General features: G+C 37.0%; 2 protein-coding genes and 1 non-coding gene across 5 annotated transcripts in view; 1 reads left to right on the forward strand and 2 right to left on the reverse strand.

The window, feature by feature from the left end:
* Window positions 1–26118: 26118 nt before the first annotated feature.
* On the reverse strand, window positions 26119–45436 carry LOC127961398 (nuclear factor 1 B-type). Of its 3 annotated transcripts, none has more exons than XM_052560480.1 (2): window positions 45211–45436; window positions 26119–27025 (listed from the first exon to the last, which is right to left on the reverse strand). In XM_052560480.1, the coding sequence occupies exons 1-2, from the start codon at window positions 45304–45306 to the stop codon at window positions 26480–26482; spliced, it is 642 nt and encodes a 213-aa protein (XP_052416440.1). In that variant the 5' UTR covers window positions 45307–45436; the 3' UTR covers window positions 26119–26479. The 3 variants fall into 3 exon arrangements, with proteins under 3 accessions (XP_052416440.1, XP_052416442.1, XP_052416441.1); XM_052560482.1 differs by lacking the exon at window positions 45211–45436 and adding an exon at window positions 32609–32968; XM_052560481.1 differs by lacking the exon at window positions 45211–45436 and adding an exon at window positions 30526–31014.
* trnah-gug (transfer RNA histidin (anticodon GUG)) lies at window positions 37260–37331 on the forward strand. The gene has a single exon. It is a non-coding gene; the product is annotated as a tRNA-His (tRNA).
* Window positions 45437–55483: 10047 nt separating the features above from the next.
* zdhhc21 (zinc finger DHHC-type palmitoyltransferase 21) overlaps window positions 55484–63692 on the reverse strand; it is a 19951-nt gene continuing 11742 nt past the window's right edge. Inside the window, exons 8-9 of the mRNA XM_052560952.1 lie at window positions 59117–59160; window positions 55484–58587 (exon numbers count right to left, since the gene is read on the reverse strand). Coding sequence (XP_052416912.1) covers window positions 58458–58587; window positions 59117–59160 — 174 coding nt within the window. The 3' untranslated portion in view covers window positions 55484–58457. The remainder of the gene's footprint in view (window positions 58588–59116; window positions 59161–63692) is intronic.

Consider the following 63692-nt stretch of genomic DNA (forward strand, 5'->3'; position numbering starts at 1 on the left):
TGGTTCCTTTGCATTAACAGACCATTAGCACCTCATAAAGAAGCTCTTTTCAGTTTTACTACAGATTAACCCCCGTCTTCATAAAACCAGGCCCAGGAACTCATCTGCCACAGGTATCTTAGACCTCACAGTGGGAAAGGGGCTCTGTGATATCAGCCTAAGGAATCTTTGGTCTCTCCAGACCCACAGACAAGGACATCCATGTTCACTCAATCATGGCTCATGCCATTTTACCATGTCATAAATTCTTGCATCATGCAGAAAGATGGGGAAGAAAGAAACTTCAGGTACCTGGTTAAAAGGACTTCAGCTCATTTGGTCTTGTGAAAAGAGCACACAAGTGAAAGAAGTGCTTTTAGAAAAGAAAGTTTCAGGTGCTTTTAACAGAGACTGTAAGGTAGAAGATAAACTAGGTCATAAATATCATGACAAGGCACAACGACTTTCCAATACATAAAAGGAACCTCTGCCGCAACAGAAGCAAATACAGATTAGATATCACTGGAAGATGTTTACTCAAACTGTTCAGTTTCACAAGAGACTGTGGGTGACTGCTCCTTGGATTAGCTGTGGTTTTATTAGCCATCTTCTCTGGCTGCTCTTTGACAAATTTGTAAAATCTAATCTTGAGTGCTTCCGCTGAAAGAAAAGGGTTGAAACAAATGAAATAACTAAGCTTTATATATATATATATATATATATATATATATATATATATATATATATATATATATATATATATATATATATATATATATATATATATAAAGTTTTAATCACTCTACTTGCAGGGCTGACTGGTGATACACCACTAGTACAACTTCATGTACACAACCCTCCCAAATGTCTGAAGTGGGCAGGCTTAATGACAAACCAGACAAATGTGATGGAACATTTCAGCAAGTAAACGATTTGCTATCACCTTATTTAACCTTGGCATCTGCGACTAAAGCTCAGTGGAAGACGTCCAGAGTGTTAACCCTTAGTGCACATGAGGTAAAATCCCTGAGCTGCTGTGTACTTGAATCAGCACTTCATAAAACACTGGCCTTGGTCATGGGAATAAGCACTGAGTGCTTTAAAAGACCAAAAATACTTTAATTAAAAACACAGCTACAGGATTTGAGATAGTGACAATCAAATCTCTATCTTGCTCTTTTGAAGATTCCTTCTTTTTTTCTCTGTGTGTGTGTGTGTGTGTGTGTGTGCGTGTGTGTGTGTGTGTGTGTGTGTGTGTGTGTGTGCAAATAACAGAATAATGACTTTAGCAGGTAAGTCACATCCCCCAGAGTACTTAACAGGTACTGAGCAGCCTCCAACGCTATACACATTGAAGTAAAGTGTTTTAAAGACTGGTGATATCTGACCTTTGACATATTAACTGTTTCCTATCATGCTGAAAAGTGAGAATGGCAGCAATAACACTAAATGCTGACCTCACTGTGATCCTTCTGCTGGGCCTTATAATCATATGGCTTAACAGCACAGATAAAGTTGTTTTCTTCAAATAGTGCTGCTGCTATCAGCTATTGTAATGACTGATTATGTAATGAATGAGTTGAAGAAAAAAATATTTATAGAACCTTAAACATCATCGTCTCAGTTTGATTATTGTTGAACATGTTCTCTGTGTGGATACTAAACATTAAAGTTAGTTAACAGCCTCAAGACGAAACCAACTTAAATGTTTTACTACATTTGAATTAGGTTTTTGAATGCCATATCGTATATGATATAAAACAGCAATAGAAAGGTTTAAGGAAGGAAAGCACAGCCCCAACTTCGGTTTGCAGTGAAATCACTGTGCTCATAGTTAGTTCGGAAAGAGGGCCAAGGATAATATTAGGCTAGCATGCTAAGATAGGTGATACAACTAAGAGGTATTATGATTGGCAAAATATATGAAGGTAAATGACCACCCAATGGCTGGAGTAAACATTCGGGCAGTATATTACACTCAACTCAATGCTTTCCCTCAGTTAACCTGTAACAAGGAAATAAATTCCCCACTTCTCAAGGTTTTACATTGTCCTGTCTCTTTTCCTGTAACTCAGCTGCATCAAACAGTGTTTCCTTATGATATGATTTGATGTCACTTGATGTTAGGATGTCAATGGCAGTTTCACTTTTTACGAGTACAAGAAGGTGATAGAAGCCATCCAGATAACACTAAGCTAATTCTTAAACGCTGTCAATCATGTATAAGTAGGGCCAAATCTATTAGAGCATATGAAAGTCACGGTGCTAGTCATCGGTTTACATTCTGTCTTAGTGGTTTCTACTGCGTGGAAAGAGGATAAGCATCAGCCTGGCTTTATCTCTCCAGCAGCACTCTGTAGAAGACATAAACATTTGTGTAATCAGGTCTTAGGGGCCTCTGTTGGAAAAGGGGTGAAAGCATGCCGTCAAGATGGGAGGTCATTACAGTAGGTTATACTCCTTTGTTAAAGAAGAGATGATGCTTAAAAGAACTAAATCAAAATGTAAGTCTTACAGAAAGAGGTCCAAATTTATAGCAGATTCTTTAAAACTCCTAATACCATTGCTTGCCCACAAACAACAAGCAGGCACTCATTTACGTCCTCTATACAATAACCATAGTTTTAATATGGTGACCAACTCAGACTGATAAAGCAGTGCGTACAAACAATGCTGCATAAAAAAATTCTGGAAGCCTCTTGAAGGGGTTGGGAGGGTGGGGCGAAAGAGCTCTCTGTAATACCTGGCAGATGACAGACATGAGTATGTGAGATATGTCTACTCATTAAACTGCAGCGACCAGCAAAGCTCCCAATGCCAAACATATTACAGTGAAACTGTACAAGTGACTTTAAAAAGCATCAATGTCTTCCATGTGTATTATGGACATTGCAGTCAACCAAAAATAAAGTAATAGGTAAGTATTCCAACTACAATAGGGACTACATTTTACATAGGGGGACAGCTATCACTGCTTTTTTACAACAATTTTGTGATTACTTCCAGCACTTGGCCTTAAGGCAATTCACAGCCATGCTAATATTCAGTAAAGCTGCCATCTTACTTGTGCAATGTTGTTTAATTATGTAATGCACATTTCACCTACAACAGATCATGTTTTGCCAGCATATACACACATCTGACTGCCAACCAAATTCCTGAGTGTGTACATGCTGACTAACATAAGACAGCAACAGTGCCTCAAATGGGGCTAAACGAGTCACCATGTTCTCAATCATCTCATTACCAGCTGAGCGAACGCAGCCAAGAATCACATCACGCACACTGTAGTATATGTAATGCAATAACTTGAACTAATACGTTCAGTACATGCTATTTTACATGCTGGGTCTTATTGGATATAGCTGATAAAAGACCACTATAGATCACTAAAATGCCAAATAAAACAGAACTCTTGTACAGTCAAAGTGATTCCTACACTCCTCTTTTTAAACAGAACCAGTGCCATGTCCTGTAAACATGAATAAGTGGACATTTGTTAGGTCAATGAGTCTTTAGTTCGTTGTCCCTCAAGGTACCAATAAAAAGAGAGAGAAAGAAGGAGAGAGAGAGAGAGAGTTGACAGAAAGAGTTAAACACTAAGAGTCTCTCAAGCTTGACAGTCATGTATACAGTGCAGCTTACAGCTATTCAGCAGGTGACTCTCAACCCTTTAGCCTGGTATGCAGCTTATTTCCTGATTACAAGTACATGCAAGTGAGGCTGTAAGAGAAAGAAAGGTTGAGTGAGATGGTGGGAGAGAAGTTAGTTCTTAGAAGATTTTAAATCCCACAATCTCCACTGGGATGTGGGTCCAGAAGTGTTGGTACTTGTGTTTCTTTAAATCACTGAAAACTAGACTGATGTATACTGCCACTAACCAAACGGATTTAAAATCTTCTAGGAACAAACACAAGCTTTCCAATACGCTACTCAGTAGTCAAATATAGGTGTGTTCACTATTTTACAGATCACAGGGAAGCTTGTGAAGTTTGTCGCAGCAAAGCAATGTGAAAAACTAGTCAATTTCATAGTTTACTAGTTGGCTTAATAATCTTATCTGATTGAGTGGTATATTTAGGCTTGTTTTGGTACAGTCGGAATGAAACTGAATGCAAAAGGCTCTATACTGTAATTTATTGTTATTTTGTACTTTATTTTTTGTATAAAAATACAACATTTGTGGTGAGATGTTAAAGACAGTGATCCAACGGTTGATCTTTGTACTATGAATATAATCACAACATACAGGACCAGAACATATGCTTGCTTTAACAACACGGGTACAATATCAGATTCTGTATTGCTCCAAAGTACCACCATGTCTTCCCCTGTCCTCATCTCTGCTTTCAATTTTAAGTCTGGAGAGCCATAATGGCCAGCGTGTTTTTGCGGTTGGTTGAAGCATATGGTGTGTGGTAGCGTGTGGCTTCTATGCTCGGGTGAAAGGAGAAGATTGTGAGATTTATTTCTGTAAAGTTACAACAATAGTGCTGGTTTATATTAGTGTCTGATTTAAGTGGAATGGCCTCAGCCACCAGAACATGAGACGTATCCCCGGTGGAAGGGTCACACATCACTGAGCCACATGTTAAACATCATGTAGTGGGGAATGATGATCTAGTAAAAAAATAATTGCAAATTTCACTGAGGTTTATAGATGTATTATTTAAAGTTGATGAAATGGAAGTAGTGACAGACTTTTCGTCTGTGAATAATCAACAACAACAACAACAAAACAAATTGAAGAAAGATCTGAGACTTGGTTCTATCTATGCTTGTTCATTGGATGGCAGCAGATATGAGTGCAATCTGTCTTGGGCAAAAGGTCTGTTGTCAATTGTATAAAATAAATATCACTTTTCTCCCACTGTTTCTGTGACGTTAACTATCAACCACCTTTTATATACAAATACAAAGCTGCCACTTCCTATTTTTCAAAAAGAGCAAATGTATGAACTAACTGATAAAAACAGAGCTACTTTTACTCAAACTATAAGCAGTATAATTACTGTGCTTAATATATAAAACATGTTTTCTGCACCACTTTTCACCTGTGTTCATGCTGTGCCTGGCTGCTTGTAGAGTTTTCAGTTTTCTTTTGTTTGGCTTCTCCCTTATCAATCCCCCTCCTGAGTTAATCTCTCCTCACAAAGCTCTCCATTTTGTGTTCCTTTCTAGAGATACTGTTACATGCAGCCCAGACACAACTTTGCAGGGCTGGGGTGGGTTGAAGGAAGAGTGCAGGGCCGATTAGCGCACTTCCACCCTCCAGCAGTATGCGATACATGTGCACTCCGTTTACTCCCTCAGTGCACGCTTTGTGCCGTACCACCGGAAGAGTGGGACGAGCAACCAGCCGGTGAGAGGAGATGATGTCATTTGGCGGGAATGCAGATGGCCGGATCAGTGAAACATGGAATCATACAGGGTGGACACAAGATGTTGTGACACTTAAATACTTAATATTTCTGTTCCATATATAGAGAAATGAGTTTGTAGTATACCTTGTAAAGCAGTCCAATAATGGTTTGTAGTATAAATGACCAGTGTTGACATGCATAATATCTTTATTTTTGATGTTATAAGAATTTACATTAGCAAATGCATTAATGTGAGTCAGAAGTGTCCACAAGCATTCATTTAATTTCCCACAAATGCAGCCCTCTGTATGTGTTCAGTTCTAGTAGATGGCTATCAGCTAGACTGAGGGGACTTATCTCAAACGCAATTGTGCTATGATCTTATCTGTCTTGTGTGTGTTGTTTATCTTTGTTGACATGGAGGCTTGGAGTGGAGTGTGAGGGTTTGGAGTTCCCCTGCACTGCTAATCTAGTGAAACGGCCAAGTGTGTGTGTGTGTGACAGTTGGAGATGGGTTGTTTCGAGTAGCTCGAATTGACACAACATTTAGTCACCCCCCTCACAAACCTTCAAGAGATCAGATGCATGCTTTCTGGACAACCTTTCAGTTGACCACTGGCTTTAGGGTCATTCTGCGTGTGTCTTCATTCTTCTTTCTTGGAAAAAGGGAAGGGGGAAGAAAGGAGGAATTTTCTCATATGCAGAAAAGGGAGGGACAAGAGAGACCCCCACACAGCGAGCTGGTATGAAAGACAGCGCAAAAGAGTGAGTGAGAGAGGGAGAGCTGACAGGATCTTTTCCTCAGAGGAGAGGAGTGATAGGCCCTGTGTTTACACAGGTGTTTTACGAGCTTAGCAGATTGAGCCGTACGTTCCGCAGCATCTTACTATAAATAATGCAGTGCACATACACGTACCTCACATCCAAACCACAAAATGCACAAAACACAGAAAATAAATGTTTGACTTTCAAATAGAAAAATAATTGCCACTGAAAACTAAATGACTTTTGTCACTTGGCTCATGACAGCACTTATAAACTTTTAATTGTTGCTGAGGATGTATATTGTATAAGCAACTACATTAAAGAAAGAAGTGGCCCTTTTTTCCATATTGTGGCTTCTATTCTTTGGCTTAGACAAAAAAGTTGTCTGTATTCACTGTCAGTATTCAACTGAGTAAACCACTGCATTATCAGCTGATAACACACACTAACCTTTGAACCTTTTGATATGTGGCATCTTTGAAGTTGCCACACCCAGTTTACACAATATACAGTATATACTGCTCATAAAGTGTGTAAGCGGTCTGTCAATGAATAGCACAGTGTCTATGTCTAACCAGAGGTGTTTGAAACTGTTCTATTATATGTGTAGTGTATGTGGTCAAACTGAAGGAGAGTTATCTTGGCAGTCAGGCTTATGATCAGGGTTGATGGGGAGTATGCACAAGGGGCGAGTGGAAATCATCCAATCAGCTTTCTGTACTGCTCAGTAAAAGCAGATTGCTCCAAAAACAAGTACCAAACCAGCATGAAACCCACTATACAAACAACCATTGAGAGGCCTCTGAAAATGACTCATAATTAATCAGTCAGCATTTTATTTTGAGCAATTTCTAGAACTCATTTTACTGTCTCCTTAGGATAAATCATGTTTGCTCCCTATCTGTAAAACTCTCAAGATAAGAGTATTGGATAAATTAATAATTGTAAATTTAGTTTATAACAACCATGCCAAACATTCGCGCAAACTGCATTAATACCATGCTAATGTAAAATATTAATGTATGCCTTATTTTTTTATATCATATACTGTAAACTGTAAACATGCTTTTAAGGTTTAATTATAAAAAGCTATAATCCACTACTTGACAGGGTTTCAGAGGAATTTCAAAGACTTTGTATATTCCCGCCATTTTATAGGCATGTCATTCGCTGTCAGAAGCAGAACTCACCTCAGATTCAGTGGAATGCAGCTGTGGCTCCACCCATCATAGTGTTTCACCTCAACAAGCCGAAACTACAGCTGGGAGTAAACTCACTAAGGCAATTGCTCCAAATACTGCTCTGTTATGAGCCTGCATGGCAAACTACAACACATACTTTATACTTGAACTAGTATTTGTGTGTAAAATAAAGTGTTTGGAATGAGAGAATAAAAAATGTAGACTAGTGAGAAGATTCAACAGATATATGCCCTGTGTGCCCTGTGCATCCTAAACAAACCCAGGCTCACACACACATTTATAACACTGATCCCACCCCACACTCCATAAATACACCTAACTGCCCTAATAGTTTATAACATTAATAATGTATCTTACTGTGTTGAGTGTTACCTCACTTAAACACACTGCAAAATGTTGCTATGACACTCCCACAGACATTCTAAAAACTAGTACAGGATGTCTTGAAGACTGAAACCAATATCAGCACTAAAACTAAGCAAAGTTTTAGGAGTCAGCCACATGTAAATAATACTTAAGCATTGTTATTGATACGGACTCTCACATTTAATTCTGACTGGAAGATTTCAGTTACGGCGTAATTCAGCATACATATGAAAGGAATTTTCTCTTCACTAATTTGCTAAAATATATAGGACATAGTTTCTTAAAAGAACTGGCTTGTAAGAATCTAGCTACACTGGTCATGTTGCATGTATTTAATCCACTAAAAAAGAACTGCTTAAAAGAATCATGTGATTGTGTACTTAACTATTTTGATCTTGTTGGTTTTTGAGTGTATCCAGAAGACATTTTTCTCTGCTTAAACCTCTCTTTAGTTGTTCTGCACACCTATAAGTAACAGCAGGCCAACAGACAAGTGCCTGGCACTCAAGCTGTTCCAAATACACTCAGACACACACATACACACCGACTGTAAACACTCTTTAAGGGGACATGAGGCCCTATGCAAACACAGCAAGCTTCTATTGAGCTCTCTATTGAGATGGCTGCTGAACAATAGCAGGCCAGAACGTCTATCCGCAGATGTGTGTGTGTGTGTGTGTCTGTGTCTGTGTGTTTTTTGCAGACTGTGTGAGTAAAATCCAATTATCAAGGCCACAGCATTAACATTCCTGCAGTCTGGCAGGTGACGGCAGAGTCTTTTCAGGCAGTAGGGCCGCTATACACCCCGACAAAAGCTGGCGATGAAGATGTATAGACGCAGAGCGGAGGTCCCGCGGGGGTGTGCTCACAAACACAAGGCCATTCTTAAGGAATTCATAGCTTTTGTTGGTGTAGTACAACAAGACTGTCTGTGTCATTTGACTACATGGCGGCTTACGGTGAGAGCTAGAGTTTCTTTGTGAAGACACGGCAGACCAGACAGGAGAGAAATTTTTGCACTGAGAAGTCAAATTCCATAAGAAAAATGATTTACTCTCAAACTGTAGTCAAGAAAAAAAATCTAATGAATGAGATCTTTAATGAGATCTCAGCTGTTTCTCACAGACAGTAACAATATGAAATTTAGAGCAAATTAGCTGAAGTGTTCTGCTTCTCAAATGGTCTCTAGAGAACTAGAAAATCATAAACAATCAACAGACAATCAAGCAGACTGTGTTTAGATTTGCCAAGATAAAGACTTCAAACAAAAGTCATAGTTTATTATAAAATGAAATCTTCTCTACAACAACAAAACCAAATTATCGGAAAATGCTATTTAAATTCATTTGAAAACCCATTAGAGGTGCACCATATCAGTGAACTTCATGTTATTTTTAAAACTAAAAGAATATGAATGCTTGATTTTTTTCCATAGATTTCTGCTATATGGAAATCAACTTGAGATAGTCACCACTGATAAGCTATTACTAAATATAATGTAGAAATTCAAATTTTCTGTAAAGCTGCTTTGCACCAATTTGCATCGTGAAAAGCGCTATACAAAAACTTGAACTGAATTGAATCACATTAGTTGGCTTCATTTGTTTTGCAAATAAATATTTGCCTTAGTTATTTCAGGCTTAATTATTCCTATTAAAATGTATTGTATTACTGTTACTTTTGCTGTTTATTCTATTGTACTATTATATTTTTCATTTAATGGCACAGCACATATTTAGAGCTGCTCCAGTGCAGTGGCACAGTAATCATATGTGCTTCACTTTCTTTGCTATTGACATATCTGACCGAACTACAAACTTTTCAGCAATGCCTGTGAGAAAAAGATGATGCTTGACAAGTGAAGAACACTGAGTAGACTGAGTGGATCAAGCAATCTTTGGAAATATCAAACTGAATATTTGATTTATTATTCAGTTGTAATGTCTAAATTTACTTGCAGAGTTTTTTAGTTTAATATTATTTAAATTGAATAGTACTGGATTTGAATATTAATTTATCTGCCATAACATGAAAGTAACTATATGTTTATTAGGTATACAGCACATCTCTACTAATTGTCTTGTTTGTTTTTCTTTGTATTTCTGTATGTATATGAATTCAATTAAATTCAATTTAACTTATGCATAACATTTCCTAAACTATGAAACAGACAACCTACCACCGAAAACACTTCAGATATTATGAAATAAATTCACACTGATGACCCACTATATTAAGAGTCATTTTAAAATGTTCTCAAATCACAATCATGACTATACATACTGTGAATTATACTGAGGTTGCCACTGTGGGTGTGCATGATGGAGGACATGTCACATGCTACATGCCAGTCGGTGTTCTGCTCTGAACTTAAGTATATATAAAAAGAGAAAACACACATACACACTCCGTCTGCATGCTTGAGCTCTTAAGATATTTTGATGCCATAATAGCTGTAAAAGCCTGTGATTTATTATATAACAGTGATGTAGCTGTTGAAACAGCCTTTCTCTCTCACACACACACTCACACACACACATTCTCTCACAGGGTGATCTGATCTCCTTGGGAGATGCCAGACGAGTGCAGCAGCAGAATGATTGGCGGTGGCCCTTTATACTTTGTGAATCCGCAGGTGCAGCAGATCCCTTACTGAGAAGAACGAGTGTGTGTGCATGTCGTCACAAAGGCCTGTGCTGTTCTGCTTGCTGCACTCACACATCAGCTCATCTGAGATCAGATCCTCCATTAAGAGCACCAGCCTTACCAACTTCAAGCCAAACCGCAACATTAAACAAAGCTGACTGTCCAAATCCCACAAGATAACTTAAGAGAAAGAGAGAAATAACAAGAACAAGAGCTTTCCTCTAAAGGAATAAAGAATAAAGATGTTGAGGAATAAAGAAATTGCACCTGGATGAAGCCAACACTCTGCATCAGTACTGTTCTCTTATGAAAAGGTGAATAAAATTAAAACATATGCCAGGAGATCCTTGTGTAAATGTTATTCAAAGACTTTAACTTAACCAATCCTATCCAACTGAATGGGATCAATTTTCAAAACACAAGCCAAAATAAATTTTTTATGCTTTCTAGAGAAAAAATGTTGGTCATGTTTGCATGTATAAAACCCATTACCACAATGCCAAGGTTGTTGTGGGTGATTGTCGGGCAGTTTTATGTGGTTTCTAAGACATTCTAAGTGTCCTTTGATGCATTGCTAGGGAAATGCTAAGTGTTTTTGTTTGTTTGTTTGTTTGTTTGTTTTTACCAAGAAAAACATTATGTTTATGAGCTATCTCTGATGGAAGGTAAATGTATGTGTGTTGGAGGTTAGTAGGGTCCACTTAGTAGGATCTTCTGAGGTAAATGAAAATAATTTAGGTCGCTATCTGTGATGTAGTTTTGAAGAAAATGTTAAGTATTTAAAAAAAATTAATACAGGGCAGTTGCTAGTGCTTTGTAGCAGCCATATCACCCTGTAGCCAAAAACTGATTGGCTTCACTCTGTGTCCTCTCCACCAGTAAGCTGGTGTTTGGTGAGCGTTCTGGCGCAATATGGCTGCTGTTTCATCATGTCGGTGGATGCTGCACACTGGTGGTGGTTGAAGAGATCACCCCATTCTATGTAAACCGCTTTGAGAGCCCAGAAAAGCACTGTATAAAGGTAAGGAATTATTATTATTATTATTCCAAAGGGCAATGTTCAAAACAATAACACCATCCATTAAAATATGACCCATCAAATAGGCCCAATGTTTATCCTAATCCTTTAGCCAAAGACTAAAAAGATGAAGGGTAATTTATCTACATAACACCCTGAACATGAAAGCTAGAATGAAAGATTTGAATGAGTGAATCTTTTAGTCTATTTTTGTGTGTGTGTGTGTGTGTGTGTGTGTGTGTTTGCTCTTGTTTTTGTGACATATCAGGACACAACTTTGTATAATGACATGGGTATGACACAGATATTACAAGGAGAGGGTGACTTATGAGGACATAACCCATGCCCCCATTTTTCAAAACGCTTATAAATCATACAGAATGAGTTTTTTTGAGAAAGTAAAAATGCACAAAGTTTCCTGTGAGGGTTAGGGCTAGGTGTAGGGTTGGTGTAGGGCCATTGAAAATACAGTCTGTACAGTTTAAAAACCATTACACCTATGGGATGTCCCCAATTTTCACAAAAATGTGTGTGTGTGCCTTGAGCATTGGGTTGGTCACTACTCTTGTCAGGGCTAGTTACAACTCCCCCACACTCTTCCAGATTTTCTCTCTCTCTTCAGTAAATCTGTGGCTTTGCCTGCAGCCAGAGGGACTGAGCTTAATTATTCTTGGATGCAGCATAGAAAAAAAGTCAAGCCCTTTTCACATTCAGGTTTTTCATTCATGCATTCTGGTACTACCCAGCCATTTCAAGCCTGGCACAGTGGAACACTTATATCAGGCTGTCATTAATTTTTTATTCTTTATTTACTTCTACAATACGCTACTAAACCAACTTTCCATGCATGACCCCAATCACTTAAGGATCTTTATAAAAATTTGGCCCTCTCATCATACATTTTACAAATGGTTCTTATGGATTTATTCCAAATCATAGTTAGCTGTCATTTAAGGGAGGGACCACAGGAAATGAAACTAAAGTAAGGGTTTTCAATGTTTACAAACAAAAAGCATTATACTTTAAATAACTTATAAATTCCTGTGTGCTTTATAGCTGTCCACAAAACATTTCAGGAACTTCACAGGTCTCTAATTGAACCATGTAGGTAGGTAGCACACTTGGTTGTGGAACATAGCTAGTGTTTATTAAAGGGGTCATATGATGTGATTTCAAGTTTTCCTTTCTCTTTGGAGTGTTACAAGCTGATTGTGAATAGATAAGATCCCTAAAGTTGCAAAGACTAAAGTCTCAAACCCAAAGAGATATTCTTTATAAAATTTAAGACTCGTCCACGCCTTCCTAAAACACTTCATTTAAAACACCCCCCCCCCCCCCCCCCCATGTATATGTCACGATTTGAGAAGATTTGCATAACGCCACCCCAAATGTTCATGCAAAGAAAGAAGGCGTAACTTTATTGTTGCTGCCACCACAGGGCGGCATGTTGTGAAGACGCTGTGTTTCACTGCAAAAGCGAAACTTCTTTGTTTGGCTTTCCAAAACAGGACACAACTAGAACTCAGTGGTTAAGTTGTATTTACAACACTGTTCTAGAACAGTTCAACCCAAATATTCAGATGTGTGCAGCACATTTTATGGAGGGCTGTTTCCTGATCCTGGAAGTAGACTACAATGTTCTGTTCTGACTCACAGTCTGTAAGTCCATTTACATATTTAAAGGATTTGCCACTGACTATTCAAAAGCGAGTTTTGAGCAGTGTAGGGTAGCGCTTGTTGTTTGTCGTTTCTCCAATCACAAATGCAGACATGGTTTTATGTTTACGCGGCACGATGCAACACAACACATAAAAAAAACAATATAAGTCATTAAAATCAGTAATTATGTCCCCACTATATGCAACAAATGCCTTGTTTATAATGGGTTTTAATGTCAATGTCTTGTGGCGCCAGTCTTCTGACCAGGACACGGCATGACAGTATGGTAAGGGGCATAACATTTCTGTCACACGCTTGAAGCATTCAGTCAATCACAATGCACTGGATAGCTGGCCAATCAAACCACACCTCGCTTTTCAGAATGATAAGCTATTTTTGTGCATTTCAGAAAGGAGTGCCAAAGAGGAGAAACAATAATGTACAGTATGTGGAACATTTTTTTTTTGTTTTACCTTAAACCACATAAACACATTTCATTACACCAAATACACAAAATAATGTTATTTTTAGCAACATCATAAGTGTGGCTTAAATATAAGCCAAAATATAAATTACTAACACTAAAGTGTTAGTAGTGCTAAGGAAAGTGAGTGAAATTGTTGATCCTCTGTGGAATGGTGGGACATTGGAAGGGATTCATTTGAGTGGAGTTGAGCCGACAGTGACCACTGTAAGTTGTAACGTACACTTCATCATTACAAACCCAGTGGGAATGTAGCCCCTGACAAGGCACTTCCCGCCACACGTACACACAAGCAAGCCACAGCAGCTGTGTAAGTGTGCGTGCATGCAAAAGCGTCTTTGGGCTACAATATAGTGACCTAAATACCTTAACTATTTCTATTCATAAACACTGTACATGTGCTAATGCTATATCATGCAAAAGCACACTTGACTGACCTACACAAAACCACATTTCATTGACCTAGACCCGCCAAGCTAATGTCAGCTCAATAAAAACACGTCAAGAACTTTAAGAAAGTTCTCCACACTCACACACATAAACATGCAGAGGTTTGCTAGGCCAGCGGGAGTAGGGGCAGGTTGGCAAGCTGTGGATTACAGTCTGACAGTGGCCCATTGTTAATTGAATGCCATGTGTGAAAGCTACAGAGAGATTAGTTTGTACAGCTGCTGCCATTTGTCATAACTGCCCTTAACAAGGCACACATGGTGGGTTGTGGTTCAAGCCACAAGAGTCTTGATTTCTTTCAGTTTTTTATACTGCCCAATAATTTACCATTAGCTAATTAAGATGTTTCAATACCAAAACACATCATTGTCCTTGAAGGACATTTTGCTCTTTATTGCTAGGTTTTCTGAAAAGGTTTCCTTATTGTAGCTCATCTCTAAGCAAGCAAAGTCAACTTTAGTTTTAACTTAGGTTAAAACTAATCTTTTTTTAACTAAATATTTTCAAAATCAACTTGCCACAATTATCATTAGCATCTACTCGGTCTTAGGGAAGCCCTGAATAATTAAGCTGGTTTTTGGGATCACCCGACCCCAACAGGACACATTTCTCAAGAATAGCTTACACAAGCTCTTGTGTACTTAAAGTTTTTTTTTTTGTGTTTTTTTTTTTTTTTTTTACATTCGACAGACAGACAGACAGATAGTATTTATGCTGTCCATTGCACAGGATATCTAGCTTTATCTTTGTCTTATCTTTATGTATAAGAAAGCAAAATAAATATATAATTAATATTTCTGTTTCAAATTAACATTATCACACACAAGCATACACTATTTAAAAAATGAAAATTTATGAAAATGTAGCAGTTGTGTATTTGTCAATGTAAGGGAAAGGCTAAATACAATACATCCTCTCTGGAGAACAATGGTCAACTTTCCTCTAATCCTTCTTAACGCAGATTCAAAAGTTCAGAGTCTGTGTCTGAGCAAAGGTGGCATTGTTCTGGTGCTCGGAAAAGACACTACAAAACATTGTAATGCATCCCCCACTGATGGCAAATGAATGAGCTACAGGAAATTCCAGCTGGCAGTTATGGATTGGGATGTTTTCAGGTTCGGGGGTAAATGTGGTCAAGTGAGTATCAGGAAACTGAAGTGAAAAAAGTGAAGCCATGACTAGTTTCCACCCCAGTAATCAAAAAGCCTACTTTGACCTATAAAGTGTCCCCTTCCAGCATGCCTTTACTTTACAGCCTATGATGTCATCATAATCTGTTTTATTGATCGTACACTGACATGGGTGAACAGTAAAAACACAATGTGTACGCCACTGAACCCGCATAGCTGTAGTAAGTATGCCTTTTCTGTCATGGCAAACCTTGTTGGACCGCATCATTACATTATTATTTTAGGAAAGAAACATAAAGTAAATGTGGGTTCAGGCCCTATGCACATGTAACAGCCTTAATTACAAACTTCCACAGCTGAACTCGGGACCCCAATCTGAAGTGCCTGAACACAAAAATACACAGGCAGTACTGACAAATGCCATGGCGGAGCTGTGGTTATCAAGGCTGTACGCTCGATTTTGTCTAAATGCAGGCTTCAAGAACTGAAGTGTGGGCGAGCATGTGTGTTTCTGTATGTATGTGTGAGAGAGTATGCATGTGGGTGGGTACATGTTCTACTAAAGTCAGAGAAACACAACAGGGGAGAAGGAGAGAGGGGGAAAAAACAGCAGCTAAATTCCTTGGCCAGCAGAAAGGCAGGCCAATTTGAGAAAAATTCCAGTAATCTGGAGCCAGTGCGTATATCCTTTCAGTGCAGGCTTTCATAATGAGGCACATACGTAGCCGTTAAAGCCCTGCATTCATTAGCGGCCCCGTTACCGGCAGAGTGCGTTTAATCACAGCCTCCCAACTGCTAGTTCCGAATCGCTCTGCATTTAACACACCAACTTCCCAGAATCCTCTGCCCTGAACTGTCACTGGATAGGGCAAATTACAGGAACAGATTTCTTCAGAAACGAAGAGCTGAAAGCAGCAAGAAGTTTGCAATCAGTGACAGGTGGATACACACTGGGCATGTCAAGATAAAACTATATTTTACTGCCAACACAATACTAAAATAAAATACTTTTATAATTAAGATAAATTATGAAATCTTTCTACAATCAAAATAACTGGAAATGTAGTGCAGTTAACTAGCTTAAAATACCTTTTACGTTTATAAAGAGTTAGTCACTCATTGCTCTTAATGTACCTTTGTTCTTCATTATTGAATGTTTACCTGACCCAAAAACCCAAAGTAAGGTTTAAGTAAAGCCCTGTTTCCACTGCAGGAATGTTCCCCAGGAACTAAGGACTTTGGGCCGGTACTCAGTGTGTTATCAACGCAGGAACCAGGATCTAAATAAAATTTCAGATAAAAATCTGCCCCTCAGAAAGTCCCTGTTAACAAGGTACTTTTTCAAGGGTCTGGAACTTTCAGGGGTGGGACTTGAACATGCTGAAAATAGTGATTGGCTGAGCAGCATTGTATTTCAGCCACCATATATTTTCATAATATTTTAAAATATTACTGTTATTGTGTCACAATATGTAATTTTACAAGTATTTCAGGCAAGAATGTAGTTGTTTATAACTGAAATCTACAGTTTATTTATAAAGACAGTGCCTATTAGTTTGCCAATTTTGGAGACGTGAGATCCATGTGATTAGCAGGCACTCAGTGCTACATAAGATATAATTTGTTTTGGGTGAATGTCACAGGTAATCTTTGGTCTTTATTCTATTAATCTATTAATATGTTAAAATTAAAAGAGGCAATAGCCTACTGGTTTATATAATATTTTGTTTAATTGTTATGTATGTGCATTTTCCTAAACTACATTTCTGTGGCTATTAATGTGTTTACATGAAAACAAAAAGAGGCAGTGGTGTTTGATATCATATTTTGCCTTATTGTAAATACAGTAAGGAAAATTGCAGTATCCAAGGCGAGCTGACTGTTTTCAAGTACACTGCTGTTTGCAGAATTACTGGACTTGCCTCGTCCCATCCCCGGGAGTTCACACTCCTTAGTCGAACTTGGGAAGTCCAAACTACTGAGGATGCAAGTCCGAAATGTACATACTTAGTAATGAAAAACGAGCGAAGACCTACATCACCATCACCCACCATCACTATTTGCCAAATCTTGTCTGTATTTTAGACAGACAGCAACTAGTGATAAAAAAAGTTCCTGGGACAAACTGTTCCAGATAATTTGGTTGGAAAAGTGTCTAAAGTTCCATACCAGTGTTCTCTTTTAAATTGTTCATTTTAACTCTTGAAAAAAAGGAATTTGTTAAACATAGTAGTTTCACAGTGGAATCGAACTGGTATCATTAATTGTGAAATCTCACTGCCGACATTGTGGTATCACGCAAACACTTATACACAAAATATTTATGATCAAGTAATAAAGATTTACTTAGAATCATTTATTTTATAGGACTATAATAGTCTGCTCACCTTTGTCTATTAACACTAAATTGCGGCTAATATTTTTTCTGTGGGTGGATTACTAGTGAAATGAAAGAAACTGCTAACTCCCACAAACCTGTGCAAACCTGACTAAGAAATAAACCTTGTTTTACCTGAATTCACTAACTAATTTTCCAGGCAGCTTCACTCTCTGTACTATCAGGTCTATCAACTATCTTCTTGTTGTCTCCTGCTGTTTCTTTTTTGCTAAAATCTGCCCTTATACAATGAAGCCATGTGAAAACAGGATGCTATTATCACTAGAGGAAAGCGGCTGGAAAAGCACATTTTTGACATCTATCGTTCCTATGATTACAAAGGGTTAGTTCTTATGTTGATCTACCTCACAGGATGCCCATACAGGACCCACTGGGCACTCAGCTACAGAGAACTAGAGCACTCGTGTGACTGCACTTAAGGGACTAGAAATAACTGCAGGCGTGGACAGAAGTATACTTATTTTCTTTAGAAAAATTATAGTTTCACATTATCCGAAGAAAATGTGAGTGGTTCCTGCCCATGAAAAATCCATGATGCTAGGGTGATGTACATGGTTTCCAAACAGTTGCTATGCAGTTGCTAAGGTCTTCTGAGTGGATTTTACTCTATTTCTCTGAGGTTGATGAGGTGTTCTGGACCCTAGATATGGCTTGGGTCCCTTCTTTATAAGTAAATGAATGCAGGTTTTTTTTCACATTTTTACCATCCAGGTGACAATTCTTTTCCTGATTGTATATAAAGGTTATTATAGATGTAGGAATTCATTCAATAAGCCCAGTAAAGAGTGTGTGACATGTTGTGCTATGAATAATGCTTCTGGAGAAACTTTTAACCCCACACAAAGTTATTCATAATGTGTTTTACGTCTTGGGGGCCATCTTTTTGACAGACTTGACCCCATTGTGGCTTCCCAACTCTTCCACAATGTTACCTCTGGGTCGTCCGTCTCATTGGCGGGGGGTACTGTACCAGACACTACAAAAGAATAGATGGCCATCACTCTGAATCCTGTCTGCCATGAAAAGACCTCAACTGTGGGCCGAGGGGGGAGAAGTCACTGTCTCCCATGGCAACCTCCTCAATTGTCTCTGGCCTTCTCTGGCAGCTATTCATTGGGCCCGTCCCCTTAATGAAGGATGCCCGTCAGTGTAGAGATGTGAAAGACACTGAATGTCCCACCACGGTGGAATCCAGACTCTCTCTCTCTTCATGTCTGTCTCGTGCCCTCTTCAGCTCCCCAGGTCTCAATATGAGTTTCTCTGCTACCTTCACCCTAAGCCCCCTCTGTCTTTCCCTTTTGTCTGGCCCTCTCTGGATGATCTCCATTGGTGCAGCTGCAAGATAAGCATGTTTGGTTAATAGCAAAGAGGAGATGAGGCCATTATGGAGTGGTGCTGGTCCAGTCTGGGGTTGTGGGGGGAGGGGTGTTGGGGAAGACCCAGACACCCCATACAGTGATATACAGTAAGGGAGGATGGGGCCATCCGTCTTCATTTGGAGAGAAGGAGGGGTCAGTGCTGGTTCTCTTGTCAAGTGGGCCCCAGGGATAAGAAATGTATTCCGGGTTCTCATAAAGCCTCCGTCTGCACCGATGATGTGGAGATGTATGGAAGTGGCTTTGAGCAATGCAAGATAATTCTTTGTTTAGAAAAAAGACGAGGCAAAGCAGGAAAGTCTGTGACCCCTGAAAAGAGAGTTCATTTTCCAACATACTTTCGCATTTTTTTCATGATAGTAGACTCTGGCATTTACGTCAACATTAATGATAGGCTGCGCTTCCACCACTTTTGATAAAACATTCCAAAGGGAATATCCCTTCTCCCGACCACACACTCAGACACCCACTCGCACACTGGGTGAAGTTGCACCCACACTGCAGCACAGACCCTTTCACACTCCTCACAACCATGGAGATTTATGTACACATTACAGTGTGTGAAAGAAGACAAGAGAGGTTGTAGTGTGCTTGAGCCTGAGGGTATTCAGTCAACAAAGAGTCCCAGAGATAGCATACACAAAAACAGTCTCCAACACACACATCAACTGTTTATAAAATCTAGCAGCACCTTAGACGGAAATTGTGTGGTGAGGGAGAAAGAAAGAAAGAAAGAAAACAAAGCAAAATAAATCTAAATCAAAATAATTCCTTAGTTTTTTCCCTGAACCTATTTATTCAAAAGCAACTTATTACTTAAAAGAAAACAGAAACAATGAAGAAGAAGAAAACAAAAGGATAAATAACAAATGAAGAACTCAAGTAAGAATTAATTACAAAAAAACAAAAGGAAAGAATGAAAGGTAAAAATAACAAATGCAAGAAAAAAGAGAGAGAGAAAGAAAGAAAGAAAGAAAGAAAGAAAGAAAGAAAGAAAGAAAGAAAGAAAGAATGCAAAAAGGCAGAAGAGAAACAAAGTGCAAAGCAAGAGACACCATGACAGAAAGGAAAGCAAGAGAGAACAAATGAAATGGTGGGGGGAGATTTCCTTTGCGGCAGCATGTGGAGTAACAGTACACCACTGAATTGAACCAACACCGAGGCTGAGAGGAGAGACTGAGCACAGGGAGGGGGAGAAATCAATAAGGGAGGCCAGAGAGCTGGAGGGAGCTCTAAATGGATTAGACTAAGGGAATGTGTTCGATAGGTTATGGCTTTTGCGTGAGCTAGTCACCGCGGGCCATGCAGAATACTAATCAGTGCTGCAGTCTCTGCTTCAGAGACCTCACTGCATGCTCAGCACAAACACACAGCGACCTCATCCCCCTCTCAGCTCCCACTCTGAGATCATAGAAGAATCAGTAGATTTGTACAGCAGATTTATCTGCAGTATTGTTGTGGATCCCAAAGTTTTCCAGCAACATTCTTGTGATGCTTACATCATAAACTTGTCGAAAGCGATGCGATCGGATGGCCTCATACTATTGGGCTGCTTGGAGTGGAAGGGGATCAAGTTCCTTCAAAAGAAAACCAAATGGATGGCGTAGGTTAAATAAGGCCAGTGTCTTTATCTCTGCTTTGGTATTCAACAGCCTGCATGAGCTGCTCTACGCATATGCCACCATAAAATTGCAGCTTACATACTTTGAAATGAACTAGTAGCTAAAGAAAAGGGTGTTTTTGGAATAAAAACCTGTTTAATCCACCTTTTAGTACAGATTTCTCAAGCGAGAATAAACAGGCATGCAAAGAAATGTGTGTTTTAGTCAATCAGGCTCTTAAATCAGAGCAAACTCAGCAGAAAAGAACTCACAACACCCACAGGCCACTAAGATTATCGTCTGAATTAAAGTCGTAGTGGCAAATCCTTTCACTGCTACTCCACCGCTACCCCCCTTCTTCCTTCTCTTTCCCTCTTTATGTTTAATGTGGCGGTACACCAGTATACTAAAACATCAAACAGAAGCTATTGCCTTTCATTTCCACAACTGAAACCAAGTCGTGCGTTGTAGTTCTTTTTGAAAGCAAAGCACCAACAAATGCGTGGTTCAGAGGAGAAACCGAGAGCTAGGGAGAGAAAAAGAGGGAGTGGAAAAAGAGACCATCTGTACTGATTTTTGGGAGCGAGTCAGTAGCTGCGGGCCATCAAGTGGATGTGCTGAACACTTTTTTTGTCTCTCTCAAAAAGGACAAACTCTTGACTGCCTCTGCCACAAGGACCCACTGGAAACAATCAGCAAATAAATAAATAAATAAATGACTAGACAAAAACAAATGCTGTGGCCCTGTTGCATTCCATACACTTGTAGTTCTGTAACTCTTTTTCTACAAGTTTTGGCTAGGGCCTCAAATTGTCAATTGGTTTGTGTGTGTGTGTGTGTGTGTGTGTGTGTGGGTGTTGTCCCAGCCACCTGCCCCTTTAATTCTCACTATTACAGCACACTGGAGTTTATATTGCATCTGCAAACATTGCCAATGGGAACGATGTGTCACATGGATGTAAAGGAAAAATACAAAGGTTTACAAAAGCGCACTGAGAATAGGGATGGTAATTGTAAAGACGTTAACAGCTCCAGTTAATTCCATTAATGATTTATTAGTTCTTGTAAAAGTAAATGTTTCTGAAAAAGAAAAGAAAAATAAATACAATTCCACAGTCAAATTGTAAGATAATAATAAAAAATAAAAAAAAACATTTCATTCAGTTCTCACAAAAGGTGCATTTAAACACCCTTTTTAAAGGCGCCTTCAATACTTGTCAATACTGTGCTTTACTATATATTATACAACCAAAAATACGGTGATATATTTTATTCATTTATTTTTATAAATTATTACTCAGGATGTGCACTTTTTACTACGCACTGTTATATGAATAAGCAGGAAGATTTAAGTCTCTCAAACTTTGGGTGTTTGACTCAATAAAAAAAACTGACTCATAAGAATTGTTTATTCAGGAATGGGACTACACTGGCTGTGTAATGGATACAAATCCAATGTGCTGTATATTGGATTCATTTAACATCTTGCCATAACCCTAAATACCTCTTACACTTACATAATAAAATTACACAGACTGTCCAGCGCTCCATCAGAGTTTTCTCTAGTGCCCTTAATCAGGAAGAAAAATCATATAACTTTCCATGTATGTGGACATCAGGGACAAAGTGAATTATATATGAGGAGACAGACAGCAAGAAAAAAGTGAAAAGTAGAGAAACCAAAATCAGTACTTAGTCACCGACAGGGGTGATGACCTCTAGGTCATGTGGCTAGTCCTGACCCTGCCGTATACTCAGCCAGCTGGAAAACTAGGCACAAACAGCTCTTCTACAGCGCGCACACACACCGCCAATAAAGGCCCAATAGGGAACTCAGTGTGTTTGTATGTTGGGGGTTCTGGCAAGTTGAGGGAGTTTGATGAATGACCAGCTCTTCTCAAGGAGTTGGCAAACGCTTCACTGACGCAGGCATCCAAATGTCATGAGCAAGCTGGGGGTCCAGGTGCCCCCTGAAATGACCCCCTGGCCTGCCCCCACGTGCTGCAGGCCGCCACCTTGTTTTCAGAGATTTGTTGTGGTCAATTAAACTTCACGTGACACCTTCCGCATCTTTAGCGAGGTCTTGACACCAGGGGCAAAAGCTATGTCCTGCAGTCGTAAAACAAGACCTCTTTAACATGCTAGAACAAATGAGAAATAATCCAGCCGACACCAGAAAAGCAGCCAATAAAACACTGCCTACTTCCCAAGGGAACAAATAACACTGGGTTAAAAACAACCCAGTTTGGGTTGTTATTAAGCCAAGGGCTGGGTAGATTTACCTAGCAAATTGGGCTGTTTATTTAACTCAGCATATTGGGTTTATTCACTTTTTACTATATTACTTATAGCTTAGTTTTTACTTCATACAGTAAATAATGTTTACAGATTAACTTAAATCATGTAAATTTTTCTAAAATACTCCACACAAACCCTGGTTTGCATGATAACTTCCTTTATTTTACTTTATTTATAATTTACAGGATTTTTATATCATTTTTAATAGGCTATACATATTGCCTATATTTAAGAGCTGGTCCTCTTGCTCGAGATGGAGTCGTGTTAGGTGTGGAAATGCTAACATTAATGGACCACCGCCCTGCGTTTCACTCTAGCCAAAACATGCTGTGACTCCATAACCTGCCAATAAACAAACAATAAACAGCTCTAAGGATGTTTCAACATCCAATGTATTATATTCTGTATCTTTATGAATAAAATTGTTTATTTTATGCAAAGCATCAGCCTTCACGCAAAAAGACCGCAACACTCATTAAAGGTGATTCGCACCTGTATGTTGCTCTGCATAAAATTGAACGACATACGGCACAGTAATGATTTCATAGATAAAATAAAATGTACACAAACCTGTATTTTACCGATGAATGCATCAATTCAATGGCATTTAGAACTGCTCTCTTGTGTAGAGAAGACACAAAACCGCTGCGATAAATAACTCAACCACTGGGTTATGTCTGACCCAGGAGCTGCAAAACTACCCAAACGCTGCAAAAAAACAACCCAAAAAATGCTAAAAAATAAAATAAATAGGATTTTTTAGAGTGTAAACGTTGGGGAGTTTGGGGCAGGAAATCACAGCACCTTCACACTGTTACTGATACATTGAGCTCTTGTGATTGTGTAACACCTTCTAGTTGTTGAGTAATGCTTGCTGCGCCTGCACAAAACATAACCGTTTGTTTTTGGTGTTCAATAACTGGAAATCGTAAGAAAAAGAAAAATCTACATATTAAATGTTAATTAATTTTCTTTAATTTAGCTTTACAAAAGGACAGTTAGGTGTTTGAAACAAACCAACTGCCAGACCAATGTAAATATTTATTAGAGGCTTGAACCAGCACTTAATTTACACTGGCATTTTTGAGGTTTTGTGTAATGTCATATGTTTAGGATAGTGTAAACACTGAGATAAAGGTTGTGAACATATTCCAGCATGGGATGAAAAATAAATAGCCTGGGTTAAAATGAAAAAATGCTTGTTTGATATAAACCAGCTGGTCCCTTTTCAAATCTATTTCTGCCTAGTCACTGTTCTACTATAAAAGTCTGTACAGTGTAAAATTCAACAGACTCAAAAACATTCATGAAACAAGTCATCATCATACAACACAAGCTTTTAGGATTCTTTCCCTGTCTAAAGGGAGGGCTAGTTATGATTTGAGTTCTGAAGTGAAAAGGGCATCACCTCACATAAACAGGTTTGATTTGCAGGGGCCAACGTGGGCAATCATAAAAAAAAAAATAAAAAAAGATTCAAAATATCTTTTCCTCATTACTTTCTCGTTTGCAAGCAATTCAAATAATCAAAAATGAATTCTGCTGAACTGTTTTCACAGAGAATAACTGATCTGGATAATGTTAGAATTATTTCACAAAGAGAAAGGAGCTGAACAGCACTCGTAAAAGCGCAGGCACAATGGCATGGCCAGACTTGGTGAAGTGCAGAGGCAGGGCATGGCACGATGCCCACCAACAAGCCTGCTGCCCCTCATTCCTGTCCTCTCAAACACCTTTTCAATGGGTATTCAGCTGGGCATTTACTAAGGAGCTATCACAAATGCAGGCGAGTCAGACTAAACCCAAGGCAAACCATTTGATGTCCATACAGATACCAGGTGCTGTGGATAGCAGTTAAAACACCTTAGAAATTAAACCAGAACACAAAATCAATTACAAATTGAACACAAACAACAGTAGCTGTGTTGTACTGTAAAAATATGTACAATCATTAAGTGAAAATGTAAAACAGTTTATGTAATAGCACATGGTTTGCACTGCAGTCACCTTACAAAGGACCTTTCACTGGCATAAAGACATGAAAAACACAATTTAATTTTTCAGTTCACAGCCTGGGACCACAACCACAATTTCCTTTGTGATGGGGGTAAAGATTTCCCTTTTATTTTATATTCGGTTTTATTTTGCTGGATTTTATACATGTGAATAATGTCAACTGCTATTCCACTGATATCAGGAAACTTTCCTCCATGCCCACTGCATTGCGGATGCCAACTAACGAATCAAAGGCATGCAGCAAGCAGACAAAGAGGGTTTGATACCAAATCCTCAGTTGCTGGCACTCTCCCTACCACTCTCCTGGCACAACGCTAACAAAATGGCCGCCCTGGGTGCACTGGCACAATGTGAGAGCATTGTCTAGAGATGGGCGCTGGATACTAGAGGCAAAACATGCCGCAATGCCATGGTTAAGTCCTTAACAGAGAACCCAATATTCATTTGCTGACACTAATTTACTTGATTAGTTTTTTCCATACTTTTTTTTTTTTATTATAAAAAGGTCAGCAGCAAGTGATTATGTTACACAAACGGGTATAATTATATATATATATATATATATATATATATATATATATATATATATATATATATATATATATATATATATATATATATATATATCTCTTTATATATATATATATATATATATATATATATATATATATATATACCCGTATGTGTAACATAATCACTTGCTGCTGCTGACTGATGTTATAAATGTTAGTCATTAAAGATATTTCAGATATTTTCTTTTATAAACAATAGTAGAGGCTAATGTCTATTTAGTGCATGAGAGATTTAGGTTGCCATGTGAATGCCAACAGGCGAACGCACACCATCTTACAAAGACACAAAAGAGATTCTGATGCCAACCATGATGCCAGTGGCAACCATTATTGTCCCTCCACTCTGCCTTCTGCTTACCCTGGCACTTCAGTTTCACAAAATGGAGGTGCCGTGGCTGACGATAAACCAACTCTTTGTGACAACATTCAGATTCACAAAAGAAACACTTTGATATTATTAAAATAACAAAATATGGATAACGTTGAAATTCTTCTGGAACAGAAAACCACTTAAAGTTGAAATACAAGCGATAGTTTAAGAGGCAGCATTCCTAATTTAAAAATCATTTTGGATAAAAGTGCATGTTAAATGAATACATGGGAAGTGTGCTGACTTAATTTTCCCTTTACTTTGCGAAAAATAAACAAGTACTCAAACAAAAGAAGAAAAACAAGAGTTAAATAACTGTAAAAAAAAAAAATTACCAGAACAAATCTCACTGGAAAATTTAACAATAAAAACAATTTTAGAAAATGTTAAAAACACAAAAAATATTTCTATTAGAACGTTATTGTGTAATTGTGCCATTTGCAGAAATTCTCCACCTTAGGAAATGTGATCATATTTAGCATATATTTATATAATGTGGGACATTTATGTTTATATGAATTATGCTTAAATATTTGTCACTTTTATATACCAACAAATTTGGGAAATGTAAAATCTTTTAATGCAACCATTTTAATACTATTTAAATGTACCAAATTTTATATTTTTGAAACTTTCTTTGCATGCAACACAAGAAATATTTGCCCTTAGTCTTATGTACATAACAACTGGAAATTACATTCAATTAAATTAATTTAATGTCTCTACACCCTTCACTCTGCTAGTTAAGAGAAGCACCTAAATTCAATAAATGTCATTTCCTAACCTCTAGTCAGACTTACCTTGGTCCTGGACGTAGTATGCCAGAAACAAGTCCAGCTCTTTCACCGAGACAGTGATGTGGTGGGGCTGGACGCAAAGTGCCGGGTTGGTGCAGTGCGGAGACTTGACTAGCCGCTCCCCATCTGTGCTCTCCAGCGGAATACCTTTAAACAGGATGACCATCACTAGGTCCAGCCGCCACACTTTATCAGCCTGCCTCAGGCAGTCGATTCGGCGGATCTTGCCCTTCTGATCAGGGTTGGAGAGAACGCAGCATGGGTGCTTCTTGCCCGTTACACTGAGCACAAAGTCCTCCCGGTACTCCTGTCGGATGTCTTTCCGCAGCTTGGCCAGGAGACGGGATGCCCACTTCTGTTTGATTTCAGGCTTCTCGCTGAGCAACTCATCTTTCACGGCCCGTTCCTCATCCTTGGACATTCGCTTTTCGTGCTTCTTGAAGTACTTGCGCTTTCGCGCCTGTAGGTTGAACCAGGTGTAGGCTATGGCACGGACATGAGGAAGCAGTGCCTCGATGAAGGGATGAAACTCATCCTGAGAAGAGAGAGGGAGGGAAAAAGAAGAAAAATTGAGCAGGAGCAGAAGTGACCTTTTGGCATGGGTTCCCGTTTGAATTAGCCAACAGCCTGTGCAGCCAGAAACGAAAGAGGAAAAAAGCAGTTTAGAAATAATTTCTGATAAAAATCATTTATAAGTAAAGAAAAGTTATACAAATGGCCATTTAATGGTCCAGAAAATGTATTAAACAGAGTTACAGTTACAAATACCAGTACCAAATATATTTTTAACTCTAGCATTCCATTTCCTGCTTTTAAATAACTTTTAAGCACTAAAGTTATTTAAAAATTAGATTTTAAAGCATCAACATGACACGTTTATCTACCATCTCCACTGCGATTGCAGGCAGTGCTGGCCTGCCTGCAGGTGTCGAAGGTACGCTGAAAAAGGATGCCACTGTTTACTGCGTCTGCCCGCGCCGTGCCAGCGAAGAGCAGACAGTTCCAGAATCACCAATCACTCTCTCCCCTTCTCTCTCTCTAACCCCCTTCTCTCACTCACTCGCTCTCCTTCTCCAGCCAAACTCAAAGCACCAGTCCGTGTGTTGGCACAGGAGAGCATGCATCCCCCATACTTCCAGATCTCTTATCAAAGCGCCCTGCATTCCTAAAACAGCCCCTTCCACAGAGCCCTGCAGAACCTCTTAGAATCCTGGAAAAACAAGTCACTAAATGCCTTAGACAAGGACAACTCTGGGCACGATCATTCACCTTCAGCTTTTACTCTTATAAATGAGGTGTTTGCGGTTCTCAGGAATCACTTAATTTGTTAGCATTAATGTACCACAATTATTCTAAGGCCCTCCAAAATCAAACCAAGACGTACAATGAAAATAGCATCATGGCACAAAAGTTACATTCTTCGGGCCTCACATCTATTTAAGTAAGTGTGGCATTAAAATGCCAAACCAAAACCAAAGTGGCCTGACTCCTCAAACACGCGGCACAGTTAATTCACACTTGCCTTATTCAGCGTAAGGCTTTTTGTCTTCATATGCCTCAACTTGTTATATAGCTTTACACTACAAACTGAGCAAACACAGTTGCCAATTTTACAGACCATTGAGTAACATTTGCTCTGTTTTTTTTTTTCACATATATAATCTCGTCATCATCTCAGCAAAAGAAAATGCTTTAATATTACCAAGCAATTTCAATCATGTTTAAAAATATAAAACAGAACAGGATAACTTTTCACACTAAACACCGGAAGACAAATACCACGTTATATTTTTAATGCAAGAATAAAATATTATTCTTTCACAGTCAAAATTTCCATAAACATTGTAAATTCTTATTAAAGGAAAAGAAGGTTTAAGAGGTAAAAAGACAATGAGAGCTATGAGTGAGAATCTGAACACAATGAAAAAGAGAAGACCACCTTTATGCACACACTCTGCAAACTTTTCTATATTTTTTCCCCTGCCACATCGAAATATGAACAAGGACTGCAGTGAATGGATCTAAGAAGAGTTAAACCACATATTGTTCTGTGTGCAGGCGGGCGGCAGCTCTTTGGGAAACCACAACCAGCACACCACTGCCTGTATTTCAGTTACAGCCCCACACACATAGCCCACACTTAACCACTGTATAAATACATACAAACTACACAACTTTGAAATGTATTAGAAATCTATCACGCGACAATGTGCAATAGTGTGTGTTGCTCAAGAAAAAATTTAATTCGCTGAAGAGTGTGAGTTTTCACACTATCAGGTGTAGTCCTGGAATGTATAAAAACTCAAATAACATTCAAAGTGCTAATTTCCTAACAAATCAGATCAGACATAATATTTAAAGATAGTTTATTATTATTATTATTATTATTATTATTACAGCTAACTTAATATGTATGTGTGTGTGTGTGTGTGTGTGTCTATATATATATATATATATATATATATATATATATATATATATATATATATATATTTACAACCAAATGCACACTGCAGTGTCCACTCAACAACCAAAAATATATATATACAGTCAAATAACAATACAGGAAATATTCAAAAAGGATCTTCATTCAATCGGTTTTGTTCTATTATAAATGTAATGACAAGAAAAAAAAATATTTTGCAATATTTATATTTTGCAATATTAATTGCAAAGAAGCCATTACTATTTTATTAATATTTTTGTCATATTGCATTTAAATACGTTATTAAAGATCACATATCACAACGATGTAACATTAATATCATAGTAAATGTAATGTGGAATTAAAACATTACATTATCTGTTGTCATAGTAGTTGTTATGCAAACTGATCTCATATCAGCATGTTAAGAAATTACTTGAAGAACAAAAAAAATCACACGGATTTTAAAAGTGTAACACGAGGTTGTGGGCTGCGCAGGCTCGAGGTCCTCTGTACTCACCATATCTCAGTCAATCACTCTCTGATGCCAAGGAAAATATAAACAGTAAAATTGTGTCAGCCAAAGCCGGCGGACTCTGTCCAACCGCTGAATCAACCTTATCGTTGTTTTAATCTTAATTCACTCTATGAGAGGATCTCCCAGCAAGTTTTCTTTAGTTGAAAGTAAGGCTAAACAGTGAGCTCTTCAAAGGTTAATTCAAATGCACTGTCCTAACCTCGCGTTTGAAATTAACAGTTGAGATTAACAGTATTTAGATATCTCCCTGCTGTTCACCTCATATAAAGTTGCTATGTTCAATCAAGTTAATTTCTATAGCAGCATAAATTGAGTAATTTACGGATGACATCAAATTAGATCAAGTTTATGTGAACACTGGTCTGTTCAGAGATTATTAAGGTAAACATAGTCTCGCTCCAATATGCACATTGTATCATATCAACCAATCTTTAGGCTACATCAAACTGAATGTCTGATTGGATACTTTAAATCAAACTGCTTTAAATTTAAAATCTACTGCACTCATAAAATAGTTCTTTAATATTTCTTCAAAGAAACCTATTATCCAAAACGATGTCTCGCTGTGTAAATTGGTTATATGGCTCTGTAAAGTAAAAAAAAAAAAAAGAAAAAAAAGAAGGGAAAAAAGAAAGAAAGTTATTGTACATTAACATATAGGTTTGTCAAATTAGGGACTGATTTGGGGGAATTTACAGTACCAGTAGGCTACGTAGATGGTTTTCAAGAACTAGAGAGTAAATGTTCTTTACTGAATTTAAAAAGGTTCTTCAGAACGGCTTCTTATTTCGTTTTAATTTGAATCTTATGTTTAGGAATGTTAGTAAAAGGTTGCAGACAGGCTATGTTTCAAAGCATCGATCTTCATAAAAGCCTTTTGTAAAACACGATGACGAAGAAGTTGTTGAAGTACGATACTTCAAAAGACAAGAGGGAAGTGTACAATAAATGTGCATAGCCTATAGACTGTAACTAAAGCAGTTCTTCGAATAATCAAAGCACAGTGAATAATGTGTAGCCTATAAGAAAAAGTATCAGAAATCACCCATAGAGTGATAATTCAATAATATACCTGTGTGAGACAAATCGGCGAATACATCGTAGGTCGGCGCTGTTATTCAAAGTCCTGAAGGGTATCACAGATGATTGATATTATCGCTTCATTCTTCAGAGCCCGTACTGCTCCGTGCACGTTTGACTAAGACTAAGATATCCTCATTCAAAAAAACACGCTCTTATCCGGCAACAGAGAACAACTGGAGATCCCACACTTAGCATTTAACCGATCCTGACCGCTGTTTAAGAGCACAAAAGATTGTAAACGGAGTGAATCTAGACGCATCCACAGCGCTTGAGATGAACCCGCCGCGGAGCAAAAAACAACCGGAATCTCAGAGTTGAGTTTTAAAGAGGAATCTTAAAAAATAGGCCTATATCGCACGTGCAATAAGAAAACTTGAAGGCGCCTAATTTCTGATCATGTGTTTGCTTTTCAAACTTGATATACTATGGGCCGGTAACACCCTCTAGTCTGCTGGAGCCTAACAAATCAGTCTGAAGATTTTTTTTTTTCGCCTTTAATTACACAGTCATACTCCTCCTCTTCCAGCAAGCGCATATCCCATATTTCCAGCCCACCTCGACTGCACCTCCGTGACACTGACAAAGATTTAAGCAATTTCCCACTTTTTATACAAGTGTTATTATTTTTCGTGGCAAGCACTTCAGGCAGGCATGTAGAACTATGAAACACGATAAAGCACAGCGTGCGAGCACAATACAGTATGTAAAGGTTTTTGCTAGTTTCTTCCATTATAAATTAAAACAATTTAGGCCATTTATATCTGTTAACAATAAAGAAACAACAAATACATAAAACTTATTAATTAGTCTTATTTTGAATCCATATAGCCTATTGCTTTAGTTTGCCTATAGGCTATTTTAATTTGAATTATAAATATGCCTTTGACTTTGATTAGCTACATTTTACAGGTCATTGTCTTAATAAAAAAAAATGCTTATGCCTATATGATCAAATCATATCAGGGCAATGAAAGAATGTAATTGTTGACTACTTTGCGACTTTGGTTTAAGTTTACTTTCACTATCACCTATTACAAACCAGTACAGAGATAAAGCATGACTTTTAAAACATCAAGCATCTTTTATTACATCATACGTTTGGAAATGCACGGATTGTTACAGATGCAAATGCAAGTTTGGGCCTGCAGCGTTCGCAAAGGAAGTCAAAAGTGAATATATGAATTATATCACAAATGTTCACTGTGGTTTCAGTGCGATATAAAAGTTCTACTACATAACAACAGTTTAGTTTTGGGATAAAGGAGAAACGTCTGCTGTAGTGCAATGTTTATATTACATATTCCAGTGCGAGATGAGCACAGGGCCGGTATTTTTTTTTTTTTTTTTTTTTTTTTGCTGTACAGATAATGATTCCTTTCGCTTTACATCGGCATATTGTGTCAAAGTCAAAGCCAAAGCCCACCCCCTCCGTCCAACTCATAAGTCCAAAACGTTCCACCATGACTTTATGAATAAGACTGAATCAATAACTGAAATGTAACACAATGGACCGCAACAAAAGAGCAACGCAACAAACTCCAAACATTTTAATGATAAAACAATGGATCGGTTTGCGCACGTAAACTATTCTGAAGACAAACATCGACGTGTAGCCTAGATAACTCAACGTTTCTTAGAAATGAAGTATCATTTGTCAAAAGAAAACAGTTGATATAATGTAAAAAAAAATGCCTTTACGTATAACAGTGTGGGATAAGCATTTAAATGACAGGACAGCAGTGTGAGTAAACATGAACACGATTGTCCAGGTATTCGCGCTGCTGCTCCGTGCCAGAAGTGCACTGCTATTCGGGAGAGAGTTTTAGCGAACATAGGATGCATGCCAAGAGGCACAAACTCGACTTCTGACACAATGATATGACCCATATGGGACGTTTGCCAGTAAACAATCCAACATTACTATCATTTTGTTTTCAGTTTTAAAGTATCTTGTTCATTTCAACTGTTAAACGTAATGCTATTGCCCTTTTGAGGTTACATACGCGAAACGCAGCAACTCGAGAAAAATATTCACAAATGTTAATAAGACAGTGTTTCCCATCGTAACGTACCATTGCACTGTATTGCATGGAATTGAAGGGGGTTCCTGGAGGCCAGATGAATCTGAAGCCGGTACGCTCACATGTCTCAAGTTCGAAAAAAAATTGTGCTTTTAATTTTTTTCTCTCTCTCTTGCTTTTCGTTTCACGTTGTAGTGCTTACAAAAATGAACACCGGAAGAGAATTCTTGGCAGACAGGCGGCAAAATCAACTCAGCGAGCACCTCTAATGTTTTTTTTATCTTCCTTCCTCTGCAAGTCAGTCTTTTTGGATAGCTTTTGGTGGTTAAGTTGAACGCGGTCCAGAATAGGCTGAGTTTTTGGAAGTGGGTAGGTCTGTGCCTTCACTTTCTCTGTCGTCGCTGTTGCTCGCAGGCAGCAGCCAAACGTAGCTGCGCATTTGGAATTACATCCTTGTTGCTGATTGGTTGGCGCGCCGGCGGAGCTCTGCTCTGCGTTCCATGCCCTAGGCCCCTCACTTCCGCTCGACGGGCAGTGTCACTATTTGCATATTAATACTGACCAAGTCCCATCAAACCGAGACCTAGAGAACTTTAGACTTGTGGCTAAAGATAGGTCAAATTCCTGTGTGCATTTTGGCATTGGGGATTAAGAATTCCTTGTGGACCGACATGAAAGCAAATATATTAGGCTACTAGCCTACTAAATCAATTCGTATTAAAAATAGAAAAGAAAAGAAAAGAACATTTTTATTTTAATTAAATTGATAATAACGGTTATCACACATATCACACATATAATATATAAAGACTGTCTGTATTAGGCCTATTAGAGGTGGGGTGTCAAATATGATGTTACGATTATGTTTCAAAATAGGACATATACTACACCAACAAACATCAGTTTGAATGTGTGATAACCATATATATATATATATATATATATATATATATATATATATATATATATATATATATATATATATATATATATATATATATATATATATTACGCATACATCAAGATTTTCTATAAAATCTAGTGTCAAATAAAGACACCACTGTTCGGGAGCACAATGATGGCACTGATCCAGCCCACCAGAACACCAGAGCGCAGCACACACAACACACACACACACACACACACACGCCAGTCCAACAAGGATGAAACGCACATTTGAGCGTGTTTATCGATGTCATCAAATCATGCGACAGAAGTAAGCCTATTAAAACGGAGTAAGGATTAAACATGTCACTTATTTATATAAAAATAGCAATAATGGCATATAACAGAAAACTCAAACAACACATATTTATTATTTGTTATTTTGACAAATTGTATTTTTATATAGGCTATGAGTCACAGGACAATGCAATTAATGTGTTCATCTTAAACAAAATAATTTTCAGATCATTGAGTCTTTAATTTAGGTGAATTGTTACAAAATCAATCGATAAATATCACTCATATTAAACACTATGTAGTAGGCTTGACAAATTGTTTAATCGTTCGGTAAGCTAGGACCTTTTTTTTCAACAATTTCAACAGAAGAAATTGCACCAAGTTATGGTTCTGTTGTAGCTATATAATGTGTTTTTTATCTGTCAGATATACGAACTTTTAAAACTCTTTCACCTACAATGAAGCGTGCCGATCCGAGCACCCAACACTGTCGTTTGGGGACATCCTTGCTCTCACCTCGGAAAGTTCGTTTTGGTTGTGACTGTACTCGTGCCTCACCAAATGAAACTGCCAAGATAAACGATTTTTACAGAATAAATAGTTTATTCAGGTTTACATCGTCACACTTGTAGCTAAAACACACGGCTTGTTTGAGCATTATCGAGTAGGTGGAGTGTCATACGAAATGAAGCGAAAGGGCTCCAAATCCTTAGACGTAATCTTTGGCAAGCTCACTTGTGAGCGGAGGACATGAAACCACTATTAACGTATAGAAACACAGATGTCCAGCTGAAGAGTTGAGTTAATTCTGCTCCCTTGTGCCTGTCAAGTTTCAAATGAGTTTGGAAATGTGTCGCGTGCGCACAACGAGCCTCGGTACTGCCTCCGTAAGTTCAATTCATTTCATGAACATAGGTATTCTATTCTCTTGCAGATATATCTCGAGATATCCAACGCCAAACTTTCCTAGTCATTAATTCTCGTTTTACTTGTGCAGTACGTAGGCTATGTACAGCGAACGGATCAGTGGCTCGGAACGGTTGTATGATGATACTTCGTTTCAAATGTCTCAAATTCTAATTATTTTAGACCATGGAGTAAAGAAAAGCAGGGACTTGACGATTAAAAAGTGTTTTCATGTTTCATAGCAGTAGGCTAAGCATTCGTCAAGTCTTACAAGTGAATATTACTCTATGCTACATCACTGTATTCACTGTTTTAAAAATACATTTGCCTTGCAACGTGCACATTGATTTCTAAAGCTGACAAATAGTTGAGTGGCGAAATGTTTTTATTAAATAGAAACCAGTGACCTTAGGCTTTTGAATAAATAGCTTTTGCCTTTGTATCTATCTTACCATAAATCAGTTAACTGGACAGCCAAGGGACATACGACCGTCTAAAAACAGCTTGAAGTCTACCTAGCTCATTGCTGAGCTTTTCTACGTCTCTGTTATACGTTATAGTTTTCCCGCAAACTTTAAAAAGTGTATTATTGTAATTATTATTAATAATGATGATAATAATTATTATTATTCTAAGAAACTGATAGGCTACCAGCCCATAACTTCCATTCAAACCTTTCACTCTGAGACCCAGAAGCGCCTTTTTACCATGTTTTAGTGAGATTTTTTTAATTTATTATATAATTAATTAATGTAACGTGTATTATAGCCTAGTGCTTTGAATCGTTTGAGCCCGACTTGACAATCAGTTATTAAATATATATATAATTGCCTAACTACAATCTATATATGAATTAGTCTAGATTACACGTCAAGTCACACATAGGGGATTTATTTTTTTATTTTTTATGTAGACTAGATAAAAAGACTATGCACATTTATTGTTTTTAATAACACTACCTCTCTAACCAAGCAACCTTTCAAATGCCGTCTTGGGTTTGGATGTCCGTTTTGTGTTAAAGAAATTGTATTAGCCTATGTGTTATTTGGCGGCCACTTTGACCAACGTAAAACTGCAGCTATAGCCTATTTGTAGCTTAACAATTTTATCATTATGCTCAAGTTAGATGAACATGAATATAGGTCTACGTATGAATATGAAATTGATAAAAACGTTTTTATGTTATTTATTCTAATATTTCAGTCTGCTTTTCAGGTGAAAATAAATCAAATATGCTATGTATGGTCATGTTTTGTCTATTCAGTTTTCAATAAATCCATACTATAATATCATATTACATTACAGGCCATCCTGCCAGGGTGTCCCCCGTCTGTGACCCGAGACGCTGGGGTTCAGCGACCCTAAAGAGGATATAGCGTTTTGGAAAATGGATGGATGGATTTTACATATTTCGTGTAGTTCTGCTTCAAAATTGGAATCTTTGTGAATTGCTAAATTCTAAAACAGTTATGCCTATTATAGGCTACTAGTATTGTCTTTTAGGTTATTGTAATATAAAGTTTTGTGATATAAATGGTCTTTGCTCTTAAGTGGCCTGAATACATCCAATGCATTTTCATATGGCGCCAACAAGGCCATATTTGTTTCAGCGGGCCTAGACTGCAAGCAGGTGATGTTAAACAAATTACGAGAGACTTAGGTGAATAACACATTCGCAAGGTGCATTTTGGTCCTTTACAAAAGAACAAAGGTAGACGGCATCATGTATAGAATTCCAGTGACACGCTCTGCTGTCTTCGAGTCGCCTTTATTTGCTAGTTCCAAAAAAGCACATCTTCTTATGGCTTAGAAACCTGCAACCTAACTTAGACATCAAATGACAGTTTTGACTATTAATGCACACACAAATGTCCTTTAATCACAACAGGACCACAGAATGCCCACAGATTAGCCACTTAAAACCAGATGTGAATTATTAGCCTACATATATATAAAAACACTTAGAGCCATGATGTTTAATAAAGATTGTTGTTGCGCTGCCACAGTAATGATAAAACATTAATGAACGTTCAAATGCTGTTTCCTTTCGTAGCTCGCCTAGATCGTATATTGGTTAGTATTCTGCGTTGTGTCCGCAGCAACCACAGTTCGAATCCGGGTCACGACAAAGAACGTCGAAAAGAGTAGCTTTTGTATTTGATTTAATGTGATAGAAAATAAAGAAGCAGCAGGCTGTTTGGAACAGCCAATTAGTTAATATGCTGTTCAAAAATGGTGAACTACTCGGAGTGTCTGTAGCATAATTAAGCTGACATTAAGCATTTAACCTTAAGAGAGAGAGAGAGAATATATATATATATATATATATATATATATATATATATATATATATATATATATATATATATATATATATATATATATATATATATATATATATATAATTTGGTTAGAATAAAATCTTTGCTCTTTGTTGATCAATTTAATATGAAGATTTAATAACTTCAAAATACCGTTTTCTGAGGCAGAATGTGCGGCACCAGCACCTCTTGGGTGTACTCTTCCAGAGGTTGTAAGGCAGAGTGTACGCACAGCGCAGTTTCCATTCAGCCCTCAAGAATGCTGTAGGGGACAGGCTGTTGGCGAACCGTAGGCCGTGATCGTATAGTGGTTAGTACTCTGCGTTGTGGCCGCAGCAACCCCGGTTCGAATCCGGGTCACGGCAAACGTTCCTCTGTCAGGCTGCTATTTTGAGTGGCAAAATTATATGTTCATATATTTTGAAAATGCAAGTGTGATATTGTAGCCTATCATATAATGTCTTTTTACACTTTAAAACCTCTCTTTAATTAAAAAAAATACTTTAAATTAATGTTCTTGTAACTCAAAAATAGGCTATAAATATAGCCTGTATTTTGCCATCTACAGTGACGATAGTTAGGAGAAAAGCATAACCAACGACTGACCTGTATGTTCTTAGGATGTTTAAAGACACCCTCGGTTTTTAATATGTACGCACCAGACGATTTAGGCACCAGAGGGCAGCAAACGACCATGACATGATACCACTGCTGCAAATGGATCGTTAGGAAACTTGGCAGAGATAAATACTGATTATTTACCTCACTGTGTCCAGTAGAGATTACCGCACCTCTAGTAATTCTAGATACGGATATTTATGTCTCCTGGATGGTAGAGACTACTAAAACTGTAGCTAATGTTATTAATGAAAACACATCAACAACCAGTGTTTTAACAGTGTTGTCTTTACCATCAAAGGCGTGTCAACTAATTTCATTAATTTATTTTACAGATTCCCTTAGTGAAATGTAATCAAAGTTAGAAACATGTATGTGTTGTTTTTGTTACAATGTCATTTTAGTTTTAATGTTAGTTTTCTTATTTCCTGTCTCTTTGCCCAATGACTCATCTTTAAAATAAAAAAACCTCACACACTTACACATCAAAAGCACAAAGACACACTCAAAGAGACGCAGAAGGAGCTCTTTTGCACCTGTTGACAACCATGAAAGAATGTCCTTGTTCCTTCGCTACTACGAACCAGCCACCAAGAACAAGAGCAACAACGAGATGCACGCTCAAATAAACAAGGAGAAAGCTTATAGTAAACATGGAATCCTGCCAAAACCACTGCGTCCCATTCACACTCACACACACACCCGTGCATGCATTGCAAATCCTTCAGCTACGAGAAAAAAGCAGCAGGCCTCCACAGAAGAGCCAGGCAAAACTGCTGTGTGCTTGCTTTCTCTCTCTATGTGCGTCTGTCTACCTCCTCACTTCAATAGGTCTTGATTGACAGGACAAGCATGCACCTATGTCGCATGAAATGTGCATCCCTGCAGGCCTTTGTCTGGTCTCAGAACACATGTTCCTGTAACAATGTGCATCTTCATTAGCCACAACTATAGAAGCATCATGGTCTGATATTTTATCTTTCATCTTCGCTAAAGGGGGTTTCCTCCACAAACAGTGGCATAAATACTGAAGTTGTTTTCGTGTGATCACATCACATTTAACGTTTGTGTGTGAAGGGTATGTTGAAAGATATCAATAATATTAGAATGTGCAATGTTGAGTCCTATTGGACTAGGAATTAGAGAAATTAATAAGAAATTAGAGTAGAGACATCCCTGTAATAGTGATGGGAATCTGCCAGTTACAACAACTATAATATGTAACTGTACGACATGCATCAGCATGACAGTCCATTTACTTTCAAATGTTTAATTCTTCTGTCTGTGGATCTAATGACTGTGTACATTTGGAACAACCTGGTGGGTAAATGAAGTCAGATTCTTTTAGTTTGTTTGAAGAAAGACTTTTTTTAACAGTAGTCTAGTTTTAATACTAGTGATTTAAAATTCTAATACTTCATATAAATAATTATTCTCATGCCACAATTAAGGGCTAGTGCTGCAGGTAAACAACAAATCATATAATCATAATTTATCTGCAGGTCTCACATTATTTCTGCTTGCAGGCATTTAGGGTGTAAGCAAGTCGGCATTGAATTAATTAAGGTTTTAAACAGAAGCAACCATTTTTCTTTTTTCTTTTTCAAGAGGTTTTAAAAAGATAAAAACAAAGAGAAACAAGACGAGCAGTACAAAAATAAACAAGAAAATTGTTATAGCATTAAACTCAGCCTTACTACACAATTAGTATTGATGACCTTAATTCATAATCGCAATTTATACTTAATTCACCTATATTTAATTAGAACAGTTAATATAAGTGGCCAGGTTACTTTAATACACACTATTCCTCCATGCAGCAGTTCTAGTCCATACCTTGATGATTCCCTTTTTCCTCTCTCAAGGCTCCTTTCTTTCTAAACGTCCCCTCATCGACCCCCCAACCCTGTTTAGAACAAAGAGGCCTTTTGTTTCCTAATTGCCCAAAGCAGATCTTCGTCAGGCATGGCTACACATTGCTGTAACAGTTAAAGAACCCCTGGTCAATAATTCTCTTCAAAATGCTCTCCATCTGATCGCTCAAAGATAAGTCAACAGATAGTAAGCTATTCATTTATGCCTTTTCACAGCTTTTTGAAAATAGTCTCACGTGTACACATAAGTGCCAGCTTTCCAAAAGTATTCAATAAGTACCCAGGCTGAATCCAAATATGAATACTTCAGTACTATATAGCAGGCAAGAAAAGGTATGTAAAAAGAGTAGGATGTCCAAATTCACGGATGAGGAATTTAGAACCACATATAATACTCTTCCTACATTTATCATTTACCATAAGAGAGAAGCAAAACCTTTTTAATTTGATTATGAAGTTTGCCATGCATCAGATCATTAAAGATGCTAAGTACAGTCTTGTACCTTTGTCTGTTTCTATATATATATATATATATATATATATATATATATATATATATATATATATATATGTATATGTATATGTATATGTATATGTATATGTATATGTATATATATATATATATATATATATACTTTTTAGGTGTCAAGTCTAAGTTAGTAATGTTTTGTTTTTCAAAGCAACATTTAAACTTGTTGCTGGTAGGTTTGGTTCTTGATTTATATATGTTTAACAAAAACTTTGCAAAGTCCCTATGGGAAAAATACTTCTGGAACCAAGGCACCTGAAAAAGTGTGCAGGCACTGTTGCTCTCTGACAATGATAGGTCACATGACAACATGGTAGATGTAGTACATCTGGATTACATTCATACTATAGAACATAAGTCCTATTCGGACAGGACTAGTTTTCTTTGTGATTTTAATCCCATTGGAATCTGCCAAGTCTGTGTTTTTTATCTCACACATCTTCTGTAGCCTAAAAAATTCCAGAGTAAATTTCCTACTCTTTTTCGGCAAACTCAGTGGTCCTCTGAGAACTCTAATCCTCAATGTGAATGTCTGCCATGTGTGTTTTTTTACTAAACTGACCTACTGCTTGTGCACTAATCTTTCGGATGTTTTAAATATAACTTTATGAAGAGCCAAATCACTTAAATTTCTAAGACTGAACATTTAAATATTAGCAACAGGTTATCTATATGTACAGATTTATCTGCTTAGTTACGTGGGTTAACTATAAGCAGCCATTTTCATAAACTCATGTTAAGTTTATTCAAATAATATCTCTACAATAAATTATATAAACTCAAATGTCATTCAGAAAACTCTGGAAAGGTTGTTCAGTCACATCTGAATGCAGGGCTATACTTTTTAAATGGCTTCAGAGTAATGAATTATTCAGCAGAAATAGCAACGATATTAATGGAATTGTGCTAACTGATATGACAGTTGTCTCAGACTTGTACTGACATCTATGGCTGCAATATCATGCAAAATAAATACTTTTTAGTACCACTGTCAGTATATAAAGGCTCTACTCACAACCAGCTAATTTATTTCTCAAGAATAAGGGTCCAATAAAGCAGAGCTAAAGCAAGTAATATTCAGGTGGTCATGTGATCTTAAAATGGTGTTCTACATGGGGTGACCTGCTCCATGTAAAGTAAAACAGCAAAGGTATTTTAACTTTTTTTTTCTTAATTCTCTGTATTAATCTGATGGGAGTTTGTCCTTTAGCTTTGGAAAGATTCTAAACAAATTACAAAAACAGCAACAACAACAATAATATTGCATTTATTGTCATTGAATATGTTTTACACATAATGACACAAACTTTAATATTAGAAGTATTATAAAAAATAATAGTAATCTTTATTATGGCAGTAGTGGTGGTAGGGTAATAATAGTACTAGAGTTTGATGGTGAGATGAAGGTGGCAGAAGCTTTAAACATGCTGCTCTGATAATACACACTGCTGGCAGAGAGCAGTTAGAGGAAGTTGAGCTTGATCCCTACGATAATGATCAAACTAACCTGAGGTATGCCCAGCAGCCGGAATAATTAACACTGTGATTACAGAGCGAGTTTAGCTTCCAGACAAACAAAACATTTAGTTGTTAGATCAGTCTGAGGATTTGAGTCTAAATCAAAAGCACCAAGGTGACCTATCTAAAAAGTACAACGTCACTACTATCATAATGTCAGCTGACACTAATCCCATGTGGTGATCGAGTTTCACGCTGGTCTTCGAAGAGTTAAACCCTAAACTCCTCATGACTCTTCTCTAATAATAGTTAGAAGAATATAGATCACTGTTCTCTCAATTCTGAAAACAAAACATTTAGACAACCAAACAAAATAATATGTAGGCTTATTTACTGATAAAATTATTTAACAAAATATTACATTTAATGTTATAAATGAGGCTATTTAAAAATATTTATTAGGCTATTTTAAATAAAAAATATTTAAAAAATATTTATTAGGCTATTTCATTATGACAAAACCATTGAATGAAGACTGTTTCGTCCAGTTTTTTAACACATCTTTTAAATGAATGATGAGGGCATCAAATACATTTTAACAATCATTGGTCGCCACCTACTGGTATCATGTAACAAAATCTAAATTTGAAGCGCAACATAGGTTCAAACATCAATTATTCAATTTGTACTGCTGCAACATCTGAGGTTAATAAAACAAACTTTTATCCCAATACTTTCTTTATTGTTTAACGTTTGCAACACAGAAATTTAGCCTAGACTACTATGTAAGTTGACTGTGAAGCTGTTTCAAACATAAAACTTACATGATGAGCTGCTCTCTCTGGATCAGCAGCTGCACTAAAGTAGGTTTAATGTTACTGTCTTTTCAATGGTTAAACAGACATAGCATAATCATCATTTAGGAATAAGATGGAATGTGTTTTAATCAAGATCACGATCTTATAAAGATTAATCATGATTGCATATAGCTATAGCATATGCTATAGCCTATGTATTTTTGTAGCCTATTTGTCATACCAGAACTCAAAAGTAACCCGGGCCCAAGTCAGAAACAGCCCTGAGCATCAGAGCCCATGGTTAAAAAAATAAAAAAAAATACCCAGAGCCCAGTGGTCATTCAATCAATATCATAAAAATAGTTGTCACATAATTTCCTCATTTATTTCTTCCCCTACTGCTAATCCTTTTAATTACTGCCTTACTCAATGCTAATGTTATTCACGATTAGTTGGTATTATGCTAATCTTCGACCCACATTCGGCAGGAGAGCAGGAGCATCGTCTGAAGGCCAGATTGCTGGGAGGCTGGCATGCAGACTGACATCAGTCTCCCAGCTGCACAAAGCAAGCCAGACAGAGGGACTCTTAAAAAAAAGACCCTTAATAAAAAAATAATAATAATGGGGGACCGTAGTGTGTACCTTAATGAACGACTGTTGGCCACAGGGATTAGCGATAAATGCTGCTTTCCTCTCTTTCCAAGCCCACCCCAGCATCTGCTGACAGTTCTGACATTTTGAGCAAGTTTCTTAATCTTGAGTATCTGAGTGGTTCGTGTTTCAAAATAATCCATGTCTTTTTTTTTTTTTTTAAGCCTATGTGAAACACAGAAAATAGACATATTGTGTAATGTTCCAAATTCTTGATTGAACTCAGATATTTCACTGGACACTGTATAAAAAGGAAAGATCTCCCATCTGTCAATATTCAGTGGTAAACACATGGCATATTTTATTTCTTTATTTTTTATTAATGTATACAAATCTATTGTATAATATCCATGTATACAATAACATTTGTGACCCTGTTTGTGAAATTCAGGCTAAAGTATAAAAATTGAATTATGAGATAACGAGATAACAATTTTACAACATTAATTTCACTATGATTTCAAACTTGGGCACAGCTTTTTTCAGTCTATATTAAAGATATCAAGGTTACATTTTCACAGAATGTTCTTTGAAAAACAGTAAAAAAGAAAAAGAAAAGAAAAAAGGACTTCAGCTGTGTTTTCACAGCCAGGGTCACATTTATACTGGAAATGATTAACTATAAAGGCAGTGGCAGTGTTCCAGATTTAATTACTGCGTTTTTGTTTACAAATTTTCAGAAGAAAAAATATACAAAATGCATATATATATATATTTATACATTTAATAGTGCACAATAAAACACTTCACTAATAAGTGTGTGACCCTAACCCTATCTACAACCAGAAAAGACAAATGTTAACATTCCTTTTAACCAAAGAACGATGGTCATTGCAAACGTACTCAAATAAACACATCAAAATAATGTAACTTTAAATTATGGTAAACCTGGTCCTGGAGGCACTCCAACACTGCACGTTTGGCATGTCTCCATAATCAAACACACCTGCAGTGTTGGGGTGCCTCCAGTATTAGGGTTTGGGAACCACTGCCTTATACAATTAAAATTTTCTTTGTTATTATATTTGTCGATGAGTCCTATAGACTCATAGACAAATGGCTCAGACAGAAGCCACAGTTTTGCACAAAATAAATGACTAATTACTTAATGACTATATTTGAAAACACAAAAGTGTTATATTGTATCCAAATAAGCAAATCAAGTTCATAAAATCATTTTTGGACTTCGTCTTGTGCAACAAAGATGATTCCTTTCTAAACACTGTTTTTGCTATAAAATGTTTATAGTGGTAAATCATGCATATTTATAATAATAATCAAATTAAACACTTTAATTAAAACACTGATTTTGGAGCATCCCTTTGTACGTTAATTGATGTAACTGTCCTATTAAAACACACTGATAAACTGTTAACTCACAAGATTGCTAGAAAAAGGAAAAAAGTATTTAACTTAAATAAATAAAAATAATAATAATAATAATAATAATAATAGCATTCATAGTGGAATGAGAAATAGCAGAAGCTTCATTGAAAGCGACACTCAAACAAGAGGCTTTTGTCTGCCAAGAGGGAAAATAGACAAACACAGAGAAAAATGTCAACAAGTGCAGGGCAAGACCACATCTTGTGCGACAGTGTTCATGAGTGGCATGAGCAAAACTAGTGGAGTAAGTCACGAAGTCAACCAAACAACATCAAAAACAACATCAGAAATCATCCAAGCAACGGCTGCAAGAGACATCAGATGGAATAACACTTCACTTCTTATACTTCTTTTAATTTTCATCTGAAGTGACCATGGATCATCTCCGATATACTCTCAAAATGCCCATAACAGCAATAATTGGGATTGACCCCTTGAACATGATTAAAGGTGAGTTATAACCTAAAATTAATATAGATCGCAATATGCAAACAGAAGAGGAACCTTGACCTCCTGAAACAGAGTTTAACGCAGGGTCCTGACCTCACCTGACACCAGTGATATCTGTATACAACACACATTTAGCTAAATATAAACTCATTAGAAGACCGGGTATAAAGCAGGATTACACACAACCATATTCTAACATAAATGTAAAATAAATAAAAGTACAGCAGAAAAAAAATAATCAAATATATAAATACATACACATATTTGGTTTTACAAATCACAAAAAGATTCTAAATAATTATGTAAATACTGCTAAACAACTTTTTCAAATGATAAAACAAAGATTTCAAATTCAAACAGCTACTCTGCAAAACCTTTTCTCAAGACATGCTATGAATCGCACCAAAGGAGGAGTTACGTCACTCAAAAAATTGGTGGGAGAAAGCGAAGGAAAAAAATCCAAAAAGCACCAAACTTACCATCCACCAGGTCCTGGCTGTCATGTCATAACATAGCTGCCATTTGATGGAGCTGTCTGCCGTTTTCCCAGCCATTCTCCCGTCAGTAGCTTTCATCAGGAGCAGCTCAGGAGTAGATAACACACTAATCAAGCCTTCATCAGACGCCACTCTCTCAGCCCCATGTAGGCCAATCCTTATCACACTGCATTATGGGAGAAAAAAGTGCACGCACGCACACACACACACACACACACACGCAAGCAGCCCTGTGCTGCAGCGATGACTCCAGCCTCCAGTGCTGCCTATAATGACAGGATCAGGATCTGAATCCCTCACACACACACACACACTCACACACAGAGAGAAAGCCCCCCACCTCGGCCAGGACTTTAATTTTTTAAGCTGCGCAGAACAGGAGCATACAAAGTTTTTTTTTGCATTTTCATTGGTTCTGTATTGTTGATTATGGTTTTTGGACCCCCCTATAAATACACACACACATTTTGGCCCCCTCCCCCATATGCTCTTCATGTTGATGAAGGGAGGCCCAAATGGGAATTATATTCCCCAAACAAAGACTGGGGAGTTTTATAGACATGAGAGCCGGGCACGGTTCAGATATCACAAGCTTACAGCAAATGAGGGAGGGAGAGACAGAGGGAGCAGGAAAGAGAGAAAGAAAGAGAGGCGCAAACACAAACAGGTATTCCAAGTCCACTCACTAACAAACCTGGCGTACTTCATCAAGCTTTGACCATCACTTTCTAAACATTATAGGAAAACTCTACCGATTCAGAAGAAGCAAGAGGATTTAAACATCTTCATTCACAGACAGATTGAAGAAACTAAAAATGCTCAATAATAATACAGTTGTTTCTGCAGTGTAATTAAAAAAATAGTTACCTTTACATAATCTGAACTGAAACATGAGGCTGGTGCTGATAAAACATTTTCATCGGATGATTCTTTAAAAATGACCCTATGCACATTAGAAGAGTTAATCATTCTGTCATGTTCTCAAGTATCACTGAAGCAATAACAAAATTGCTAATGTAGATGGTTTGTCAGAAAAAATAGTTAGCGCTCAAGTCAACAGTCAATAGAATTCATCCTTAAAAAAGAGAACTACATTTTTTTGTAGTAATTATTTAATATATCAAAGTGAAAGTATATAAAATAAACAATGAAGCAAGCTCTAAATTAATCTTTAAATTATTAGTTAAACGTTTGACAGTTGTAATACTTTTAAGAATGAGTAATCTGATGCAACATGGAGGGATGAATCTTGAGATGGAGAAGACAATGGGTGTACTGTTGAAAAATCCATATAGATGTAAAAGGATCGAAAGAATAGTGGAATAGTGAACGGTTTTCTGTAGAGTTTGTTAAGCTAAAGTTAGTGCTTTTAAACCAGATTGTAAGAAAGGTTCTTTCTTAACATGGTTGAAAAATGTGTAAAAAAAAAAAAAATTTGTATAATTATAATATTTCTATATTTATTCAATATTTTATATATATTTATAATTCATATTCATATTCTAAAACTACTTAAGTTCTGTTTAACAATTTAAAACATTTTTAAAGACTTGGCAAAAAAACTATATTAGTAAATATGACAATTATTTAGTTATTTTTAGATCACTCTGGATGGTTAACTTTTCAGTTCATAAATGAAATTTAAAATGTTCAAATGAACTTGATGGCAAAGAGCACACATTCACATTTTTTTAAACCTGAATGTGAAACCCCTTCATTTATTTACAGATTAGATGCTTTACAACTGTATCAGAACTGGTAATGATAACGGACAATTATGCTGCTCATCTTCGATCTAGATTCTGCATAAAACCCACAGCAATTCATGGACAGCTGAAGGTACACACCGCTGCGAAATCTGATGAGCCTCTAGAAGGTTACAAAAAGTGGGGTGCAAAGGCATCAGCTAGCACATAATAATTGGCTTGCATTAATAGCATTAGCACAGTTTTGGTTGTTTAAAGCAATAAAAAGCAAATTTTGATGACATTAAGCAATTATAAGGAATCTCCAGACTAGCATTGGAAGGCTGAGAGATGTAAGCATCATCCAATGGATGCGTTGGAGCGACTGATTTACAGTTCTTATTTGATTCACACAACAATCTTATGTTTGAGCACTGTAAAGCAGTCTAACATTCCACTCCTTCAGAATCACATTTAATAAACATACATACAAACAAATGAAGCTCTAGTCATGCTTTTGACATTTGCAGATTTACGCATCAACCTGACTCTTTGCTGTGAGTAGTGGGATTTAACGCTGAATGCCAGCTTTGTTCCATGTTTGGAACTCTCTTTGTAACCTATCCAGACCTTTTTCCCTCGGCAGCGCATTCCCAACCTCCACCTCCTCACAGAATGTTCCCGCCTGCAGCTGCTTCCCTCCACGTGAATTGTGGGATTGTGTGAGAACGTCCCGCGAGTCAGGGCACAGCGCGTCTGGCATTCAGGGGCCGAGGTGGCATTTCAGAAGCAGAAAAATACCTAGAGTGTTGTTTATCCTCCTCGCCATTTGCATTGTCTTTCCATTCATTTCCGAAACCTTTCCCACATTTCCACACAAGGTCTCATGGAGATTATCCTCTTTTCTTACACTTAACTTATTACATCAAAAATAAATAAATAAATAATAATTCTGATATAGCTCTTCCAATGTTAGAATTAGACGAATTATTCAAATAATTTGCAGAATAACAATAAACCAAAGTACAAGGGGGCTGATCCATTAAACTGAAAGCAAACAGACTGAAGAAAGCAGAGAACAACTACACTTCTATAACATTTTTTGTTCACTGTCTTCTGAAAAGACATTCTTTTAACATTTCACTTGAATTTCTTCACCTGTTCCATATTGATTTTGACACTGCCTTGATTGGATTAGGATTACATTTTTAGACTATAGTTTTAATTGGATTTCTACTTACTTTCTGTCTAGTATTTGTAAGATTTATATGAAAAATCAATAGGCAAATCAATAATTTGAAAGGCTGGGAAGTGAAAAAAAACAGCTGCTACAGACTTACTGTGTACTTAAATCTGTTTATGCTATCTACTCAGTACAAATTGCAACTGTGACATATACAGTTAAGTGCTTTTGTCAATAAATCTATGTTTTTAAATCTAATAATACTAATGCATTAAATATATTATTTATATCATCACTGTTATCAATTCAGGATGAAAAAGACATGTCGATTTCTTCATAATGCTTCTAAAAATGTCATGTATACCTAACAGTCACATTTCAAATAGAGCAAATGCAGCAGTCATGGCTAAGGGTCATTTAAGGTTTATTCATAGTTAAGGCTGAGCCATTGTCTGTTACTAATTAATGATAACCAATGTCCAGAGATGCTCTATAATCCCAGTCTAGCACTGTCCAAGAAACATTAGGATTATAATATCTTCAATAATATATGTCTAAAAGGGATATCATCCCAGATATCACTCCTCTAGATACCCTTTATTAGGTTCTATTCCCATAATTCTCTCTTTTGTTTAACCAGATGTCCACTCCTAGAACAATAACAGGTGGCCATTTGTTTAATTAGGCCAGTTTACTAAGCAGGCCAGACACATGGACAAGCATCAAATTTTAATTCAATATATATACTATAAGCATTCAATTACAACAATCCAGAGAGATATATTTTAAAGCAATTAACAGTGATTGTAATTGGTGAACGTGTAAATAGATTTTTCAGGATGAAACAGGAATTTAATAAACAGTAATTAATGCAAGAAGAGAAAAGGATTGCCAGTAATGGAGTAATCTTTAAAAAAAAAAAAAAAAAAAAACATTAATTACAAAACCTATTACCATGATCTATTGGAGAGTCTAATTTGTTCACAAATGACCACCTGTTGCTCCACAGAAGAAATGATGCCTGCTTCAGGACAATGGAAAGAAATCATGGTTAATTTAATGACATTATAACACACAAAACCAAATTAAGTGTCATTTCTGAAATAATCAATAAATTTAAATCCAGTTGTCACCCATTTATGCAGAGTTTTTGTTTGATTTATTAAAATATTTCCCTGAGCTAAAAAAAAAAAAAAAAAAAACTACATGAAACTTTTTGGCAATATCATTTCTGGTAAATTTCATCAAACTTGAAGTATTCAAATACTTTTTTTTTTGTCCAAAAAACTGCAAATTAGAAAGAATTAACAAAAAAAGTTGTTAACAACAGATTTCAAAGTAAAGTAGCAATAAAGAACTGAAATATTAATTACAATAAAACAGAAGGAGACCAAGAAAAACAAAATAAGATCATTTACAATTTCTTATGAAATTGTATATCAGATGCATAAAAGTAATAAAAGGAGAACTAAAAACAGCTTCCTACTAAATGAACCATAATAGAGAGTTATTTAGTCTCAGTGAAGATGGCCATAAACATGCTATGTTCCAGAATAATTTTGGCTGAGAAGAGCGACGCAGGCGAACACTTGCTCAGAGGTCATGACTCAGTCTCTCAGTGAGAGAGCGACATTAAAGAGTCCCAGCCAAGACTTTTTTTCCCTCTGGGATGAGGTGGTCCTGCCATCACACAGGCAATCTTTTAGGGTAATTCAAGGGAGGTACTATCTGCTGTCACTCAAGTGAAGAATGCTGAACGCCAGGGAGCCAGTCAGTGCTGACAGGGGCCGTCATTCACACCACCACACAGTGCAGGACACACGCCGGGCCAATCAACAGAGGCCCCTACTGGGAATGGACAGCATCAGGGCGGGAGGCATCCAACCATGGCAGGGAGAGAGAGAGGGTGGGAGCGAGTGGGCGTGGGGCCTTCGGGGGCAATGCCAGAGTTCGACAAGAGTTAATGGAAGCCACTAGACAACCACTAGGATTAGAGGTTAAGATATGGATTAGTTAAAGGCCTTGACGTTGCATCATGGAGCACAATGACTGAAAACATAATTATCCCATTAAATGAGGAGTCCTGAAAAATATCATCCAGTTCTTATGAAATATAAAACAAATGGAGGCATTCAGCTAATTATCCACCTAAATAAACCAGAAACTGATCAAATTGCACAGAAAATCAAAAATGTCCATCCCAGGCAGAAGTTCAAACAAGGTGGGCAGAGGAAGGGGGTAGAGCTGGTTCTTACTGGCCCAGACGCCACCTTTCAGCAGGGCACAACACACACACACACACACACACACGCACCCTGCACCGATTCATTGAATTGTTCTTTATCCGACACACCATCCAAAGCACTCTCTCTAAAAGACGTCTCCTCGCAACCGTCCCCTGTGCCGCAGTATTAGACTTGCCAGCCTAGAGGAAGTACATAAGGACCTCTTTGTTAGGTTACACTGGAGGGACATTGTGTAAAATACAGTGCCTGCCTAAGATAAAAGGCTTGCCTTTCCTCTCATCTGAGCTAAGTTTATCCTCCCTGAAGTCTCTCCTTTCTGCCCAGCAGACAAAGAGATGACTTTAGTTTTAGGACCAGCTACCTATCAATACATTCATCATTCTAGGAGAGGGAAATCATGGGGAATTTGCAAGTAATCTCTGAACAGGGGAGTGTGGTAAGCATGTATACTGAGCTAAACAAAGTACCTAAGACCAAACTTATCTAATGGAAAATTGTGCTGCTCTTTGTTAAGGGCACACAACCCTTTTCTAAATGTCCCATTAGACGTTACAGGTAAATTCTTTACAGGATTAGACTCTGCAAATTGAGTCTTGGCTATCAGGTGTAGAGCAGTTGGAAGCAGTAGTCAGCCTGTTAATGACTCAGGTATCAAAGTATTGGTATAACACTGAGCCGTGAATAGCAAGGACAACGGCAAACAGGAAACTCACTGTACATTTCCACGGTAGACAGAAGATCCCTACAAACAGTTGGTCATGTTTAGAAAGTCACAAGGCTGCTTCATTAAATGTTATTTTGTAATCAATAATTACAATAGGTTTGATTTTAGAATTTGAGAATATAAATGAAAGAAATATACATTTGTTTATACCGCAATTAGTTTTAGTCCACCAATCTGTTCGGTCGAGTGGTGTTCCAGATGTGTTGATATTTAGTCCACAGCACTGGGATCTCTTAAAAATAGAAGATACTCTACTGCCTACTCCCAACGCATGCAAAATACAATCTGAGTACAAATACAAACTTTCTTCATCTTAAAAAAGAAAAATAAATTAAGGTTTTTTTTACTTGCAATATTACAAAATAAAATAAAACAAATATTTGCAATAATGATTCATTTTGAAAACAGGTCCATTATAGCCCAAGTATTCTTAAAATAAATGTATAATGATGTCTTTGAAATATTTCTTGGTAAACTAATTATTGAAAACCTTTTCAGTGCACATAGTTCTAAATGAACTGGTTATATGAAACTGCCAGAAAAATACACTTTCAAGACTTATTCTGTGGCTAATGGACATAGCCTGCATACTGCATTTCGTTGCCTTGTACCTACATGTGCAGTGACAATAAAGTTGAATCTAATCTAATCTAATCTAGCCACTTATAGCCACTTATTCTGTGGCTAATTACATCATGTCATGCCATCATGTCCTAAGAGCTGACATGCAAAAGTTTGGTGCAGATCTGTCTCCAAAGATGCATACCAGTTTCCAAATTCACAGATTATATGGTTACAGCATTATTATGGGTTTTCCGTGATAGTTCCCCAATATGTGCAAATTTGACATCGGCATGCATCATTAGAATGTGTATCAAGTTTCGTTAGGGTTGGACTCACAGACAAATAAGTAAATTAGTACGAGGTAGGATAGCAGGTAGCCAAGAGTGTTAACAAGTTCCTAGCTTCTATGTGCAAAAATTAGGCAAGATTTTTTTATATACCGAAAATCGTGAAAGAATTTAAATTAGTCTGTGTGCCTGAGTATATGCACTCTTTCTGGTAAGTTTATTGAGGGAAAACAAAAGTTGTTATCAGCAAGAATTGGACCTTAAAATAAAGTGTGACCATGTCTTTTTTTTTTTTTTTTGTCATAATCCAAAATATGATATATACAATCCAGACATATTAAATCACCCATTTTGGCTCTGTCACATAACAAACAATTGCAGTGCTCAACTGCCACTCATAAATAATCTCCCATAGGTTCATGGGAAAACACTGTAAAGAGTCCATCAAAATGGTTCCTCCTGACTCTCTGTAAAACTAGGTCATCCATGTACCTTTTCTCCTATTGTTTTTGAAAAATACTATTTGGACATACAACTGTACAATATAGAAAGTAAGCTTTTTATTTATTTTTGATTACAAGCAAAAAAGGAAGCATAATTCTCTGTGACAGGAAGCAGAGATGAAGTTGGAACTTACAGTGAAAGCCATTACAACTAAAACCATAATGCAAATATAGCTGAAATGATCCTTCAAACAATGCTGAAATACTGATAAGCAGCATAGAACAATATCATGTAAAAGTTGTGACTATTTAATTTGAAATAAATTTCCCTTGAATCCCATTCATGGCAGTACCAGTAGTCTGTCTCAACTAATAACCAGTCAACATTTTCAACACAAATTTTAAAATGATACAGACTTTATAATCATTCATGTATATTTAAAAGGTTTTCATTAATCCTTTATTCATATTTCCATACCTTCATATTTAAAAGTACATTAACTACTAGCCTATCAAGGATCATATACTAGCTAATGAAGCACACAAAAGTATCACTTACACAATGAAACATCACAATAAATATTCAGTGGAGTCAAAAGCAAATGTTATTGTAATGGTGTGATGTCAAAGCTCTTAAGAACACAGGTCTAATCCAGCAAACCTTGTGCACCACTGGTTAGAGAGGTATTGGCCATCAGTGCATCTGTGTTGCCAGGGCCTCCAAATGGAACCCCAAACTGGCACTTAACTGTCACTGTGACCGTGTGTGGAACAGTGCCTATCACCAGAGAGACCCTGGCACACACCAGGGCATGAGACACAGAGGCAGGCAGAGAGGGCACTGGGCATCTGGCCAGGCACATAGAGGGCTGCTGAGAGGCGAAGCAACACTGCCACAACCAATACAATCTAGCCCTATAAGGAACCCTTCAAATGCCCAAATAAAGGTTATTTTGCAGATATATTAAAGCACCTCAAACTATTTCAAGCATCTTCAAAAGAAAAGAGAATAAACAGGTTCTTCTTGTAAATAAGACACATTTATTGTTTAACATTCTTCCTTTGTTGAGGCCAATTCAGGTGCAACTACAGAGAGTGCTCACTGTCTTCTAGGAGGTTTAAGGTTTGTCTTTGCCATAAACAGATTTGGACCAAGTGGGGAACTAGGTGACAACTCAAATCATGTCAGTCATTAGATAAAGTAGACCAAGGTGTTCAAATGGCAGTTGCTCTAATCGCATTCGCAGGCCTAATTCACAAAGCTAATGGTTTAACTGTATCAAGAAAAGCTTTTGACTCAAAAGCCAAACAAGAAACTGTGGTGTTTCAACAGAATAAATCCAGCGTTACAAGCTTCTGTCCAGATTGCCAGTATGTGGGTGTGGATCTGGAAAGCGGATACGCTCAAGCGTGCATGCACATTAATTGTTTAATAAAAGGTCAGTGGTTCACTACAAAGGAGAAAAGCATTTAATCGACTCTTTTAAGTGAAGAGAGGTTGTGTGGGGAAGAATTAGACATTAAGTGCTGTCAAAAGAGTAATCATTATCCAAAATAAATGTTTTGGTTTAAACAAAATACATTGCGTCAGAGCAACTGAACAACATTCATTAGGAAAACAGTGTGTCAATAATGCAAAATGACAGTTAAAGGCAGTTCATCACTGAGTTCAGTTTAAATAGTGTCTGTGCATTCATTTGCAATCAAGTCAACAATATCTCTGTAAATGAAGTGACCACAACTAAGCAAGCCAGAGGCGACAGCGGCAAGGAACCAAAACTCTATCGGTGACAGAATGGAGCAAAAAAAAAAAAAGGGTCTTTAGAGGGGATCTGTATCTGGGGCTCTAGTTGTCCTGGTTTCCGCTGTCTTTCAGGGATGTAGAGGTCCTTTCTTGGTGATGATCCACCATCTGGTCTGGATACGTACTGGATCCCGTTGACTGCAGTGACCCTCTGATCTGGATACAGACTGGATCTGGTGGCTACAGTGACCTCGGAATAAGAGAGAAACAGACTTATATTAGTGTAGATGCCATTCTTCTAATGATGTAGCAAGTACATTGGGTGTTATGGGAAGTGTTCCCGGTTCACTAATTAATGCAGCCTAAAAATCCTTTAACGGACTTGGACATTAGAAGCATATTAGTGTGTTATGTGTAAGCCAGGTTAAAGAGATGGGTCTTTAATCTAGATTTAAACTGCAAGAGTGTGTCTCCTCCCGAACAATGTTAGGTAGGTTATTCCAGTATACATTTCAGAAAAATAGGTTATGTTTAGATATTAAATATATGTATAATATAAATGTTTTCAAAATATATACTGTACGTGTGTGAATTCAAATATACATAAATATACACAGAACACACATATATATTATGCAAACAAAAACTTATTTTGGACCCTATTAATCACGATTAATCTTCTGACAGGACTGAAAAATCTTCTGAAAGTGCACACAGAGCTTTAATTTTAGGGTATACTAATCAAAACTAGAGAAAACTTAAGGAATAACAGTCTTTCAATATGTACCTTAAAAGAATGCAGTTGTTGAGCTCAACAACTTGGAACTGTTATAAATCATAAAACATCATCTGTGAAACATGGTAGACCAGTGTGATGACATGGGCATGCATGGCTTCCAGTGGTACTGGGTTACTGGTGTTTATTGATGACGAGACAGAAGACAGAAGCATCCAGATGAATTCTGAAGAGTTTATACTGTCTGCCCAGATCCAGCCAAATGAAGTAAGGTTGACTGGACGGACAATGAACAATGACCCAAAACATAGAGCAAAAGCAACCCAGGAGTTTTTGAAGGTAAAAAATTGGAATATACTGCTTTAGCCAAATCAATCTCCTGATTTCAACCCATTGAGCATGCATTTCACTTGTTAAAGACAAAACTAAAGGCAGAGAGACCCAGAAACAAACAGGTGTTCAAGTGATGTCAGCTGTAGTAAAGGCCTGAGAAAACATCACAAAAGAGGAAACCCAGTCTCTGGCGATGTCCATGAGATCCAGGCTTAAGGCAGTCATTGTCTGCAAAGGATTCTCAACTAAATATAAAACATTTACATTTTATTTATTTGTTCAATTACATTTGTCTGTTTACAAAAAAGGGTTGTAATTCTTAAGCATTTTATTTTATACTTTTGTTCAACCCCTTGAATTAAAGATTTAAGTCTGCACTTGAATGTCGTCTTGATGGTATCATTTTAATGATATTCTGGTGGCATACAAAGCCAAAATTATAAAAATCGTGTCAGTGTCCAAATATAGAACTGTATGAATACATACTGAAAACTGAGCATATCATATAAACAATGTTAAAATAAATTATAAAAACTTCAAAAAAATAGTATACATTTATTAATTATAAATGATGTTAACTATTATGACAAAGCAATTTGAAAACTCCACAAAGGCAATAGAGCAAAATGGAAATGATGTTTGAAATAAATGTTGAGCTTCATGCATTTTACAAATTTTTGTCATTTTTTTATTACGAATTTTTAAGAATGTGCAAAGCACTTTAAGAGACTTTCTAAATGTCAAAAAAAAAAATGCCCTGGGTTGAAGGAACAACCAACAATTTAGAATCTAATATGCTTATCTGTGGAAAAGGAACAAACATAAATAACTGCACATAAAGCAGAACACCATTTATTAAAAAAAAAAAAAAAAAAAAAAACTGACATCATATTTTATATATCTGATATCCTTAACATTCCAATGATTACAAAATAAACTTTGTAACTGAAACCAGAAATTAAGGAAATAGACAAACACCATAACTGATAAATTTCAATCATAAACCTGAACATCATCTTCCTCAACAGGACAGCAATTAGTAGTTTCCTATATTATAATATTCATGAAGAGTAGATTCAAATAAAATAAATTTAGTGAACTACCTGCACATACAACTGACATATCTGCTAAAATAGTGAATAATTTCTAGCAGGTTTTATTGCTTTACAATGGACACAAACACACATGAACATGGCCTGTATATCAACAGCTACAGTGAGTATACTGCTCTTTTATAAGCTCTCTAAATAACTGATGTCATGTTAATATAAGGATATGAAAATTGTTCTGTAATGTTAGAAATATTAAATAAATATCATATGAGTAATGGAATCGATCCAATAGCCCCTGCACTGTACCCAGTGTTACATACTACACATCAGTGGGTTAGCAATATAAACAACAATAATAATAAACTGAGCAATTCCAATAGGGTCCTCCCACTGCAGTGCCCGGGCCCTAATAAAATGTCTTGTATTTAAAATAAGCAAAAGAGCAAAGCTGCTACAACACTCAGCAATTTGAAATAACCACAGAAGATAGAGTAGTTTTTAATAACCAATTATTAGACCCTTGACCATAAATATCCCGATAAAGAATGATACATTTTTTATGAAAATTATAACATGCCAAAAAAGACAAAAGTTAAATGCATGAGATTCACTATAAATATTCAAGTATATATCAAGTATGAAGTGAATGTTGTCAGCTTGTAAGTGAAAAAAAAAAAAAAAAAAAGAGTAACCATTTTATAAAAATTATTCAGGTGGAGAGTAACACAAGACAAAATAAAAGCGGGAAATTAGTTTTGAATTAAATTTATTTTCTGTACCTCTAACCTTTTTAATGGAATGTCGACTACAGCTAGAATTAGGCTAGAAAGGGCTACCTGATCACCGCCAGTGCTACTGTCAGAAGAAAAATGTGCCTATTAATGCGTCAAAATTACATAGACCATAATTACCAAGCTTTACTTGATTACATTAACTCTTAGGCCTAGTGGACAAAACCCACAATTGCACAATTAACTATTCGTGCATATTATTGTGTAATAATTGTTTCATCTACAACGGCTTGTCAAGATAAATGTATAATATGAACCCAAATGTTCTTGTGGATCATTACAGTTACCTGAAAACACAGTAAAGTAAATCTGATCTAATACCAAAAAGTCACAGTGGTGTATTTGTGCACCTAACAGATAGTAAGTTATTCTATTCAAACTGCATGTTTAGAGGCACTTCAGAAAATGTGTGATTTGCTGCTAGATTTTGGGGTTGATCTGAATCACATAGAAAAGTTAAAAAGGTAATTTAATGACAAACCAAGCACTTATGTAACATTGTTGTGGAACCTTCGTTAAAATCTGGGCAAAAATCATTTAAAGTGACAAATAATGTTTTATCCATCCCTTTTTAGTGAATAACTGAACTTTATAACATTTTATCTTTTTCCAAGCATCTTTTAAGGTAATATTATTGCAATATCGCTTTCAAATATGAAACTTGCATCAAGTATTATTATTAACATTGGTTTAATAGCTCCTAAAAAAATCAAGTGAACTGATGTTTATAAAACAAAAAAAAACAAAAAAATTGCAATAAAAAAAGTTATGTTCAAAACTTGTAGACTGAAAAAGGCACACAAACATTAATAAAGAAAAAAAAAAAAAAAGTACAAGTGATCAATCGCATTAATAGTAGTCAAACGCTCAGCAGAGGCATTAGCAGTGCTTGGTGAGTTATGCAGAATTATATGCATGATAGTGAAAGTTATTGTAAACTGTTTGTGTGTGTGTTCTTCAGTGTCTTTTACTCATGCCAGAGGTCACGACTCACCTCGAGAGCCATCAACCCTCGGTGCCATAAAACCAGACAATCTCCGCCCACTTGCATCCCTACTCACATGAAAACCATTCACATGATCCAGGCCTAGGGGAGTGGACTGGGCCGAGGTCTCAACAAATAAGGATTACCCTGGAGACAACCAAGCCTCACAATAAACTATTCCCTGTAATCCTATTTCAGTAGTAAATACAATCCTGACCCAGCATGTGCAGTCCAAAAAATGTTTTTGACAACGTTCAACTACAACTGTATTCATTTTGTATTAAAAGATATGTGCCAGATTATTCTAAAATGCTATGAAGAACCTGTAAAAGTCCAATCCTTTAGAGATACCAAGCTATTTTGGAGAGGATTTTGCTGAAGACAAGGGGTGGGGAGAGGGGTTGTTGGAGGGTGACCTTCCCCACTGGAGTGATGTGTGCGTCTCTGTCTGTCTGTCTACACATGAGGGCGGGAGGTCAAGTTGAGCCTTAGAGGCTGTCTGCTCCTGAACGGCAGGAACCACAGGATCTTCCAGCGAGTGCCAAACACCTCAGCCATCGCTTGCTGCCACGACCGGCACGGTCCACTGGGGGCATAGAATAAATTAAAGTATGCATCTTAAGCTGATGCAAAATAATATCATATTTGAAATATGAATTATGCAGAAAACTGAAGAGCTTTAGGAGAGACCAAGTCTAGTTGTCACAGCATTTCTCAGTGCAAGTTCTTTTCTTTTTTTTAAATCAAAATATATATTGTTTTAGACACACATTTTGGCTTTAAAAAAGCTTTTGTGCAAAGTTAGTGCACCAGATTAAAGGTTTATTGAACACAAATTATGATGAATCCTGCTATTAAACAGTCTAACAGAAATTTTCCAGTTAATTTTCAACCATTTGTAAATACAGAACAATAAAAAAAAATAAAAAAAACACGAAAGTACTAAAGAGACCAAACTTTTGAACAGTGCACATACAAAACCAAGATATGAATTTTGACTCCTATTCAAGCTGTGAAAACTAGTCCCAGTCTCCATGTCTACATGTAATGACTGGGTAGAGGACATTACTTTATTATTAAATGGCTGATATGATGCTGTAAGTTTTGATACTTACATGTCTTCCAGTAAGTGTGACATCTTCTCTATAGTAGTTGTGTCCTGTTGTTGAAAACAAAAATATATTGCTTGGTATCACCAATGAACTATGAACATGTCATTTCTTATAAATTTAGGAGACAATACAGCGACAACTCATGAAATGATTTATGACAGCAAGCCAGTAGATTCAAGGGGGTGAATTGGATCGGTTTTTGATCTTTCCCACGCTGGGAGTGAAAACTGCAATAGTATACACTGAGACAAAAGAGAGACAGTGAAGCCGACAGCAGCAACACTCCCTTGGTGCCCTCCTCACCTTGCCAAGTTGGCACAGGGGCAAAAGGGCATCTGCCTGCGGACAATGGGACCGCGTGCATAGGGATGCTAAAATCCCCCCTGCTTGCCAGGTGAAGAGACGCGGCAAAGGGAAAAAACAAAATCTGAATATGTAAATAAGGTAGGATTAACAGAGGCGAGACTGAAGGGCCTGTTTGTGTGAAAAATGGTGGACGTGTGACTGACAGTGGCTTTCTAGAACAATATGTGCTCTGTGTGTGATACACAAGACAAATACATAAAACGTCTATTCCCAAAGCCATAAGACATTATGTAAGAAGTCAGACTTAAACTGTTGAAGTCGATGACTGAAGTCAGATTCACATTGTGAACCGCTAGAGGACACACTCTTGGCCTGGAGCAGCCAGTGTCATGCCAACTGGAACTGGCTGCAGTTCAGGCTGATCTGATCTGGGCTCAGCGAGCATGCGTGAGGAAAAGATCTTTGCAGGGATCAATGGTTATGTCTGCTTCCTCACTTGCTATGACTGGCACGAGGCTACGCGCTAACCACCCTGTCAGACGCTAAATCTTCTAAGACATCACAACACAGGATAGCAGGGAGAAGGTGTTGCTTGTGTGTTAAGGCACTGCAAGGGACTTTTCCGGCCTTTGGATAAGGAGATGGCTTAAAGGCAGGACAGGACACAAGATTAGACAGCTTAACGTGGACTTTTTGCAACACAAGATTAGCGTTGTCTAAGGAAGTCTTCTGTAGGAATGGTTAGTGTCAAAGGTCATCTAAAAGAATGACTGTGCACAGCTTGTGTAATATCTAATGAGTAAACTATTATGTTTTCAGTTGTTGGAAATACACAAATGAGCACCTGTAGGAAGACTCAATTGTCCAGAGGGTTTAAAATGAGGTTAGAATTGGGTGAAGTGTTCCAAAGCAAGTGTTGTTTCATTTAATGGTTGGACATTTGTACTGAGAAGATGGAAGACCCTCATATTCAAATCACAGAGGATAGGATGTGAAGTGAGACGTGTTCTTCCACACTTCCACAGCATATGGTGGATGGGTGGGGGTCAAGTGAACATGACTGGGAACCAGAGAATAAGATTAAGGGGAGGTGTATGCTTTTTAAAGGGCTGCACTTTTTACTGAATTTAACTAGGTCACTACTAATCCTCTTTGCCCTGGCTATCACATGAAGTCATCAGTTAAAGGATCAGAGTTAAACATGATTATCTCGCTCCCCCCAATCATAGCCATGTTTCAGGCCTAATCAGAGGAAGGATGCAGGACATAACATGAAATAACACGAAACATGAAATACTGTACTTGTTCTTTTAGCCAAACAGGCCGTTGTTGTTGTGACGTCCAGCAGTTTGGTTTTTACATTACATTGAACGAATAGTTCAACCAAAAATGCTGTCATCAATTATTCATCCTCACGCTGCTCCATACCCTTAAGACTTCTAAGTAACACCTTATGGTGAGTATATACTTATTGAATCATTACTTACAAATAACTCATATTATATAAATTGTAGTCTTTACATCGTTAATACATTAATGGCACAGTTCACCCAAAAATTTTAATTTGATATTTATCTGCTTACTCCCAGGGCATCCAAGATGTTTCTTAAGTAGAACACAAAGATTTTTAGCTCAAACCGTTGCAGTCTATCAGTCTTATAATGTAAGTGGATGGGAATCACGGCTAAAACATACAATAAAAAAAAAAAAAAACATTCACAAACAAAACCAAATTAAACTCTGCAGCTTGTGACGATACACTGATGTGTAAAGACACAAAACGATCGTTCTGTCCAAGAAACTGAACAGTATTTATATAGTGTTTTACCTCTGACACATGCAATGTCCCAACTGTTAGAACTCTCCTGAGCACGCTCTCAAGCAGCCGCGTGAGGAGGCTTCTTCTCCTTCTTGCTTTATGGTGGAACACTGACCTATAAGTGCATTTCCGCCACCTATTTCTCAAATGGACTATTGACACGATCTACAATTTCAATTAGAAGTGTCAACAGTCCACTTGAGAGATAGATGGCGATGATGCACAAGTCTGAAATCCACCATAAAGCAAAAAGAAAGCAGCCTCCTCACCCTGTTTGAGAATGCGCACAACAGGATGTCCTCAATAGAGTTCTAACAGTTCGGACATTGCATGAATCAAGAGGTAAAAACATTATATAACAGGTTCGTAGCCAGCCTATTGAAGGAGGGGGGGGGTTCTTTTTTTCAAAAAGTGGACTTTTTTGCAGTTTTTCTCCATCGTTTGTATTTAATTATGAGGTTCAAATACTGAAATATATTGCGTTTTATTATTATAACCATGGCCATAGCCAGGCTTTGAAAATTAGTGAGGTCCAGGGAGTTTCTATAATAACCCCCTTATTATAGAATTGTGATATAATAACCCCTATAAATTCAACTAATGATATTTTTCTAACACTTGAAAAGAGAAAGAAATGTATATGTTTTTGGAGGGATGCTCTTTTTAAATCATGCCCTGTTTATTGCATCAAAGTTTGTTAACATACATATTACCCACCAAACGTGTTTTTTGCATAGGCAAGATTACAAAAGACAGTTCTTAACTAAGTTCCAGTGGCACAGAAGATAAACTGTGTGTCATTGATGTGATCAACACGGGTTCGAATCTACCTTTTGGCGTTATTTTTTCTCCCTTTTCAAATTTCAAATCACATCAGAAAAGTATTTATTTTCAATGTAAATGAAGTAAATAATCAAAAAGTTAAGGGTAGGTGTAGGGAGGGTTTTATTGTCCCAATAAGGTGACATCCATTAAATTACACTCAATAAGTTATTATTGCATTCTGTTTTATAATGTACTACAATACTGAGGTGCAGATAAATGCCACTATTTGAAGTAGCCTAGTATAAACAGCAGAAAATCCTGCTATTTGAATAGAGTATACATAGAATCTATTGGTATTTGCACTTAGTGTAAATAGCATATCACAAAAAAATTATCCTATTTGCACTTAGTGTAAATAGCCGCTCACTTTTTTGATAACTCCCAGACTAATGCAGGGCGAAGGAATGTTGCCAGATTTTCTATTAAAATAAACAAAAACCTACAAATAAATAAAATGGACTGAAATTATTTCAGATATTTTGGAAATTATAAAGTTATCGCTGACCCTAAACCTCAACTTCCTACTTTATTAACTTTCTAAAGTGTTAAATTAAGTGGAAAAACAAGTAAAAAAAAACCTTATAATAGCTGGATCTGACAACATAGATGCTGTGTCTCGCGCTCTTGCTCTCAACTCTCTGAAGACTCGTTCACTTCGGAAGCGTCTCGCATCGATTATTTTCATACCACGGACGCTAAACATTCTGAATTAAACATGCAGACATTCATATGAGGAGTTTAGCAGAAAATTAGTCGATCAGAGAACAATTTTTTTTCCGAACATGAACAATTTACCGAGGTCCGGACCTCGGTGACCTCATAGCTGGCTACGGCCATGATTATAACAACAACTGTATTTAATAATATAATTAAAAATATAATAAATGTAATATAGAAGGCATATAGATAATTAGCTAATTGGCTTTCTAGCCAACTAACATGCTACATGGTAATTTAATGGCTTTCCTGAGGTAAATGTTGTGTGACAATTGTTCTCCAGCAGTTTTATTGACCTATTTGGGCATTGAAAAAAACTGATTGATCGATATGAGGAGGAATATTAATTTATTTATCTTTCAACATTGTTCATTCGTGTATAATTACTATTAGCTAGAGATGATCCTACCACTATAGGGATCTGTCACGTCACATTTACAAGCGGCAAAACTTATTACTTGAATTTTGTAATAAAATTGACAGAATCTGAGAGCTTAGATTATTTTTTATAACATAAGTAACCTGCTCTGTCTTGTCTGTCGATCTCCGTGTCCTCTATGCTTTGCGATTTTACTGTGCGTGAGAAAATTGATGTGTGGCATAAGAGCGTGTGGAAAGTGTCTCACGGTGAAAGCGTGAGAGCTGGCAAGCATCGCAAATTAATTAATCATTCCAAATAATTTACCTCAAGCGGTCTGCTTCGAAGTTCTCAGAGGAATAAGACGCGCACAGAAGGAGAAGCATTTCCAGTGGCTCCAGTCTGCCGGTATTGGCCAATGAAAAAAGTTGATATTGCACAGCCAATGTCACTGAATTTCCTACTATGTTTTATTATTATAATTACACTACGCTTATATGGCTATTGTATTGTAGACTATTGAGTGGAAAATATAGAGAAATCCTTTTAATAAT

The sequence above is a fragment of the Carassius gibelio genome, chromosome B7 (assembly GCF_023724105.1).
Source record: "Carassius gibelio isolate Cgi1373 ecotype wild population from Czech Republic chromosome B7, carGib1.2-hapl.c, whole genome shotgun sequence".
Classification (NCBI taxonomy): domain Eukaryota; kingdom Metazoa; phylum Chordata; class Actinopteri; order Cypriniformes; family Cyprinidae; genus Carassius; species Carassius gibelio.

Bases quoted from the DNA above. Each gene is read 5' to 3' on its own strand.
- LOC127961398 (XM_052560480.1), bottom strand. From the start codon at position 45,306: ATGAAAGCTACTGACGGGAGAATGGCTGGGAAAACGGCAGACAGCTCC. The intron at 27,026-45,210 runs GTAAGTTTGGTG...CTCTCTTCTCAG, and splicing joins CAGCCAGGACCTGGTGGATG to GATGAGTTTCATCCCTTCAT.